This window comes from Cavia porcellus, unplaced genomic scaffold (genome assembly GCF_034190915.1).
Source record: "Cavia porcellus strain 051 isolate PalLab524CR breed Dunkin Hartley unplaced genomic scaffold, mCavPor4.1 scaffold_9, whole genome shotgun sequence".
Lineage (NCBI taxonomy): Eukaryota > Metazoa > Chordata > Mammalia > Rodentia > Caviidae > Cavia > Cavia porcellus.
In genome coordinates this window covers 65834218-65896732 of record NW_026947492.1, presented here as the reverse complement: position 1 = coordinate 65896732, position 62515 = coordinate 65834218, and the positions used below count along the sequence as shown (strand labels likewise).

The window sequence follows — 62515 nt, the reverse complement described above, 5'->3', positions numbered from 1 at the left end:
AAGCACAGGTAGGAAAAGAAATATGGCTCTGAAATGTTTCAGAAACAGAGACTGACACAAGGAACAGAAAGTCTGCAGGTGAAGGCAAAAATTCATCCCTCCACTGATAGTGTAGCTGTCACATAAAACTTCTGAAAGACCACATTAATTTTATTCAGAACAGCACAGAAGATTCACAAAACTCACCAGAAGAATAGGGTAGGGAGATACACAGTAGAGTAAATGTGGGTCGTGGAGGAGTCCTTGAGATTTCCTCGGTTACACATTCCGATGTCTTCAGGAAAACTCTCCTTTGCTTAAGGCAAGGTGACTTCATATCTATACATATTAATATCTTAATAAAAATAATTGACAACTAAAATACAATTTGTTAATAAGTAAATGCTTGTGTCACAAAATAATTAATTTTTCTCTTAAATGATTTTCTTGGTTAGAAATTGTTTCCAACTTTAGGTGTTTTGCTTTGCTTGTGGTACCAGTTCTCTACTGGTTTCTTGAAATTTTGATTCCTCCAAAAGCTGAAATAGTTATGGAACATCACGGATCGACTAAAAAAGGTCCCAATTACCTTTTCTATTAAACATAAAAGCTTTGCATAGTTTAAGTTATCCATACTGTTAGTTAATTCTCCCTAGATTTGATTTCCCTAGATTTTTGATACAAATCTGGATTTAAAAAATTCACTTCTGATATGGGAGTCTGTATAGCACTTTTTATTAATTAAAATTATTGACCCATTTTGATATACATAATGATCACATTCATCACCAGGAATTTGTACTTGTACATGTTATACCTTGATTCTTTTTTCACCCATTCCCATACAGTCCCTTCAACCATTATTGTCCTCCTTAAATACAGAAGTCTTATTTCCATTTTTCTTCTTTTCTTTTTTCTTTTTCCATCCTTCTTTTCTCCATCCTACCCTCTTTAGTTCCTGTTCCCATTTGAATATTTTATTCCTATTTCACTGGATTTTATATTCTAGACAATACCCTTTGGACTTCTAACTCCTCTAAAATATTTTCAGTAACTAACTCAAATTCTAATTTTTTCTTCCTCACACAGAAGCATACATAGTAGTGTGCACATATAATGGGAGAATACAAGTGTCATAATAAAATAGTCACATCCTATTCTACACACACAGATATTTCTGAGAAATACAGATCAAAATGTGTTATCAATTATAATATTCATTAGTGTTCATTTAACTTCCCTATGTGAGAAATTCAAGGCCAAAGAATTTAGATATTGGGAGAATAAAAGATTGTTAGGAACATAAGTGTGTACATTTAAGAACTGTGATCAGAGGACTCCCTAGGAAATCTCTTAGAGAGAAGGTTAGTGAGCAACTTTCTAAACCAAAGCACAAATTTCAAACAAAGGACACAAGAAGATTGGAGAACTGGAGGTATAGTTTGATTGATTTTTTCTTCACTGCCATGTGATGGGGTAAAAAATGAATACCAAATCCTGTAGATGGGGTGTAGGTCAAGGGCAGAACACAGAACAGGTTCAATAATCTTACTGCAACTAAGCTTATTTATGTCTAAATTTTAATATCAGAAACAGTGAAAATATTCGTAGTTATTATGTAAATTAAATAAGTTATTGTTGCATTTTATTTTAAAATATATAATGAAAAATTACTGTGCATGGGAACAATTTATGTGTGGTACCTTTTTATGTTAAATGAATAAAGTTAAATTTTCTTCAATTGTTCTGAAAAAAACACTTTTTACTTATTGTGTAAAATATATGATCAATAATATATGATAATTAATAAGGTCACATAAGTTCCTGCTTTTAATTGCATATAAAGGCCAAGTCAAAGAGAACAAACAATTCTAAAAGGAATAAAGCAAGGAAGAGTCAGTGGAAGGGAGAGTGTGTAGGAAGAAAGGAACAAAAGGAAATGTACTCACCAACAATTTTAATGACAAACTCCGCAATCTATTTTTAATGTGCTGAGTACTACAATCAGTGGATATTCCTTTCCTACATGGAAAGCTTCTAATATTTCGTCAAAATTGCAAATGTGCAAGATCTATTCTAAAATAAATAATACAGAGAAGATAGAGTTTAGTAGAGTTTTGTAATTTATAGCATTCTAAAGGACACTGGTTTTATCTAGATGCTTGAATTTCTTATTTTTTACTCTTAATTATTTTTATTAAGCTTTCAGTGGACTAATATACTGATAATACAATTACCTTTTGTACAACAACTGGACATCCGAGCATACGTACAATACTATGTGCAATTTCACAGTTGACTGAAAATCTCTGAGAGATGCTACCTCCGTTTTTCTTAAGACTTTATCACATAATCCACAGAAACCAGAAAAAATAATGGAAGCATTTTGTAACTGGTGATCTGTTTATTTTATTGCTAATAAAATGCAAAGTGAGGAATAAAATGATTCACAAGAAATTAAAGAATAAAAAGTTAATTTCCATTTTGTATATACAGATGAAGACATTGGGCATCAAGATGGTGAAGTGATTGACTTAAAGGCTAATGGAAGTGTGGAGAAGAGGCAGCTCCCCAGAGAGGCTAAAGGAGTGTTTTTGGAATCTCTATGTACAAGAAGGATCCTAGGTCACCCTCATTTCATCACATCAGGCTTTGCACATACATTTTGTATATGAACATGCAAAATTTATTTTTACCATGACAGACAATGCTACACATTATCAGTTTTCATCTTTTTTTCTGGTTGGTATTCCTGGGTTGCAAGAGTTTCACTGCTGGATTGGCATTCCTGTCTGCCTCCTGTTTGTCCTGACCCTCCTGGGGAACAGCATAATCATTGTTACCATCAAGTTAGAACCAAGCCTTCATCAGCCTATGTATTTCTTCCTTTCCATGCTGGCAATTAATGACATGGCTCTTGCCACTTCCACGGCTCCAAAGATGCTTGACATCTTGTGGCTTGATGCCCACTGGGTTGACTTTGATGTATGCCTCACCCAAATGTATTTCATCCACACACTGTGCATTATAGAGTCAGCCTTCCTAGTAGCCATGGCCTTTGATCGCTATGTAGCTATCTGCATTCCACTGCATTATACAACTATCCTGACAACATCAATGGTCATTAAAATGGGCTTAGCTGGTATCAGCCGAGCTATGCTTATGGTTTTGCCCTGTCCACTTCTCATTAAGAGGTTGCCATACTATACAAAATACATCATCAGTCATGCTTATTGTGAGCACATGGCTGTGGTGAAGTTGGCCAGAGCAAATACTGCTATTAACAGAGCATATGGAATTTCTGTAGCCCTTTCAGTTATGATATTGGACCTGGGTCTCATAGCCACATCTTATATCAAAATCCTCCAGGCAGTCTTCCGGCTTTCTTCCCAGAATGCCCGCTCTAAAGCCCTGGGCACCTGTGCTGCCCATGTCTGCACTATACTTGTTTCCTACACGCCGGCACTGTTTAGCTTCCTAACTCACCGCATTGGCAAGAAAGTGCCTCCAAGCGTGCATATAATCTTCGCAAGTCTGTATCTCCTGGTGCCCCCAGCGGTCAATCCCCTGGTATATGGTGTCAAGACCAAGCAGATTCGTGACCGGGTGGTTGGTCTTTTCTTTCCAAACAAGATTTCTGAGAAATAAAATTTCAGTACAAACTATGTTAGCAGCATTTGGCTTATGAAGCCATAGTGCATGAACCTTTACCTTTTGCTCAAATTTCCCAATTAACCTATTATTTTTATCAGGTACATCTGATCTTGTAAAATTTTTTTGTACTTTAATTTTTTTATGTAAATTGGTAATACAAATAATTTTGTAATTTTATTTCATGCTTTCACACACTTTAAAATTTTTATTTTAAGATAAAAATTCAATAATTATCTATTGATTACAGAAAAGAGGAAAGAAAAAAGTTTTGAAATGTAATGAACAGTCAACAGCCACAAACAGGGTAAATCTTAATTAACTCACCTGTATCAATAACCATGTAAATATAATTTGTCTAAATATACCTACTAAATGTAAACATTTTCTCAGTGGCTGAAAAATCATTATATACATAACTGTGTATTGTACATAAGAAATCCACTTTAAATATACAAATACATATTGATTAAAGTAGTGTTTAAAAGTATGTATGCAACCTAATTAAACAAAGTTCAAGCAACTATATTCATTTTATCCAAAGCACTTTATGCTATAGAAAATTATAAAAATAATGTGATCTTATGTAACGATGAAGGCTTAGTCATCTGTAAATGCATTATCAACCTTTAGTGTGCATGGATCTAACAACTGAGCTTCACGATGTGTGGGCAACCTGATAGAACTACAAGAGGATGTAAACAATTCCAATTGAAATTTGACTTCCTAGCTTGCAGAGATTGGCCCATAAGGCAGAATAATATGTGTAAAGAAAGAATTAACACATCATCATTCTATCAGATCTGATTGTCATGTATATTTTGCTCCAATGAACATCAAAACCAACATTTTCCTCAAGCTTACAGTCAAGATTCTAAAAATAAATCATATTCTGGGTCATAAAATACACATTAACAGATATGGAAAAACTTAAATGGTACAAAATATGTTCTCAGGCCAAAGTGGAATTAAATAAAAATTATCAACTGAAATATATCTGGAAAACCCCAAATGAAAAAAGATTAAATAACACCTTCCTAAACAACACACAAGTCATGGAAGTTATTTCCAGGAAAAAATTGAAGTCCATGTTTTGAACTACTGATCATGCAACTTAATAATATACGTGGGATATAATAAAGTTCTTTTTAATCAGGAAATCTATGTAACATTAAATGTATGCATTACAAGAGAAGTAAATTATACAAGCTTCTAACTTCAAGAACTAGGGAAGAAAATGAAATTTAAGCCAAGCCAAAAGATAGAGAGCAAGGAAGGAAAGGTGGGGGAAGAAAATGAATTAAGAAGTGTCATGTACATGTACACCCTCCTCACAGTGAATGTAAGCATTATGTATGGCAAATAGGCGGATGAAAATAAAATTTTTAAAATGTGAAACAAAATAAGTAATAAAATCTCAAACATTTAGCAATGAAATTGAATATAGGGAAGAAATATAAGTATCTTTGCTTTCTTGAAACATCTATCTAAAATATTGATAAACCTTTGGACAGGCAAATAGGTAAATGAAAATAGAACAAATTAGTAATAAAACTAACAAAGGGGTTCTTAGGACTCATCAACATGGATATTGAAGAGATAACAAGTGAGTACTCTGAAAAACTCTAGACTACACATTTGGCAAGAGTGTAAGGGTCAGTTTCTTGAAAGATATGGTTCATAAAAACATAAACCAAAGCAAAAGAAATATAAATATAAGTATCTATTAGGAAATAAATCAATAATAATCTTCCAAAATATGAATCCATATGCCAAGATGGCTTATTGGTAAATTCTAGACAACATTTAAAGAAATAGTATCAATTTCTTGAAAAAAAAAAAATGGAATCAAGCCTGGCATGGAGGTGCACTCCTGTAGTCCTAGCACTTGGGAGATCAAGGAAGGAGGAGCTCCATGAGCTAGAGGTTGACATACTGAGTTCAAAGTTAGCGTGGACTACATGATGAGGCCCTGTTTCACAACAGACAAACGAACAACAAGATACGAGTAGAGGGAGCACTAATATCAAGCCATAAAAACTGTTAACAAAAGGGAAAATTAGACCACTCTCTCTTATTAACAAACGTATAAATCGACAAGATATTAAAAATTCAAATAAAGCCATTTATAAAAGTAATGTTACATTAAAAAGTATCATTTATCCCAAATACACACACCTGTTTAAATATTTGAAAATTCGCTAAAGTTATTCATTGCATTAGCAAACTCTAGTGGGCAGACGGGCCACTCGTGTATGAGACAAACATCAACATATATTCTAATCAGATTAACCCCAAACATCCCTAGCATTTTGGTTAGGATGAATGTTCTGAAAGCAAAGTTTGTTGCTTTAAGAAGTGTATGGGACCATGGAGGACGTCCTGGCTTTCAAAATGACCAGGAGAAGATAATTTCCAAACATAGCGACTCTGTAAATGTACAGAAAGAAATCCCAGATGCAGAACTGCTCAGACTGAAAACCAGAGATCTCAACCAAAACCCACGCATGAACCTGAAGACTGCACCCCTGAGCCTGAGCAGGCTGGCAGAGCTCCCAGACTGGGCTTCTGACTGAGGCTGATAGTGTGTGCTGAGCACATTTCTCTTGCTTTCTGTTCCCCTAGATTTAGAAAGAGATTGAATGTGGTTTTGCGTGTAACATTTTTCAGGCATTCTTTTACCTGTGAGACATTTAAGGAGGTCTGGTAATGCATATGCGTATAAGGACTTTTATAATTGTTTATCTTACGTTTCAGATCTCTTTTCTCTGACCCTCTCCCTCTTCCTCTCCAAAACTCCTTCCCTCTACTCTGAGTGAGTCTAGATCTTTATGTCTTCATCACACATATATACTTACTTACTGCAAGCTTATATATCATTCTGGAGAAAAGATGTACGTCTAGTAACATGAGTGAAAAACCTCACAATCTCTATTATCAGCTAAAGATTGGTGCACTGAACATTAACTTTTTTGTGATAATTAATAGATATGTTGACTATACCTTTCTTCAGGTCCTTATCCAGAAGTATTAGTTCATCCGGTCAAGACATCAAGTAGAAACCAGTGGAAGAAGCACTGTATTCATTTTTTGAGAAGCTGTTTTAAGTGGTGAGTAAGTAATCTTCTTGAAATTATCTTTTTAATGAAACTTTGTAGATGTCACATGCATGTGCATTGTATGTGTGTTGGTGTATTCATGGTTCAAATATATCTCTTTCCTAGTCTATGTTTTCTTTAATTACCTTTTCCTATACAGTACAACCTTGGAGGTTGTATCTCAGTTTTCTTTCCCTCAATTTCCTTTATTCTCTCAAGTTAGTTCTTGTATGCATTCCAATTTTTATAAGAACTTATGATTCCCACAATTTTAATAATATTACAATCTTTATACGATATTACATTCTTTAGAAGTCACTTTTTCTGTGACATATTAAAAGTGGAACACCAATATACATAATTGAAAATCGAGATCTATTTGTTGGGTGCTTTTTGTAGAAGAGGGACACAACTTCTAAACTTAATTGCAGCCCAAAATAAGGTTTCTCTCACCTTACTCCATCATTTTACATTTCTAATTTCACAGAAGAATATTTACCCTTGTGATTAGACTGTATCACACATTGATATCTCTGAATTAATGATTCAGTTGTTCCATAATACTCATAAAATATCAGTTTAACTTTGTGAGCATTCATAGAATTCAGTCTTGGTCATCTCTCTATGTCAGTCAAATTGTATTCTTATTGATGCTGAGATAGAGTTAAATATAAAAGGCTTTAAACCCAAATTGGCTGTTCATTTGTTGAATTTTAACACAGACACAATGTATACCCATTAACACACTGCGGATTGTTTATAATTAATATACAAAAACTAGCTGCCTCCAATATTACACATTCTGTTAATTTAAGGATTGAATGATGAAAATCGCTGACTCACTGTAATCTTTTCCTCTTTATGTCACACACATTACATACGATCTATAACACTGCAAACACTTTCCTCCCTCAACATAAACTAAATGCACTTATAAAGATGTTAAAAAGGAAAAAAAGAGGAGGAATGAAAAATGCTTAAGGCTAGATTTTTCACTAAATATTAAAATTAATTTTAAAATACAGAAGCTTTCATGTAGGTATATACAGAGGCTTTACGATGGTTATTCATATGACAATTTCTTAAGTTTACGTCTTAATCAGAAACAGTATATACCTACTTCTTATCTGTCACCTGAATGTCCACACTGAGAAGTCTTTAAGTAGCAAATAACTATGAAGAATCATGCCCTGTACCTCAATTTCAATGTTAAAACTTAAACCACTGGTAACAGAAAGAGAGGTAATCAATATGTAAATGAAACAAATGAACAAGTGATATTGACAAAATTTGTTTTTTTTTTTTTTAATTTTATTTAAGGAGAAAAAAAAGCAGAGAAAGGGTACAAGTTATACAGATTTACAGAAAAAAATAAACAGTAGGAAATCACTAGTTAATGGATACATATTGTCATCTTAGAAATAATTGTTCAAGTCACAAAATTAAAGCTTGTAAAGTGGACATTCCAACAATGATACTGCAAACAGTTCTGTTCAATGATCCAATAAAATTCAGTGATATCATTTTCTATCTTATACACTTAAATATGCATGCAGTTATATCATTTAGAGCACTTTCTTTTCCTCTCTTTTGTACAATGGCTATTACACATTTTGGGTTTTATTGCTCCCACAGTTCTTATTACTTTTTTGGAAGAGAGTAAAACCAAATGTGACATAACAGAGCAGAGTCAGTCAAATCAAAAGGGTGGACATAATAGATAATGTAAAAACATAATACAAGGTGATCAACAATGGTTACCATAATGCCTCCCGCTATATCTAATAGAATTGCCTATATCATCAGTTATAATAAAATTGAACAAAACAGTAAAGAACAAAACCAACAAAACCAAAACATTGGAGACATTGTAGGTCTTCAAAAGTAGATAAAAGTCATCGAGAATGGGTGTCATAATTAATCTCACTATCTTCACAGCTGTTGCCTAACCTTTCGAATCTGGTACTATCAAGCAAAACAGAATAAGGGGACATCAGTCAAAAACAAGATGGTGAGAGTAATACAGGGCTTTAAATCAAGATAATGGAAAGTCAAAGTGGGTTACTATAATATATCCTGCTATTTTTATTTATTTTTCCCTTAATTAAAAGGATAAAAATAAAAAAGTAAATAATGGAGTAGAGATTGAGATAAAAGAGGGCATAACAGCAAAACAGCGCAGATCAAAACATAACCAGTTAAGCAGAATAGTGTTTCACCACAAGATAATCCTGACATAAAAGTAGTTACCATATTGTCTCTTTCCTTAAAATCTTTGAGTATAACTTTGTATACTGTAGCATCAAGTATATCAAAACAATGTAAACCCATTTAAGAGAATGACAGCATTACAGGGTATTTAGAATCAACTAACAGAAAATGAACAATGGTTTCCATATAATCTCCTTGTCTTTAAAAGTTTTTGCTTATACCATCATGCATAATAAAATCCAATAAGATACAACCTGTTTAGACCAATGGAGACAGAAGAACAAAAGCTTGATGAGAATTCAAAACAAGATGATACTAAATCAGTATTACCTATTAAGACATCATTTTCTCCAAAATAGCTGTTCCTATCATCCAATCTTCTCTGCCTCATTTCTGTTGAGCTCTTTTTCTGTCATTAGTTGTCAGTTTGTCTTCTTCATTTTGTTCTCTGCTCCATTCATTGTGGCCTCCCGCCACTATTTCTGGATTCTTTGTATTTTTCTTTTTTTTAGAATATCCTGCAATACTCTCTGTAGAGTTGAATTGGTGGTTGCAAATTCCCCCAGTTCCTCTTTATCCTGGAAGCACCTTGTTTTTCCGTCAATTTCCAGGGACAGTTGTGCAGGATATCTCAATCTTGGCTGGAGATTATTATCTTTCAAAGCTTGAATTATTTCCCCCCACACTCTTCGGGTTATTTGATGGTTTGTGCAGAGAAATCTGCTGTAATTCTGATGGGTATTCCCTTGTAAGTGGTGTTTCTTGTCTCTGACAGCTTTTAATATTCTGTTCTTGTATTGAATTTCTGGAATTTTTATTATTATATGCCTGGGTGTTGCTCTGTTTGGGTTGTAGGTGGCTGGGGTCCTGTATGCCTCATACATCTGACAAAATTTGTTGAGACATTCCTGACTTATAGAATTAAGGAAGCTACAAGGCCACAAGATAAGCAAAGGCAACCAAAAAGGGGCATGATAGACTCCTAAAATGACCCAAAGCATCTGAGTGTTGGGGAGAGAAAGTATTTATATTTTGAAGGAAAAAAAAAACACTAAATAGGGGAAGCTGAGCAGCCAGAGAAAGTTGAAGACTGACAGAGCCCTCCAGCATGCAGTATGGTACTGATGGCTATGTCCATGTGATGATACTACTGGAGACTCAGGAAATGTCACTCAAAGTTTTTTTTATGTAGTAACTACAAATAGAAAACAGTGGGAAAGAGTTTTACTAGTACATGTCAGGATAGAAAAATCTTAAGATTCCACAGCATTTGGTGGAGTCTACACATTGACTGAGAGGTCAGAACTGATCAGTCTGATACCATGTTCATATCCTTCCTCCAGAACAGCTTCAAGAATGTATATAGGAACACAAAATCATTCAGCAACTGCCTGAGTTAATTTACCAATAGGTGGCATTCAATCCAAAGATTATCAGGCATATATAGAAGCAACAGGATTAAAAATTAATGAGAAAACAAATTAATTCAAAGATTTTAGTATAGAAACGATGCTAATATAATAGTGGAAAAAATCCTGCAAATGGTAATTATGCTGAAATTTAATATCAAAGTAAAAACCAAGAAGATACCAAAGCAATTATTTTAATTTTTAGAAATGAACACTAAAATATTTTAGATGAAATATACCATGAGAACAATAAGAGTTTAGACACTGAAGATTAGAAATTTGAAGACAATAGAAATGAATCAAGTTAAAATTGAGAAAAATTGTAAAAGAACCCATTAAACATGTAATCAACAGAAAAACAAAAATAAAAAATCAGATGAGATATAAATTCATTGGAACATAAAATAATAGGGAAGATCCAAAGAAATACTTATTATTTTGAAAATATCAAATATAATCTTCCTAGACTGATAAAAATAATTAAACATCCAAGTTTATTGTGAATAAAACATAACTTCACATCAGATTGTTCTGGTGTGAAAGGATAGAGAGTTAACATTGAGGCAATTTTCTAAGAAATGTAAAAGCCTACGAAAAGTAGACCGATTTCAAGAATTCAACAAGCCACTTTTGCATTCGAGCAGAATGTATAACCTGAGTATAGCTAAATATATTAACCCCATTTTATTTTCAGACAGAAACATTGATGAAGAGAAAATGCCAGGTCTAAGTTGCCTCACTTGTTATTTAAAAAAGAGAGTTATACCATTTTTACACAAATTCTTCCAGCAAACTATGTGGATGAAGTATTTTTCAACTCATTCTTCATGGGTAGTTTCAAAGGTGAAGAAATATAAGAAGATAAAATGTATGTCAAATGCATTGTCTTTTACATGAAACTTGTCTGAAGTAGCAATATTGCAAGATTCAGAATTGATATAAAATATGGGATAGAAAGATACATAAAAGCAAAGAAGAAATTTGTAGTAACGGGGTAAATGCCTTACATGGGCCAAATATGGAAAGTGGGGAAAAGGTCAAATTTCACTTAACTGTTAACTTTCTTTTGCCTAATTTTCATGTCCTGCAAGGTATAGTACTTTACAGTCCATTTCCTTTGGGATTATGGGTAATGCTGCAAAAACTGAGAAGCACAGTTGTGATACAGAAGATAAAATCGACTTAAGTATTTCTCAGTCCCCTGGGAGGGGTGCCACACAGCAGAACTGCACACCTGTGAGCCTGCGTTGTCTTAAGACTGAACAGAGACTCCCAGATGCCTAGCCTGAAGGTTAAATCGGAATGTCCACTAGCATTAGAATTTCTGCATCGAATTCTCTGCTTTTCTTGTATCCCTATCACTAGCACAGCAAGCTTCGTATCAATAGCAAAAGATATTTTTTAAATTTTATTTAAGGAGAAAAAGAAAAAAAAACAGAAAAAGGGTACAAGTTATACAGAATTTCAGAAAAAATAAACAGTAGGAAATCACTGTTAATAGATTACATATTGTTAATAGAACAGTTAATAGATTACATATTGTCATCTAGTTAATAGATTACATATTGTAATCATATTAGTTAATAGATTACATATTGTCATCTTCAAAATAGTTGTTCAAGTTATAAAATTAAAGCATATAAAGTGGACATTCAAACAGTGAGACTGCAAACAGTTCTGTTCAATGATCCAACAAAACTCAGTAATATGGTTATCTATCTTATACACTTAAATATACATGCAGTTATATCCTTTAGAGCATTTTCTTTTCCTCTCTTTTGTATAATGACAATTACACATTTTGGGTTTTATTACTCCCACAGTTCTTATTACTTTTTTTTGAAGAGAGTAAAACCAAATGTGACATAACAGAACAGAGTCAGTTAAATCAAAATGGTGGACATAATAGATAATGTAAAAACATAATACAAGGTGATCAACAATGGTTACCATAATGCCTCTTGCTATCTTAAAAAGAATTGCCTATATCATCAGTTACAATAAAATTGAACAAAAAAGTAAAGAACAAAACCAAATAACTGGAGACATTACAGGTCTTCAAAAGAAGATAGTAGTCAACCAGAATGGGCGTCATAATGAATTTTATTGTCTTCACAGTTGTTGCCTATACTTTCGAATTTGGTACTATCAAGCAAAACAGAATAGAGAAAGATCAGTCAAAACAAGATGGTGAGAGCAATACAGGGTTTCAAATCAAGTTAATAGGAAATCAAAATGGGTTACTATAATATATCTTGCTATTTTTTATTTATTTTTCCCTTAATTAAAAGGATAAAAATGTAAAAGCAAATAATAAAAAAAGGAGATTGAGATAAAAGAGGGCATAACAACAAAACAGCACAGGTCAAAACATAACCATTTAAGCAAAATAGTATTTCACCACAAGATAATCCTGACATAAAAGTACTTACCATAGTGTCTCTTTCCTTAACATTTTTGAGTATAACTTCATATACTGTAGCATCAAACATATCAAGACAATGTAAACCCGTTCAAGGGAATGACAGTATTACAAGGTATTTAGAATCAACTAACAGAAGATGAACAATTGTTTCAGTATAATATCCTTGTATATAAAAGCAAAAAAATTTTATCCTAAATAACAAAGTATAGTATTACATTTCATTTCATCCCACAGCTGGCAAACATTACTTAAACATAGGATATATAAAACCTGTGTAACTTCCAATAACTTTGTACATATTTTCAGGGTTTATTAATGTTTACCCTGTACATATACAATCTCAGTAATTATTGATTTGTTTCTACTGGTTTTATAGGCCTAGAATTTGACTATCTCTGGGTCACCACCCCTTCTCCCTCATCTATGCCATGGTGCTCCTGGGAAACTGCATGGTGTTCCATGTCATTCGAACTGAGCCGATCCTCCACAAACCCATGTTCTATTTCCTGGCTATGCTGGCCCTCACTGATTTGTCCATGGGGCTGTCCACCGTCCATACAGTGCTGGGCATCCTGTGGAGGTTCACTCAAGAGGTCAGACTGGATTCCTGCATTGCTCAGTCCTACTTCATCCATGCTCTGTCCTTGATGGAGTCCTCAGTCCTCCTAGCTATGTGCTTTGACCGCTACATTGCCATTTGCAACCACCTGAGGTACTCCTCCATCCTAACTGGTGATAAAAGCATGAGGATTAGCATAGCAGCCTTAGGTAGGAGTTCTTTACTCATCCCTCCAGCCATTATCCGCCTGAAGTTTTTAAACTACTGCTGTCCTCATATCCTGTCGCACTCCTTCTGCCTGCACCAAGACTTACTCCGAATGGCCTGCTCAGACATCCACTTCAGTAGCATCTACGCTTTGGCTCTGGTGATCGGCACTCTGCTGTTGGATGCAGTGCTCATCCTCATCTCCTATGGGATGATCTTGTACACAGTTTTAGGCGTTGCATTCTGGGAGGAGAGAGTCAAATCCTTGAAGACTTCTGTGTCTCACATCTGTGCTGTCTTGGTTTTTTACGTCCCCATCATTGGTCTGACCATGGTGCATTGCTTTGGAAAACACCTCTCCCCACTCGTTCACATCTTCATGGGCAATATCTGTATCCTTCCCGCTCCCTTGATGAACCCCATCAATTACAGTATCAAGACTAAGCAGATACAAAAGAGAATATAGAGATTGTTCTACTCCAAAGGAACTTAAGTGTTGAAATCCAATGGGAAAATATTTAAAAGTGAGCAGCAGAGTTGCAAGTAACTAAATATGAATTTACTCAGTTCTATTTTAGTGTCATTTTATGTCACTTTTGTGTCCCTTTTGGCAACCATTGTATAGCTATGAATTTATCTTTATACTTGGTAATCAATTTTGTGTATAGCAGTCTATCTAGACAAAGTGGTGAGTCATATTAATACATGATATAATTTCTCTAATAATCATTTCACCTTTGGTTTACAATTATTAAAAGTATTTTGTACCACTCAATGAAAAAAGTAGATTTTACTGGCTGAATTCCTTCACATAATTTCTAAAAGTTTAAAAAATATTTTGGTTGAAGACTGTAGCTATGTATCTTGTGCATGAATCTATACACACATTTAGTTCAACTATTTAAGCACATAATGGAATGAACATCTTAAAAAGTTCTGGTTCTTTAAGTAGAAAAACAACTCTCAGCAGTGTATTATTGACAGCAGTTGGAGAGTTCAACAATGTCTCCAAGCCAGTGCTATGAATAGTGATGGAGATTTTGATTAAGTACCAAATACCACAGTGAAATAAATTGACTTTTGTAATTTGTTTCTAAAATCAAATGTTCAAACAACAAGTACTACTAGAAGGTTATTGGCATTGTTTTCTTCTGATCTGCTTTGCTCTGTTTTGTTTTATTCTCTTTATAATAAAACAACATAAAAAGAAGATTATTTGGATCATTTGAAAGTATTTTCTTTCAATCCATGTGTATGTCAAATTTCATTCAACTTCCAGGTCACAGATAAAAGAATATAAAATAAATGCCTCGTTCATATGACTCAGTCTTTTAAGTCTCTGAAATAGATTTTATTTTATATTGTACAAATGGATTTTTTTCTTTTTTATTTAAAAGGAAAAAGAGGGAAAAAAAGCAGAACAAATCAAAACAGTGTAAGGGTACAAGTAATTCAGAACTACCAAAAAAAAAAAAAAAAAAAAACCAGTAAGCTATCACCAGTTAATAGATTGCTTGCTATCATCTTAGAAATGGTGTTTCAGGTCACAGGATCAAAGCACACAAAGCGAACATTCAAACAGTGAGACTGCAAACAGTTGTGTTCAGTAATCCAATCAAAAATATTAATATGGTCTTCTATTTAACACACCTAAACACCTTTGCTGTTGTATCCTTTAGGGCACATTTCTTTCCCTCTCTTTACTACAACAAAATTTACACATTTTGGGTTTTGTGGCTCCTTTAGAACGTATTACTTTTTTTTGTAAGAGAATAAAATCAAGCATGATACAACAAAGCTGTCAGTCAAAACCAAGGAAAGACATAGCACATGATGTAAAAACAGAGTACAAGGTTATCAACAAATGGATTTTTTTCTATGTAGGTTAAATTATATGCAAAACTTTAGAAGGTAATACATAATGGATTTGAATATATTACATGGTTCAACTTTTGAATTGCATGACGGCTCTTTCCTGTCAACTTTTCCTATGGATTTCTTTATTAATAAATTAAATAATTAATTAAGATTTTCAGACAGGGAATCTTGCTACAGTTCAGCCTACACTCAAACTCATTATGTAGGGCAGTCTTGCTTTGAACTCCAGGCAGTCTTCCTGGCTCAGCCTCTCCAGAGCTGGAGTTACACATGTGTGCCATCACAAACAGCTGTAGTTTTTTTGTCATACAAATTTTTTAAAGGATTGTGTGACCACCATAAAACATTTGTATGATAAAGGCATAGCACTCTACAATGATGTCTTGCATGTTAAAGTATACACATTTAGATTCTGCTTATATTGTTACATTAAAACATTATTATTCTGATAATTTATCTAATACTTAATATTTTAGGCTGGTTTGTCAAAGTATAATTATCAACAGTATTTCACTCATGTTAGATCTATATACACAGTGCAGCAACTTTGCAAATACTGACAGTCATAAAACAAGCATCAAAATCAACATACAGGATACATCCATCACTTGTCAAGCGTACCCTCTTGTGTATTTTGGGCCACCTGCATCCACTGCCTGAAGCTTTTGGAAGCCACTGTACTCTAATCTGCCACACAAGTTTGCCAATAAGAGAAAGTGAGAACAAGATGATAAGTAATGTAATCCTTTATGTGTTATTCAGCTATAATAGTGCTTTGGACTTTTATTGCATTTGTTGCTTGAATCCGTAGATAACTGTTCTGTTCCAATTGTTTTTCTGATTCCCTTGTGGCATACACAGGATTGCTTAATCATTATCCAATTAACCTTCAATTTACAGCTTCGTTTTATTTATTATTTACTATGAATAAATATATTACTAACATAGATGCACAATACTATCATGAAATTTTTCCAAAATGAAAGAATTTGTTTCTGTTTTAAAATTTTATATAAAAAGTAATGTACAATAATTGTAGTTTAATGTATTTTCTTTGACAGTTCCATACATCAACATACTGTCTTTAATTCTGTCTGTACTCCCTTCTACATTGTCTGGCTTATTATTTTATATTATAAATAAAAACGTATTAAATATTAAGTCTTACAATGATCAAAGTTATAGTCTATATTAATCCATTGTTTATTATATATCTTGAGCCTTGAAAGCACCAGGAATAATTTTATTGAATTTCTTGATAAGTTTGGTAAAGTTTTCCAATTACACTGGTCTTTTCCAAGAACTATATCTTACTCAAATTTCTGTAAATTTTATGATAGTATGCTTAACTAGAACAAGTCTCAAAGCCATATTTAGAGCAAACCTACTCAGTGCCAATTAAAAATTTAAAAAGAATGCTAGGCAGAATTTATCTACCTCGCTTCCAGCTTTTTAACTTAAATAAAATATTTTACCAAACATTTTTGTTCCATCAATTTTTCTATGATCAACATATAGTAATGGGTAACATATGTCTTTATGTCTTGGACTATATATTAGAACTACAACTCCCAAGAAACTTATTTAAAAAAAATACAAGAGTCTCATGTTAATATGTCTTCCTTGCAGATCAATATTGCTTAATTTTTTAAAATTAATTTTTTACACCATAAAATTGAGTGTAAAAGCTAAACCATTTAGTATTGTACAATATATTTTCAGTGAGGTTAAATATGAAGCAAGAATATATTCATTTATCAAATATTTATTACACAGCTTCAATGACTTTGTGAAGGTAACATCTATCAATATGTGATGCTATGCTAATCAACTTAAGTGTTGTTCTGATGTAGAGTTTATATTTTTTTGCATGATGGAGTAGGGAAGAAAGACAGTCAAATATATGAAATAACTGAATATTGTGACCAAATGTGTGAAAGAGACAAACAGTAAGAAAAAGTAAGAGGTATACAGGTGGTTAGAGAAATTCTCCTTCCGAAGTGTATTATTTTTAAGGAATTCACAAGTGGATATGAGCTTCATCTGTAGCTCATGATAGTGTACTTTAATGAGTCCTTTAATTGAGATACTTAGATATGTTGAAGAACACAGAGGTATAGAGAGGAAAATACATTGGAGACTAAAAATTTTAGAGTCACAAATATATGTTTTCATTGCTCACCCATGATTGTGAGCTGATAATAAATACTTCTAAATAGTTACAATAACATTCTCTGGTAACACTGTATTTAATAAAATGTCACAAAGTATCTTGTTTATGAGAGGAATGAAACTAAAATAGTTCAAATATATTTAGATAAGTGAAGAAAGGGATAAGATATGAGATGTATGTATCCCTAATGAAAATATATGCAATAATCTAAAACAAAATAACTTTAAATCAGACATCATCACATTAACCAAACAGCATAGACAGGTAGCAAGTGGTTTTTGGTCCAGAAATGCAATGCATCTCAACATGTGCTAATCATTATAGACACCACAGAAAATCAGGGGGAAAAATGGCATGATCACTTTTTAACACATGGAGATAAAGCCTTCAATAAAATTAAATGTTACTGTATGATTAAAAACCCTCCATAGCCTAGACATTGAAAGATATTACCCTACATAATAAATGTTGTTCTTGACAAATTCAAAGCTCGTACAATACTGAGTGAAGAAAACATGAAAGTATATTTCTAAAATCAAAAAAGAGTCATCACTCAATGTTTCTAGAAAACTTGGAGAAAAGATATCAAAGATATAAAAGATATACAAATAGAAAAAGATGAAGTAAAATACTTAACTGTCTTGCAGGAAAAAATGACTGTATATTAAGAAAACAGTGACAATCTTTTAAAAACTTTCTTAAATTAATAAATTCGATCCAGTAGCAGGTTTCAACATGAATAGTATTAAAAGAAGCGTACCTGTTCACAAATAAGGTACTAAGTAAGAATTCATGAAAACATGCTATTCACAATAGCTTAAAAAACAGAAACAAAAACAACATAACCTACCAAAGCAGGTAAAAGTTCCATACAAAAAATGAAACACATAATAAAGAGAAAGTGACAATAAAATATGATAAAAATCATCCATGTTCATTGACTGGGAAAATAATGATTAAAATGCATAACCAAAAGGATCTAAATATTCTACATAATTCTCATCAACATACCAATGACATTCATCATAGTACAAGAAAAAATCCTAAAACCTATATGGAAGCACAAAAGATGCCGAATTTGCAAAGCAATACCAAGTAAAAAGATCAATACAGGAAACACTGCATTACCTGATAATTAAAATGCACTACCAGTCTCTTCAGCACAAACATTTTGTTGACATCAAGCGAAGACATGTAGACCAAAGAAAAAAGCAAAGAAGATCCAAGGATAAACCTGAACTTCTACAACCATCTGATTCTTAACAAAGGAGCCAAAACATGTTGGGTAAAAGAGTCTCTTTCACACAGAGTGCTGGCAAAACTGGACATCCATATGCGAGAGATAAAAGCTAAATCTCCATCTTACACACTGTGTATATGCAGATTTAAAATACAACACGGCCTTAAATACACATATATTCTCAAATACTGGGATCATTAGAAAAAAAGATACAGGAAATACTCAAAATACTGCTGTAGGCTATGATTTTCTGGATAGGACTCTAATGTACAGAAAATAATAAACAAGAATGAGAAATGCCCTAGATAAAAATAAAAAGTTTCACAACAAAGGAAAGAATCAACAAGTGAATAGGCAGTCTGCAGAGTGGGGGGAAATCTTAATTAGCTGTTCTGAAACAAAACCACTATCCAGACTATGCAAAGATCTCAAAAAGTTTCACAACAGAATAAATATTCCATTGGATACTTCATCATGAAAGCTGAATGTATCTTTGTATATCGGAAAAATATTTTTTTTTGTCATTGTGCTTCTTGTTACTGGAGATCAAACTGAGGACCTTGCACTCTCCAGGCAGGTGTTTACACTGCTGAGCTAAACCCCAGGCCCACATAAAATATGTTTTACAGTGCTTGATATAATTATCATTAGGGAAAGACAAACCAAAACTACACTGAAATTCATCCTACCCTACTCAGAATGGTGAGTCAAGAAAACAAACCACAGAAATGTTTGTGAGGGTGTACAACAAAGCAACTCTTATACATTTTTGGCAGAACAAATTAGCACAACCATATTAATTAATGCGAATGTTCCTCATAGTCTCAAAATAGAACCACTACAGTGTTTAGTTGTGTCAGTCCTGAGTATGTGTGTGGCATAATCAATGTCTGTATAAAATGAAGACAACTGCTTACCCAGGCTTAATATGACACTACTCACAATAAGCAAGGTACGGATGATCAATTTCATGTCAACTTTTAAAGTTCTTTCTACATTGCTCATATGAGAGAAATTATGTGCTTCATATCTTTCAGAGGCTGGTTTATCTCACTTCATGTAGTTCTACCCATTATCTTCAAATGATAAGTTTTGGTCTTACTTGTAGGTGTATAATAGTTTGTTGTGCATTTACTACATTTCATTATCAAGCATTTATGGACATTTAAGGTGATCATGTAATCACTGCTATAATGTTTTCAGACCTCAGAGACATAAGCAGTGTGACATTGTGCATGGCCTTGATGACAGAGCCTCAAAATCAATGAAGCGAGATGCAAATGAGATTTTAAAATCTCCAAATTTAACTTAAAATTCAAACTATTCTCTTATAAGTAGATGAAAAGACAAGAAAGGGATAAAGACATAGATGAAATGAACAAACAAGAGAGGCCTCTGAGCTGTAGGTAGTGATAAACTGAAATTTTCTTGGTTTACTAATGTGAATGTTACAAGGCCATGAAAACAATTAACAAGGAACTGAAAAGGAGCATGTTGGACTGTCTGAATGATGAAAATAAGCTGAATATAAGGGAAAAAACAAAAGAGCAAAAGATAGAGAATGTGGGTAGCTTGGCAATAGATAATAACATGCAATAAAAGTGCACGATCATGGAGAAATGTCTCAGCAGCTTCTTACGTGTAACCCTGATTAATGCACTAGAGTGTCGATTCAACTTAGTATCATGTCTGATGGGAAATCTTTTGACTCAAAGTACATTTTCAACTATTCACATAAGTACTCCTTGACCAAATCAGCAATCTAGTTTTTTAGGAACAGATCTTTTGACTGTATGTATGAATACAAAGCTAGCCAGCAGGTAATAAAGATATTTATCATCTAGAACTCACGGAAAATATTACCAGGCATTAGAAGCAAACAGTAATATGGTCATTAATGAAGGAATAAAAAACAATACATTATGAACAGTTCAGAATGTACACTAATGTTAGACACTGCTGAGTAGACTAAATCAACTAGATATAATTAAAATATTAAGATATCTACACTATTAAATCAATCTAAAAATACATACACAAATCATCATCAAGATTGAGAAGTGATCTCAGTAGTGACTGGGCTGACAAAATAGGATAATAATAGAATAATACAGGGAGTCATTTGTTAATTAATTAAAGAATTTTGAAGAAACCTAAAAAACTTCTTTTGCATTGATAAAGAAGTAGATAATTTAAGAACCATGGAATTTATTACAGTTATTAAATATTAAGTTCAAACATTCCAACAATGAAAACCATTCGACACTGCATCATATCATCCTGATAAAAATTACATTAAAATAGTTAAAATTCTAGGTAAGTTCTTTCAGTGAATTAATGAAGATAGAATAATTTTCATCTGATTATCTAAGGGCAATAGCAAAGTGGAGAAAGTTCAGTAGCATACAGTTAAATGATTGAACGTTACTAATTTAGAATATATATGGTAGATGTACAAAATATAAATATCACCATATCTAGTATAAACAATATAACATACAAACGAGCTAATGTAGCAAATACCATCAAAAGATTCAAAATGAAGTATACTACAAGTGTAATGTAGGGTTTCTTAATTTTTTATTAGATTTAGTAATTCCCTCCACTAAGGCTTTTCTATTATTGAAATGTGTTCTGAGGATAATGTCTAAGTTTTCTTATAATGTAAATATTATCTTTATGTTTATAGCTATGATATTCTTCCAAAAATACAAATTATTCCTTGTTAAAAAGACCACAATTGTTCAGTTGTCTAAATTATTTAGGGTGCATGTGAGACTCATTTATATTCTGAAATCCTACAAATGTTTTTTACAAACACTATTTACAAACTTTTAATCAAATTTTAAAAAACCACATCTTGTTGCACCACCTATTTATTGTGGTAGAGTTTCTGAAATAATTCTGTGGTAGCTACAACAAGTGAGGATGTATGAGGCTGCCTTTATGACTCAGTTTATTGTAAGGTGGAGCTAAAATTAAGTAAGCAAGTTTATTCCTTCTGGAAGTAGTTATGCCAATGGTAACACCGACATTGCAACAGAAAACTGTTTAGGTGTCCTTAGTTCAACATTAACATCAGTCATATTTTCTCTTAATGGAAGATATGACAAATCTCTTAGATTCAGAAAAGATACAAAGTTCATGTGTGATGAAAATTAGTGAAGAAAAAAGAAGCACAAACTAGATAAAGAATTTAGAGGAACAAGCAGATGTAGAATGTAGTTAAAAAAAACATATTCCAATATGCACATTTTGTTTTGGAAAAAAAAATATTTCCTGCAAATTTCAGCCCTTTAATGCCATTCGCTTGAGATTTGATACTATGTTGAAAGAAGTGAAAGTGTAGCCGTGGTACTGAAGACAAAGCCACCTATGTATTTAAAAGTCTCCTGAGGCTTACACCAAACATTGCCGGTCTCCATATGCTTGATCTTGCATTATCTTGCTGAATGATTGGGCAGAGACTCCCAGAAGTCTCACTCTCAGTGTAAACCTCATGTCCTAATAAGCACTAAGCCTTCTGCATAAAATTTCACATTCTTGAGCATCCTCATCACTAGCTCTGCAAGAGTGGTGTTTAGACAGCAGGCAGATGCCATAATGAGCCAAGAATATTTTGCTTTCTTTTGCTTTATTTCGTACATTTCTTTTTGCTTTATTTAACTTTATTTTCTGGAAGTTGTATTGCATTTTCTTCTCCAATGCAGATAAGTAATGAAAAATAGGAAACTGAAAACTTGTGTAGTAAGCAACATCTCTGAATAAAATTCCAGTTGTTTATTAAGCTCTGCTATGTCTATATCAAATTCAAATAATTCTGGATTTATCCTAACTGGTTTTGTGGTCCTAGAAGGTTCCTATCAGTGGGTCTCCATCCCATTCTCCCTCATCTATGCCATGGTGCTCCTGGGAAACTGCATGGTGCTCCATATTATTCGAACTGAGCCGAGCCTCCACTAACCCATGTTCTATTTCCTGGCGATGCTGGCCCTCACTGATTTGTCCATGGGGCTGTCCACCGTCCACACATTGCTGGGCATCCTGTGGAGGTTCACTCAAGAGGTCAGTCTGGATTCCTCCATTGCTCAGTCCTACTTCATCCACACTCTGTCCGTGATGGAGTCCCCAGTCCTCCTAGCTATGTCCTTTGATGGCTACATTGCCATTTGCAACCACCTGAGGTACTCCTCCATCCTAACTGATGACAAAAGCTTGAGCACTGGCATAGCAGCCTTAGGTAGGAGTTCTTTACTTATCCCTGCAGCCACTCACTATCTGCCTGAAGTTTTTAAACTACTGCTGTCCTCATGTCCTGTCGCACTCCTTCTGCCTGTACCAAGACTTACTCCGAATGGCCTGTTGGATGCAGTGCTCATCCTCATCTCCCATGTCATGATCTTGCACACAGTTTTAGGCATTGCATCCGGGAGGAGAGAGTCAAATCCTTGCAGACTTGTGTGTCTCACATCTGTGCTGCCTTGGTTTTCTACATTCCCATTATCAGTTTGATCATGGTGCATCGCTTTGGAAAACACCTCTCCCCACTCGTTCATGTCCTCATGGCAACATCTACATCCATTTCTCAGCCTTTATGAACGCCATCATTTACAGCATCAAGACCCAACAGATACAAAGGAGAATCCAGAGCTGCTTGTATCTGAAAGGAACTTAGGTTTTGCAATTTAATGTGAATGTATTTAGAAGGTACCAAGTGAAGTCACTATGGTGAGAGTAGCAAGTAAATAACAATGTGTTTATTCAGTAGTGATTTTGTGTATTTTTTATGTTACATGTACTTTCCTGTCATGTTTCCAAACACCGTGTCAGTGAAATTTTTTTATACTGTTAAAATCAATTTTATGCACTAGAAGACCTACAGAGACATGCTGTGATTTAAATTAACACATGATGCTGTTTCTTTAGTAATATTCACATCTTGCTTAGAGGGTATTTTTGTATCTACCTATTGCACATTCAATTGTGGTGACAAAGCCCTTTCAAATATTACCTAAATGATCCTCAGTTGTTAGTCTTTTTTCAACTTTTATAGCATAATCCTGTGTTTTATATATGATCCTAATTATGCTGTTATTTCCGCAAGGTGAATATATAGTGGATAAGTAGTGTAAAAACATTGGACTCTTTAAATCACAAGTAGTTAAACAACTGTCCAAAATGAAATCCTGCATACAGGTATTATACCAAAGCAGGAGTTTCCCCAGAACTACCCTGTGAATGGTGGATCAGATTTTCATCGTTTGCTTGTAAGTACAAGTGTTGGAATGAGTAACCTTTTGTCATTTGTGTCTGTATTTAAGAAATGCCTGTAGCAAGGGCCATCGGAAGATAATCTGAGTCATTAAAAGTAGTGACTTGAGCCCAGGTAATTGGCTAAGCTCATTCAAACCTCAGGTTACAGTGAAAAGTACCTAAATTTATGCATCTTTACTGTGACTAAGCTTCGTAAATGTTTCTAATTTAACCTCCCAATTCTTTCTAATATATTTTTTATATTATATCATTACGGATTTTGATACACATTGGTTAAGTGGTATGAAAAACTATATTAGGTAATACATTGTGGTTTTGGAACTATTTTTGGCTGTTTCACTTGTTTTAAATCCCATGATAGCTCTTTCTTTCCTACTTCTTATATACTTTTTTTATAGAAAGTGTTTAAGTGATACTGTGACCATTGCAATATTTACATTATAACTTAAATTTCACCAAAGTAAATCATGAATAATAATAAAATTTACACGTTTAAGTTCTGCTTGTATATTTATTATCCTATAATATTATTTTTTATATATGACTAATTCACTATTTTAGAGTGGCTTATCAAAATATATCTGTAAACAGTAATTTATCTTTGTACACATTTTGAAAGTTTTGGAATAGTTTATAATCACATAAACACCAAAGTCAAGGTATAACAGGTTTCTGTTACCCTTCAAAGGGCCTTACATCTGTTTTATGGTCTTTCCTCTTAGGCTGCCTCAAGTGTTTGTCAGCCAATAATCTAATTTGTGTTGTAGAGGTTTGCCTTTGAAAAGGCTAACTTAAGTGATATAATAGCTAATGTAATGTTTTCTACTTGGATCTTTCTCTTCCATTTCATTTTGGACATTTGTTCTTGTTGCTGCTTACATGCATAAGTCATCTCTTCTCTGCTTATGGTTCCATTGTGTCATATACAGAATGTATTTAGTCATTCATTAATCCACATCTTAGATTTGTTTTGATGATTCTGAATAAATGTACCAGTAACATAGATATCACATGATTATAACACTTTTTCCTAATGAAGGAATTCATATTTAAAAGCTTTACATAATTATTAAATCCCATTAATTGTCAGGTTAATAGGTTTTCCCTGTGATATCTCTGTGCTTGTACATATAGAACTTTTCTGATTGTATCCAACCTCACTTCTACACTGCCTGTCTTACACCTTTATTATTATAAAGACAAAGACCACCAGACAATAATGGTCACCATAATTTTTAAAAATAATCCATTTAAACTAATCATGTATCTATTGTATGGCATGAATCTTGGAAGCAAAGAGTATAGCTTTACATTTACACTTCAGGGCAAATTTGTGGATAAATCATACTCATTCAGTTTTGTCACTAATCATATTGAAAAGGCTATAAAGTCACTAGAAAAATGTTGGGTAAAAGTATACTTATATATTTATAAGTGTACTCTTAAATGAGTTGTCAATTGAAAATATCCTGTAATAGATCTTTTTTTTTCAACCTGTATTATGATACACTAAAATGCTTGCCTCAGGTTTTGCAACTTTCATGTAGGGAGGTTTTTACCTTTTTGTTTCCACAATGATCCTACTTATGAAATGGTATACTGAACTGACAGCTATTCCCTTAAGGTCAATCACTAGTTTTGAATGTTTTGAATAATTATATCTTTGCTGTGCTGTGACAGTACGTGCTTCATTGTCTCCTGTACAGTTCTCTGCTCACTCATTCCCACATTGGGTATTACTTATGTTAAAGGGGAAGCCACATGTCTTTGAGGACTCGCTGAGTGAACTGTCTGGACCTACAGTCTCATAGTTAAATACATGGCTATTGCATCTTGGATGAATTGCGTTATGCCTTCTTACTTTGCATGGAACCTAGGCAGTTCTGTACCCTGTGTGGAATTCTGACTGACAATTTTCCTTAGATGCATTCAGTGAGCCATTCATATCTTTGACTTTTACTAAACAAGTCCAGAAACAAGACCGACACTGTCCTACTTTTCAGATTGAAATGTATTTTCATGGCCCAATCGCCACATGGTCTATGTTACCCTCCTGACACCATCATAAGTTTACCGGACTTACAAGTTCCATACCAGGACAGAAAAAGCTCCTAGGTCACTTTGTGCCAACTGGAAGAGAAGAGAATTAAAGGAGATCTATTCCTCCCTCTGACTGACTATGTGACATATTCATTTTTACCCCATTATTCTCCCACATTCTGAGAAGAATCTCAGAATTTCAGTGAGATAAGAGAAAACAGAGAATTACTGACTCTTCTATTTAGCGTTTCAAGCACATTGGATTTCTATCCTTTCTCAGCATGATGTTTTCAGAGGGACCAGAGAACGTGTATCTGTAACCTTTTTAAAATTCCTATCTTCCCTACTCCCCTTCTTTATGTCCTTCCACCATCTCAAACTAGAATGGTTTGCCTATTTTTGTTTTGTTGTCCCCCCCGCTTTGGTTTGTAAAACGGATTTTCTCTGGATCTAACTTTCTCCCCTCCATTATAATTCTCTTTGTTGTTCTGTAGCAGAGATTTTTAATAATAACAGAACTGTTGTAAAAAGACTAAAACAGAGAGTCATTTGTCAAATGTACTTGCGTTTTACAATTTCATATATATATATATATATATATATATATATACATATATATATAAATTTATATGCGCTATATGTTTGTAAAGGCCTTTAAACTCTATTTTCAATTAAGTGATTCCTCATTGTAGTAAATGCTACACTTTCAACATCCACTTGTAAGATAATATAACTTTGTTTTAGCATATTTCATTTGCCATTGTACTATATTTAAAGAATTTGTCAACCCACATAATTCTACAACTTTGAAAATAACAGTTATTGTTGTATTTATAAATTATTATTCAATTTCTTGTAACATTTATTATGTTGCAAACAGTACTGAAAGAGCATTACCTATATTTTCTGCATTGAAAAGTTTAGCACATAGGAACATAGGAAAAATACTTTCTCAAGTAGAATGATTATTAATAGTGGCATGGAAATTTTATTAGTGACAATCTGTCTTTGGAGATTGGCTTCTTTATAATAAGTCTACATTTTGTCCTAGTGCAAAAACATTTACTCTCTTAATATTTATTTTGATAATTATCATTGCACTGAATTAAGAGCTAGGAGTCTCCATTAGCAATTTCTGTTTTGATCCTACACATCCTCTGCACTATTTTATCTTATAATCTCTGGCATATTCTTTACTTTCACACCCTTCTAATAATACTTTATTTTCTATATTAAGTTTCCTAATGTCCTTCTCATGGACAAGCCGAAGTTCATTTTAAGTAGCAGAACATTTGGACGTCTAGAACGTGTTAATGTAGTATTAAACATTACTACTACATACTTCTTTCTTTTGGGAGGTATGTACTAGGAATTGAACTCACGACTTCGTGCTTGCCAGCTGGGTGCTAATGCCACTGAGATAAATTTGCTGTCATAAACAAAAACTTCTAAGTAAGGAAAGGAGATATTTTTGTCATAGTTTTAAAGCAACCCTTACATAATTCTGGAATGCATTAACTGGTCTTGCTTCTGTGAGAAATTACATTTGTAGTCATATTGTTGACTAAATATGATTAAATCTTCAAATTTCAATTAATTTCATATAAAAATAAAATGAAATTGGTTAAGACAAAGTCTTATACAAGATCTGACAAAAGTTACCCAAGGAATATAAAAAAAAACTTTAGTAGATCAATAGGTGTTACATTGTGGCAGTAGTACAAGGTTTTCACAACAAAAAAATCAGCCCATGACTATGTGGGTGGGTTCACTGCTCAACAGATTTTTGAAAAGCTAGAACCCTTTTTTCAGAAAAAAATATTAAAACTATCACTAAAACAGAATTTCAAGAAAAGCCAGTAGGACAAATAATACATTACATATTGTTGTCTACATACTAGTTCTATTCAAATCCATCCATAAAATACAAAAAAGAAATAACTTCCAAACTCATTGTGTAAACTTTTGTCAGTAAACTGATACCACAAAAGGAAAAATGCAGACAAATATTCCCAATGAAAATAAATGCAAAATTCCACAATAAAATAAATGCAAATCAAGTTTATCATCTCATTAAAAATATCACATTTTGAAGTACTTTTTATACTAGAGACTCAAGTGTTTCAACATGTGCTAATAAATAAATTCAAAATATCCCATAAAAATCAAAATTGCATGATCTTCTCAACACCTGCAGATAAACTTTCAATAAAACTAAATATCCTGCCGGGGGGTTTAGCTCAATGGCAATAAAGTGTCTGCCTGGGGAGCATAAGGTCGTGAGTTCAATCCATGGTACCAGAAAATAAAATTAAATGTTCCTTCTTACATATTTTTTTTTCTTTTTACTTTCCCTTCTGCATCCTATTCTTACATTTGTTTTTTTTTTAAATGAATAGTAAAAATGTGTCCATACATGTTCCTATTTCTTAAGATAGATATAAATCGCATGTGCTGAAAATATATACTAATAAAATGAAACAAAGAAAAACAGAAAATAAAGATGTGAAATTAAGAGAACTGTCTGTCTGTTAAAATCACCCAACTTTCATTAATCTTCCCTTTACCAGGTTAGAGTTTTTTATGACTCTCATAAGTTTTGTTTGATTTTTCTTCAGAGCCTACAACACTGTTACTTGCTCACACATATGTTTTAGGATAAATTCACGGAAGTATACAAGAATTAAATAACCCCTCATGATAAAAACTGTAAATAAAGTAGGCAGTGAAGGAGCATACCTCAACATAATAAGCAATATATGTAGTAAAGTCAGAGCCTATTTCATTGTTCAAAAGCAAAAGTTGAAAACATATCCTCTAAAATGAAGAGGACACAGGTTCAACTCTAACATACTTGTTCAAATTTTAGTGACAACTGTTAGGTAAGAAAAAGAAGTAAAAGGGACACAAATATGCAAGGCTAGCTCAGATTATCTCTAAATGCTGACAAAATGCGTATCTAGAAAACACTAACTATCCTTTGAATTTCCTCAAGATGCGTAATTTCATTAAAGTAAGAGAAGGTAAAATCAGTAATAAAATATTTTCCTATGCACAAATAAGGAAATAAGATATAATTCAAGAAAACAAGACTCATCACAAAGCCTTTGAAAGGGCAAAAAAATCTACTGAAGAAATTGAAAGATTTTTACAATATAAAAATGTAAAATACTGAACAAAGGAAGGAAATAACACAGCATGAAAATAGTAGTGCAAACTACATTTGTGCCCAAGAAAAAATAGGCAACCTGAGCCTAAGCACATCTGGTTAAGTCATTAAATGATGAGTTACAAATATTCGAATAAGGAAAACTTCAGGTGTAAAGGGTTCAACTGCCACTCTGATTAAAAAAAAAAAAATTACGAGAAGAGAGTGATACCAGCTCTGCATATGGACTTTCAGGAAATTAATGTGGATGGAAGATTATCCAATTTCTACCCCAAGGGTAGCATTAAAGCCACAGTCATGAAACAAGAAAAACTGAAAATTACTCCTCCAGAATATAAAAACCTAAAATAAAACTCTTGGAAAATATAGTACAGCTAATTTAATAGTCAAATATGAGCCATTGTACTAAAGGAGAAAAATATTATAGTTTCACATAGGTCATTTTCATCTTTATTTTATTTATTGATTCTTTGTTTCCAAGACTTCTACTCAGGTATTCAGTTGCATTCTGAGAATATTGCCTAAGTGTTCATATTATCTAAATATTTTCTTTACATTTGTAACTTTTGCATTATCTCTAAAAGTTCCATTAACTCCTAGTCAGAAAGAATTATTAGTTATCCAACCATACAAACCATTGATTCTTCTCAAGAAACACTTGAATTCTGAAATCTTAGACTTATTCTGAGTAAGCTCTAGTTATCCACAGACTCTTTAATCAAAGAAATTCATAGCACGGTACTTTATCTACTCGATATGGGAGAATTTCTGAAATTGTTCTTTACTAGATGTAGAGCTACAATAACCAAAGGGCTGAGAAGTATCTATAATAATATCTACTGGCTTATTTTAAGACAGTGTTATGTTTGAATAATCAATATTATTCCATCTGGAAATAGTTATCACATATGTGGACAACAGATAGTGTTACTTAATTATATTAATTGCTCCTGGTTCAAAAGTAACTCATTATGTTATGCTGTATGTGAGCAATATGAAGTAACAATGCTGTGGCACTCAGAAAAGTTAAAATTCTCATATATAATGAAGAGGTACCAAAAATAGTGAAGAAATATAAAGTACAAATGAAATTTTAATGGTTTACGAAGGGACTAGCCAATGTAATATGTGGTAGAAATCTACATTCCACTGTTTGTTCAGTTTCTTATGGGAATTTTTTGTTTTCTAAAAATGGGAACATTTTAAGCCATCCATTTCTTTGACATGGGACTTTGGAAAGAAGTAACAATTACAGCTATAGTACTAAAGAAAAAAGATGGCCATGTACTTCACAATCCCTTGAGAGCCAAGTTAGACACAAAACCCTGGCTCATGCATTGTGTCCCTTAAGAATTTAGCAGGAGCTCCCACAGGTCCAGCCTATGATGTAAATCCAATGTATCCACTGACACTATAGTTTCTGCATAAAAATCACTAAGTTTCTGGCAACACTTAACACTAGCACTGCAAATTTCTGTTGTCTAAGACAACAGATATTTGCCTTAAAGCATAAGGTTTCAAACGTTCTTCTGGTGCTAGTGGAAATTGGATTTGATTGCATTTTTTTCCTACAAAGCAGAGTAACATAATTAGAAATTGGAGTAATCCCAAACCTTGTGAGATTCGCTAATGCCAAACCTTACGAAATGTGCTTTAACTTTGTAACAAATTTCTATCGGTTATTAATATCTCCCATGTTTATCTCAAATACAAATTCTTCCAGGTTTGTTCTCACTGGTTTTCTTGGCCTAGAAGCTTACTATCTCTGGTTCTCCATGCCTTTCTCCCTCATCTATGCCATGGTGTTCCTGGGAAACTGCCTGATGCTCCACGTGACCTGGATGGAGCTGAGCCTCTACAAGGCCATATTCTACTTCCTGGCTACGCTGGCTCTTACCAATTTGTCCATGGGGCTGTCCACTGTGCACATGGTCCTAGGGGTACTCTTGGGATTTATTCAAGACATCAACCTGAATTGGCATTGCTCAGTGCTATTTCATCCATGGTCTGTTCTTCATGGAGTCCTCAGTCCTCCTGTCTATGTCTTTTGGGCTCTACATTGCTATTGGCTACCCTCTATGCTATTCCTCCATCCTAACAAATGACAGTCATGAAGATTGGCATGATAATCTTAGGTAGGAGTTTCTTACTCTGTCCTCCTGTAACCATCAGCCTAAAGTTCTTAAATTATTGTCATCCTCATATTCTTTCCCACTCTTTATGTTTGCACCAGATTTAATTTGAACAACCTGTTCAGACATTCGGTTCAACTAATGTTTATGGTCTGGCTCTGGTGATTGACACTCTGCTGCTGGATGCAGTGCTCATCCTCATCTCTTATGTCATGATCTTGCACACAGTTTTAGGCATTGCATCCCGGGAGGAGAGAGTCAAATCCTTGCAAACATTTATGTCTCACGTCTGTGCGGCCTTGGTTTTCTACATTCCCATTATCGGTCTGACCATGGTGCATCGCTTTGGAAAACACCTCTCCCCACTCGTTCATGTCCTCATGGCAACATCTACATCCTTTTCCCACCCTTGAACCTCATCATTTACAGTATCAAGACTAAGTAGATATGAAGGAGAGCGCAGAGATTGTTCTTCTTGAAATGAGCCAATGTGGTGAGATGAAATGTGAATGCATTTTAAAGTCACAGAGTGGAATTAGAAGGGTGAGGGTAAGTAATTTATATGCAATTATAAATTTCTATTACTTTGGTGTTTAAACATTATAAATAATTTCCTTTTTTAATGGCCATAATAAGTCTATGTGCTTGTCACACTTAACATATAATGAATTTTATAAATTGAAATAGTCATGTACAATAGGTGGAAAGTCAAACAATGTAATAAGTGCATTTGTTATAACATCCACAACTTACCTCTGACCCTTGGGGGCATTTTTGTATCTTTCCATTATGTTAGGCACAGTTTGGTGATTAAATTCATTCAAGTAATTACTGAAAGATTAATCTCTTAATTCATTTTTTTAATTCTCAGCAATGTATTTACAGTGGTGCTTTGTCCTTGATACTCATTTCAAACATATTGTGTTATGATGAATTACTATAATATCATATAGACTGTGGAATGTTTAAATCATTTAAAAATTAGTTAAATGATGATAAAAATCACACTCTTGATGTCAGTTTGTCGAACAACCCAAAAATCTTCAGGCCCTATCTGGAAATAGTAAGATGTAAATGACCAGTTAACTTCCAAGTACAAAAAATAGACTGTTTATATTGCTTTATTTATCCAAGCAATAAGAATAATTAAAACTCTCACTAGAAAATCATTTGAGCCATTTAAAAATATTTGAGTCCATACTTTTTGTTTTTTCTAACTTAAATATCTGACCACAATGTTTAGATATCAAAAAGCCTTAATTATTGTTATGAGTAAATAGTGTAAAGTATTTCCAATTTAATCTTTCCATCAAGAATGTCAAAGAGGTATACTTTTAAATTATGAGTAGATTGTTTGAAAGTATATAGGCTAGACAATATACCAAATTACCAAAGGTAATGTGTGATGTGCATTAGATATATTGTTTGTTTTAATTTGCTTCAAATCTCATGATATCGCCTTCTTCTTCTCCTTTTTTTTTTTTTTTCAATTCACTCAATTCAATTTGTTAAAGTTTAGGTAACCATTATAAAACTTTTACATTGGAAATAAAAGAACAAAAAGTTACTGCAGTGAATCATGGATGATACGTTATACTTATAGATATAAATTTCTTTAACGTATTTCTGCAAATATTTGGACAAAATTTACCTAGTATTTGAAAGGCTGATATATTGTTGTATAATTGCAAGTAGTAATATGCCCTTTTACATAGAGATGCATCACTTGATGAGCTCTGAGTGACATTATACTCATTCAATGACCACACACTGAAGATGTAGATTATTTCCATGACCCACACAAGTATGTTCAAAACTGTTTTTCATCTATTTACTCCAAGAACCTCAAATTACCAGGTATCACTAGTACAGTAACTAGTATAATTTTGTTATTAGGAGAAGGTCCTGTAAACTAACTTATATAAAACATAATCCTATTTGTTTGGATTACTACACTTTCAATAATTGTTTCAGTTTTATTCCTGTTACTGCTTGTATCCATAATTGAATTTTATATCCATTTGTGTTACATTGCATCATACATGGCAAGTTTATAGATGAAACAAATATTCTGTATTTTACTGCTTTGTTGTTTAAATTCTGAACAGTGCAGCTTTAAATATATGTATCACATGTAATTATGAAACATTTTCCTCAAATTGGTTGTTATTTTTAACATTAATACTTTTACTATTAAAGATGGATTGACTAGTATTCTAAAAATTATTATAATCTTGAAGACAATGAGAAATAGTTTATATTTTTGGGTGTCTGTCATTTGCTATGCAAATTGAATCTATGGACATGTAATTCCTGCTGTTAATTCTTAGATCGTATCTACAGGATAAGTCAGAACCATTCAGTTTGGTAAATGAGAACACTGAGACAAAAGTGTTTTCAATTACTAGAAAATAACTGGGAGACAGAAAGGAACTGTGTAAGATTATGTTGGAACTATTTCCATTTTTTTTTCTTTTACCATCTTGGTGATGGTTATATGGTTAAAATTATGTTTATGTACACGAGATTGGAAACTGATATCAAGATCAATGAAGCATATAGAACTCCAAATAGCCATAGCCAAAATAAATCTACACCAAGACATATAATAATGACCATCCCAGAAATCGAACAAAAGAATAGAATATTAAAAGCTGTCAGAGAGAAAAGACAGATCACCTATAAAGGAAAATGTATCAGAATCACAGCACACTTCTCAGCACAAACAACACAGTCAAGAAGAACATGGAATTAAGTATTTCAGATCCTAAAGGAAAATGATTTCCAACCTAGGCTGATGTGCCCTGCAAAACTGTCCTTCAAAATCGATGGAGAACTAAGATACTTCCATGACAAACAACACCTGAAAAACTTCATAATCACCAAGCCAACCCTGCAAAGAATACTGCAAGACAGCCTACATACATTTATGAAAAAACCACTAAATAAAGCAGACAGTTAAACAGGGCAGAAAGATAAAGATGCAACAGCAGAAAGATAACATGTCAACAGTAAACCAATATATAACAGTTCTAACCATTAATGTAAATGTCTCAATACAAAAATTTAAAAAAACAGACTGGCAGAATGGATCAAGAAACAAAATCCATCCATATGCTGTCTACAAGAAACCCATCTAACCAAAACGATAGTCACATACTGAAAGCCAAAGGATGGAAAACAATACTTCATGAAACAGGAACCCCAAAAAAGTAGGGGTAGCTATTCTGTTTGCATACAAAGTAAACTTCAAGCCAATAATGATCAGAAGGGATAAAGAAGGTCACTACATACTTGTTAGGGGGAAACTCCAAGAGTAACAGCTAACTGTCTTAAATATATGTGCACCAAACTCCAGAGAACCCAGTTAAATAAAACAAGTACTAACCAAAATGAAAAAACAAATTAGCAGTAACACAATTCTAACAGGAGATCTTAACACACCATTGACACCAATGGAAACAGATCAACCAGACAGAAAATCAGCAAAGAAATAAAATAACTGAACCGCAGCTGTGAAAAAAAAGGACTTAATAGACATGTACAGAGTATTCCACCCAACAATAACAGAATACATATTCTTCTCAGCAGTACATGAGACATTCTGTAAAATAGACCATATATTAACTCACAGAACATATTTAAATAAATGCAAAAGAGTTGAAATTAACCCTTGCGTGCTATCAGACCATAGCGCTATGAAATTACAATTTAATGGTAAAAGATACTGCAAAATTCCCACAAACACATGGAAACTGAAAAACACACTCTTGTGTAATCAGTGGGTCATGGAGGAAACTAAAGAAGAAATTAAGCAATACCTACAAGAAAATGAAAACAAATATACAACTTACCGGAATCTGTGGGATGCAATGAAAGCTGTCCTCAGAGGAAAATATATTTGCACTAATTTCCCACATCAGGAAAACAGAATGAATACAAATAAATAACCTGATGCTACATCTCAATCAGCTAGAAAAAGAAGAGCAATTCAAGTGCAAAGCCAAAAGAAGAGAGGGAATTATAAAAATCAGAGGAGAAATCAACGCAATAGAGACTAAGAAAACAATCTAAAGAATCAATGAATCAAAAATTTGGTTCTTTGAAAAAAAATAAATAAAATCGATAAGCCCCTAGCCATCCTTTTTTAAAAAGTGAAGAAAAAGTTCAAATTCACGCAATAAGAAATGAAAAAGGTAAAATCACTACAGACTCTATAGAAATATAGAAGAAGATCATCAACACCTATTTCGAAAACCTCTACTCTCAAAGATTGGATAACACAGAAGAAATAGACAGATTCTTAGAAACATATGAAGTAACAAAGCTAGATCAAGAAGATATAAAACTGCTGAATAACCCAATCTCTATCGATGAAATTGAACATGTAATTAAGTCCTTACCTACAAAGAAGAGTGCAGGCCCAGACAGATTCACTACAGAATTCTACAAGAAATACAAAGAAGACCTAATGCTGACACTCCTCAAACTCTTCAATGAATTTGAATGGGAAGCAATCCTTCCTAAATCATTCCTGGAAACAAATATTACTCTAGTACCAAAACCTGAGAAAGACCAAAACTGAGAAAGAGAACTACAGACCAATCTCCCTAATGAACACAGAGGCAAAAATCCTCAATAAAATATTGGCAAATAGGATGCAGCAAATCATCAAGAATATTATCCACCATGACCAAGTGGGATTCATCTCAGGCATGCAGGGATGTTTCAACATACATAAATCAATAAATGCAATCCACCATATCAATAAAGCCAAAAGTAAGAATCACATGATCATTTCTACAGATGCAGAAAAGCCTTCAATAAGGTCCAGCATTCATTCATGATAAGAACTTTACAGAAAATTGGAATAGATGGTCTTTGCCTCAATATAATGAAGGCCATCTATGACAATCCAACAGCCACTATCATACTAAATGGCCAAAAATTGAAAGCCTTTACTTCAAAATCAGGCGGCATATTTATAATATTCAAAGTGACACAAAGTACTAGCTCCTAGGTTCCTCTTTCAAGACACTATGTTTGAATTTTCATTACAGAACAGTCCTTCTGCACTTCACAGCCCAAGGATAAGGCTTGAGAGACAAGAGGTCAGTTTTACTTATGGAAGAGGAAGTGCCTATTGCCCATTGGATTAAGGCAGATTCCTCAATACGATTCAGAGGACACACAACAGCACCTGCTATCATACTGAAGGAGAGAAAACAATGACCATGCACATAGGGAAACATCAGGGATCTTTACTGAGCCAGGGGCCTCAAAAAGGATAGGGCCTTGAGCTTCCCTGCTTTTTCATTTTCTAAGATGTACATTCACAATGCTGAATAATTTTACCTCGTTCCTAATATACGACTAATGTCTTGGTAAGGGCCTGGAGCAGAGTTGGTATAAAATAAATACATATTTTGTGAATGTAAAAATATCCTTTGTGTTCATTAAAATACTAGGCTTTCTGTCTTCTTGTTTTCATGCCCTCATCTTATTTCTTTAACTCCTTTAGAAATTAATTGGTGCCTCCCTGTGCCTGGGGCTTAGGAATGTAAACACAATTCAGCAAATTACTTTATATGGGAAGTGACCTAGAGGGAAAAGGAGAGTAGTAAGTGACTGATATGCAGTGTACACCAAGTCAAAGATAAAGTCAGAGCTACACAGTAAGTATGACCCAGGTTTTAAGAGTCAGGAAAATTTAAGTGGAAGGACTGAGACAAGGAAATGAATAAATATCACACACAACACCAATTCAAGGAAAAAGGAGTTGAGAATGTTAGACAAAAGTAATAGCACGTATTAAGGAATGTAATTAGGACAGAATATTCTGCTTGTGGGAACCACAAGAAAAAACGCACTGATAGATGATATCCTGGAAAATGTTGACCAAGAAAAAGAAAAAGAAATAGCTTATCAAAGAGTTAATCAGGATTTCCTGTTTAATTAGTTATCAAAATTAAATTATGTAATTATTCTATTCAATTGGTATTCTATTAGCCTAATTCATATTTTCCCAGGAAACTGAAATGTTGTTGGGATGGCTTGATGCCTACCGCGTTGATACTACCTCTCACAATAGTCAGACTCACAGTCACTCATATAAAGGACAGAATTCTTCAGATCCCAGCTACATGAGATTTCCCCATACACCAAGCAAACAATTTCCCAGTAGACAACGATGGGTACCTTGTAACTGAATTCGGTTCTGACACAGTGAACCTGGACATAGTATCAGACACACAACTGAAGTCTCACTTCCACTGCTCCTACATAGTGATCATTGGGCCAACTTTGAAATTACATTCATTAAAATATTGATTGAAATTTTGAATGTTAAAGAAAGTTGAATATCTTTATCTAATCTAGAAAATGAGCAAGAGTCATCTCAATGAACAATGAATGAAGAGTGTGTATCAGTAAAAATATAAAGAATCACAAATTTTTTAATCAGCATTCCCTTTTTAGGAAAACGAAAAAGCTGCAGTGAGTGGAGTAAGGAAGGAAGGAGACAGCTCAGATCATAGAAAGCTTTGTTTATCATGCACTGGGTTTTACCATTTATCATGCAAAATGTGTATTTAATTGCAAAAATTCAAAATAAAAATTCAGTGTGATCATATTTGTTTTACAAGGGTTATGCTGCTTTATAAAAAACATTTGAGAATAAGGAGTTATAACATGGTGAAACTGTGGCTATTACAATAGATAAAAATGATAAAACTTAAAATGTTGAAGATAAATACAGATGTAGATAAGTGGAAATATTAAGGATATTGTAGTAGATGTAACTAAATGGAAATTAATGATTAAATGTGAAAAATGTAAGAACTACATAAAGATAATAAGAATATTTTCACTGTAACAATATTAAAAATCCAACCAACAATCATATACATAGGGGATTTAGAAAAAAGAAACTTTTCAAGGAGAATTTCATGAGTTTAGTTTTGGTTTATACTGAATTAAAGGACTCTTTTCCAGTGGAAAATGACTATGTGCCCCCATTTGTATAAAGATAAAAATAAATAAATGTGTGGGAGGCCAGGTAGGAAGAAAAGAGGCTTAGTTGGTCTCTCTAAGCACTAAGGAGGAAGCTGTTATACCAAGGCTGGCAAAGTCAGTTTTAGGAAAGTCAACATAGCAGAGAGTCAGTTGTTTCCCTGGACATGCACTACAGTGGGAGGCAGCTGAACCGTGTTTTACTCTGATTGCTTGTTCCCATGTCTGAGTGAATAGAAGCAGGATAAGCCAGATGTTTCGGGTGATTCTGTGTATCTTGATTTTTCATCATCATACAACCGCTGGCCAAACACAAAGAAAGTCTCTCTCCTACAAGTGGCCCTGAACAGGGAAATGGAAGCGGAAAGTATGTCCTGGGGAAAGCCGTGGTTAGTCTGCAATGAGGAGTTCCACAGAGGAGAAGAGCCAGGCAGCAAATGAAGAAAGAAAAAGGAATGCTAGTGCAGGGGAAAAACTTTTTCTAGCCAGGAAACAGGGCAGAGCTCATTAAAGAACAACATTATATCCCTTTGCTGGACATCCTTTCACACCTTCTCTTGGCTCCAGGCCCAGTTCTTAGCCAGACTGCAGGAAGCTGTTCAATGGCAGATACCATGTCAGCAGATACCACCTGTCCCAGCACCAGAGATTATTATGTTGTAGCTAATAAGGGCTGTGAACAAGCACTAGGGGCCATCTGATAAGTTAAAATCTTGAAAACTATTTGAAAATATGCTAAAATGTGGATACCAAAGGTTATAAGTCCTATATGTTTGCCCAAACCAATGAAGGTTTTATCAGGTTTCTTCAAAAATACAGTTTTACTTATGGCCAAACAGAGTATATCTACAAATAGAGCACTTGATCTCAGGCAAGAAATGAAGTAATTACCTATCTGCTAGAGAGTGAACTGCTGTCCTTTCTTCTCAGATGTCAAGGAGGAAATCACATTAGGTTAATTGATATCATTCTAAATACTATCAAGATGGCACCCAAAGGCAGGAAGTAGAATGCAGATTTGGCCCCAAGCCCAAACATATATTGAGGACATTTCCAGTACAAGCTAACCCTAACCTTGTCATCAGAACCCCAGGAAACACAGGATTAAACTTTGTTGATGCTGATTGAGAGACTTTGATTGGTGGAGATTAACTTGTTGAAAATCCCTACACGAATCTGTGGACCTCTTCCCTTAGGTACTGAGTCTGGTCCTATGAAAAAATAGTTTAAATTTACAAAGTGTTAAATTCTTTGCTGAGATTATGGACTCAGATAATTTGAGGGAAATTCAGATTATGGTTCAGTAACATGATGTTTGGGTCTTTGAACCTGGTGATTACACAGTCCAACTAATGCTTTCACAAACTGTCTCAATCACAGCTCTTAGATGAGAAGATAAAGGATTTAGTTGCATCCTCCACATAAAGAAATGTTCATAATTCAAACTGTTGTAGACTACTGATACATGTATTATGCTCATAAGATTAGAGGAAAATGTTTTTGAGGCCTGTTGGACACAAGGGGTGAGATGTTTCAGTGATAGCTTTGTTCCAATGGCTGCCTGCCTGGACTAATCAAGCAGCAGTCATCTCGTTGGCTCAGGTAACCTAAACTGGTCCAGAATGGTGTTTCTTTGCCTTATCTAGGCTTACGTAGCTTTAGAGGAGTCTTTCAGCCATTTATTACAAGGATCCCAGGCCATGTGAAAGGTAAGGATCAGCTGAAACAGTGGGAAATTCAAATTGAAAATCAGGTAATCCCACTTGTGGATAAAAAGATTCCCAAACCATTTTTAAAATTCGCTTTAATCTTATAACATTTACACTTAACATTTTTTTATTTAAAGAGAAAAAAGAAAGGAAATAAAAAACAAATCAGTAAAAGGGTACAATTAATACAGAATTTCAAGAAAAAATATACAGTAAGAAATCACTAGTTAATAGGTTACATATTGTCATCTTAGAAACAGTTGTAAAATTATAAAATTACTGTATATGAAGTGGACATTCATACAGTGAGATTACAGACAGTTCCATTCAATGATCCAACAAAAGCTCAGTAATATGGTTTTCCATCCTACACACTCAAACACACATGCAGTTATATCCCTTAGACCACCTTCCTTTCCTCTTGTTTTTACAGTAACAATTACATTTTTTGGGTTTCATTACTCCCACAGTTCTTATTACTTTTTTTTTGAATGCAATAAAACCAAACGTGACTAAACAAAACAGAGTCAGTTAGAACAGAAGGATGGGCAAAGTACATGATGCAAAAATAGAATACCAGGTGATCAAAAATGGTAACCACTGTACCCTATTTTTAAGAAGAGTTGCCTATATCATCAGGTATAATGGAATTGATCAAAACAGTACAGAACAAGAACAATAAAACCTACACTGGAGACCTTACAGGACTTCAAAAGAAGATAATAGTCAAACAATAATGGGCATCATAGTAAATTTTATTGCCTTTAAAGTGGTTCCCTATACCCTCAAACTGGATACTATTAAACAAAACAGAATATAGTGAAATCAGACGAACAAGATGAGGAGAGCAATACTGGGGTTCAAATCAGGTTAATAGGAAAGCAAAAAAAGTTACTATAATATATCCCGTTATTTTTTAATTTAGTTTTCCCTTAATTGAAAAAAATAAGAAAAATAGATTAATTTTAAAAGGGGGGGATTGAGATAAAAGAGGACATTGTAACAGAACAACACAGGTCAGAACCGAACAATTTAAGGAACATTGTGTTTCACCACCAGATAATCTAACATAATAGTAGTCACCATAGTGTCTCTTTCCTTGAATTATATGAGTATAACTTTGTATACTATAGCATCAAGCATATCAAGACAGTGCGAAGCCATTCAAGAGAATGAAAGAATTATAGGATATTTAGAACCAGCTAACAGAAAATCAACAACGGTTTCTATATTATCTCTTTGCCTATAAATTTTTTGTTTATACTATCACATATAGTAAAATATAGTAAGATACACCATGTTAAAGCCAGTGGAAACAGATGTACAACAGCTTGATGGGACTTCAAAATAAGTTGATGTTACACTTATCATTTTTAATACTGTTGATGATATAAATAGTGTCCCAGTGGAAATGCACTGGTCATAAGTACAAAAGCATGGGTAAAAGGAGGAGACACAAGTGTTGTGGTAGTCCCTGGAGATGGGAAAAGGAGAGGAATCAGTTACCCTATTTTCATGGGGTTCATTATTTGCTTGTGTCATTGCATGAAATGCAGACAGTGTGAGTACCCTTTAGAACCGTATGACTATGGAAAAGTCCTGTCTGTGATGGACCCATGGAGGAACTTAAATAGGCTTTCTCAGCAATGAGAGTCTCTTCCCAAATAACAGCTGAATAAAACTATCCAGGAGGTAGAAAGACTGATCTATCATCAGTATCTACCCAAGAGGAAAGCATCTGATGTCTATCAAGGGACTCTAAATAGACTACCCCTGTATTCTCTGACTGCTAATCGCAACTGCACCCCTCTTCAACCAGAATTAGCCAGAATGGTCTCTGCCTATTTCCCTTTCATTGCAGTTAGGTGTGCTTCTCCAGAGGAAGGAAAGTTAAGTTAGTCACAGTACAGACAATTAGATAGTACCAGGCCCTTGAAAAGAACAAGTACAGATCCATTACAACTGTGGGTGGAGGCATTTTCATTAAAGACTAGGACTCAGGAAAAGGGTAGAATAACTACACTTATGTACTTTCCCTAGGGATCAACAGCAGAGATTGATATCCAACTTCGGATATTACAAAAAACAAAAAGGAAGAAACCTAGGAGAATAGATAGGAAGAGCTGAGAGCTAACTGGATTCATCTATGAGCATTAAAGTGAAAGGTGGTGTGCAAGCTTGCTGACACTTTGCTGGGTCCAGGAAAAGTCAAGACAGCTGAGACTCAGTTGTTTACCCAGATATGCACTATGGGTGATGGGAGACAGACAAACCTTGTGTTATTCCAAATGTTCCCATGTCTTAGTGAATAAAAGCAGAAAAATCCAGAGGCCTGGGGGTCTTTATGGAAGGGACAAGAGGTCCTGGGGCCCCCACATTTAAACCTAATTCTGTGTCTCTTCATTTTTAATCCTTGATCAACTTCCTGTCAGGTTCAAAACTTGTAGACTGGTTAAAAGTGCTTCTCCAAATGATTATATATAATGTATTTCAACATTGTAGGTCAAATATGAGACAGTAATAAAAACACTAGCACACTCTATAAATGTATTTAGGATAAGCATATTCCACAAATTATGAACTTTCATATGTTAGAGGGGAAAATGGAAAGTGTTTTCTTGAATGTGAGTCAACCCTTGAATAAATAAAGCAGCACATTGGAAAGTTTCTGAATTTTTCTTAAGATCCAGACACAATCTTCTTGGTGGAAGATACAAGTGAACTTTGTTGTACTAGAAACACTACAAAAGAAGAGAGAGAATTTTTAGAATATCTAATAAACTATAGAAAAAAGAGACAAAGCAGAAAGTTGGAAAATAGAGAAAGTATTTGTTGGCTTCTTTAAAATACTATAAAATTAAACTTTCACTTCGAAGTAAGATCAATGATAGACCTGCTTGTGACAGGGAATAACATGAATACTGGAATCAAGTCTTTCTGATTTGTTTCCGCTCTGTTTGTAAAACATCTCAAGCTGCATTTCAAGATATGTAGGAGCACAGAAAATACTATGAGTATATATCGGTTTAAGCCATAAAAGAGTGACATGTTATATTTTATATCATATTTATATCTATTTCTACAGATTAAATGCCAACAAGGATTTACTAAATAATTATAAAACTGAAAGTTTCCCCCTCACCTAAACCATCATTAACTTCTCTAATTCTTCAGCTTCTCTGCATCTTGCACAACTTTCTCATAGCAGCACAGGTCTGCTTGGTGTTTCAGGCTGTACAGGATGGGTTCAACATTGGGGTCATAAATAGGTAGCTAATGCTGAGGACAGCATGTGCTACTGGAGAAATTCTCATGCTGATTTCATTCATGATGGTTATTGCCAGTAGACACCCTTAGTAAATAAACACCATACAGATGTGTGACAAACAGGTGTTGAGCGCCTTCATTTGGCCTTCTCTGGAAACAAACCCAGCACTGCTTGAAATATGAGGACATAAGAAATTGCTATAAATGGAAAATCAACCCCAAAGGAAAGATAACCAAAACAAAGCCATATAAAATATTAATCCTTACTTGTCCACAAGCTACCTTCATGACATTTGGGTGGAAACAGTAGGAATAGGAGAGTGTCTGGCCTTGCAGAAAAGCAGCTGCTTTAGCAGGATGGGCAACAGAGCCATAGGCACTATGCCTCCCGTCAAGGCTGCCAGTCCCATTTTTGTGACACGTGAACTGGTTAGAATGGTGGTATATTGCAGGGATTCACTGATGGCCATGAAGCAGTCAAATTCCATGGCCAGCAAGATTTCTGAGCTCTTGCAAGAGCATGTATGGATGAACAAGAGTTGAGTGAGGCAATTATCAAATGCAATTTCATAGAGGCCAAGGATAAAGACCTTTAACACAGAGAGAAGTGTGGAGACAGACAGAAAGATATCAGCCCCAGCCAACATGGACAAAAATGGTACTGGGGTTCCTGAAAACTTTGTTCCTTTCTCACCAAGTGTATCACTGTGCAGCTTCCCACTGTTGTACATTAGTACATCAGACTCAGGAGTGGTCCCAGCCACAAGCAGAAGCCTACTAGCCCACGCAAGCGTGTGAGGATGGAGAGAAAAGGCTGAAACATGGTGGTGTTGAACTCACACATGTAAAACTTCTGAGGAGCTCTGCTCAAAAAGGCTTCTCAGACATCCAGCCTAAGGAGGAAGAAAATAAAACATCGTATTCAACAGGCCACTAATTGGTTAAACGGCCCTGATAAATGCTGTAGATGAGGAACAAAAGACTTATGGGAATAAAATGGCAATAATTCTTATGTCAGGGAATGAGAGTACTCGTCTTCTGAGGCTGCTGTAAGAGACTGCATTACTTTTATTAGGAATCACCACTGGGGCAGATGTGCATTAAGATTTGGGTTAAAGTGTATGCTGTGTTCTGTTCACTCTAAATAAGTCACATCGGGAAGCCAGGCTGAGGTCACGTGAAAATGAAAGCAAAGAGTTCTGACCTCTGTGCCTCTCACCCATGGTGGCTTCTCCTTTCCACTGTGGGTGGACTTATTTTTCCTACTTTTAGTTGGACCAGATTCTCTATGAAGAGCCTGTTTTCCTATCTTCTTCCCTACCTTTGCTACCTTAAAAAATAAATAAAAGCAAAGAATTATGCCTTAAAATATGGGCTACCAGTTTTTTAAAGAGGGGAAATTAAGGCATAAATGCTTTTAGGCAACAAAGTAATCAGTATTTCTGAGCTCTGGATCAGGGTAAGATTCCACATGAACTAGAAAGAAATATGCTATGTGTTCCCCTCTCACTCTCTCTCCCTCCCTCCCTGCATCGCTTCTTTTCTCCTGCCCCCCCCACCCCATTTCATGTGTTTTTAAGTTTTCATCAGGAACTCTTTCAACTTCTAAACCACTATATGTAACTTCCACTGGGCCTTGTCGTTCTTTTTAATTTAAGGAGGTGTCTTTTCTGTGCTTAAAAGTAAGATTTTTCTTCACTTAGTATGCTTAGCATATTATTCTTATCATTTCATCTTTCATTACAGGCAAACTTTTTTGCTTGATTCTTCACATCTGTAATATAAGACGCTGAAATTATTTAGATTAAAAAATAGAAAAAACTAATTTTAGCCTGAATTCCCAATCAAAATCTATTCCTATTTTCTGTTTCGTATTTAATATACCTAAATTGCATTTTATACATATATTTTTGTAAATATGTGTATACACTATAAAATATAGCATGCCATTTATATATTAATATTAAACTATATATCAAGTGAGTGAATGTACACTTGTATAATCATTTCACATGCCCTGCTTTATTCCCCATAGTCAGTGCTTCATCCCTGTGGTGACAATAGTATTTTCAAATTTGCTCATATTATTGACTAAAAGGGAGACTTGGTAACTATCATCACAGAATGAGATAAAATTCTGATCCAAGCTATTTTTAGGTAAATTACTTTGTGTGATTGTCTAACTAAAACATTCATGTCACTAATATGTTCACCTTGTTTGACCTTTTGAAAGCATTTACTATCTGAAGTATTTAATCCATGAAAAGTATCTTTATTGGCCTCCGTAAACTGATTTCATCCTAATACTCATCTTACTTCCATGGATACAGCTTAAATTTCTTACAGTTCTCTCATTATCTGGGCATTATAAATAGTATCTCTCTTTCAACTCTGTGTTTCTCATAGGTGATTGAATCTGTTCTTTTTGCTTTAGTTGCCTTTGACTGTGTAGCTTATTAATTCTTCTCTTCTATTACCTTCGTGTACTTTGAGTTTACCGTTTCTAAAACTAAAGTCACGTTCTCCATGCACAGTTTGATGTCACACTATGTGATATATCATCTGATAATTGCATAATACCCTAGCTGAAGAAATTATACTTATCCTATATTAACTCAATGTATCACTGCAAACCCTCATCCCAGTAGTTTGATGAGATTTGACCTGAACATCTTGAACTTACAATTTTGCTTTTATCAAATGATAAAGAATTTCACAAATTTCCAAAAACAGTACTCTAACAAAGTACCAGTTCAAGTTCGCCAGAACTATCTGTTCAGATAAATAAAATTTTAAAATGCCACATAGTAGAAACCTGATGCACATTTTAAAATGACATAGTAAAGGATCTTGGACAAAGGAAACTTCTAGACCACACACAGCATCTATTTCTCTTTCTTCTTCCTCAACTGCAGATAAAATAAAAGTCAAACAAATAAAATGAGAATCTGTTATGGAGATATGAGATGTGACATTGAGATATTAAAAAAGACAAACAGATATTGAGGGTACAACTATATAAAATATATCAATATAGATGATATATGATGCATAATCGGTATGCACATGCTTGTTATCAGCTTGATAGGTTGCATCAGGCTAACAAAATGTCTATGAGAATAAATCCAGACCCTTCTACATTACATCTGAGACTTGGTGGAAAATTACAATATCTTGAATGTTTATTGATAAAAATACAATAAAAAGTAATGAAAAGGGAAATGAAAAAAATCCATGAAACACAGATAACCAAAGAGACATTATTCTTGTCATTATTAAATCACCAATGTCTAAATAGTTATTTTTCTTTGTTTCAATCTATAGTACCCTGGACACACAGCTACTAATGAAGTATGAGAGCAAAATGAAGACATTTTCAGACACATAAAACTTTTGAACTAAATGCACTGAGAAATTTATTAAAGAACGTTTTTCATAATAAAATGTGATAAATCAAGGAAAATGAAATAAAAGCTGCATAAACTCTCACTGCAGGATTCTCAAAAGCAGTAATGTGAAGTGATGAATGGGATAACAATTTTGAGAACAACCACAACAAACTGATCATATTTTTTCTAATTATTTCCTAAAAGAAATTTTAAAACAGAGAAATTTAAACATCATATTAAAAACCAAATGTGTCATACAACATTGAAAACATTATCAAGGATGTTTGTTTCTTCTTCATGCCTATATCTTGTAATCTGCACAACTACTTTGAAGATAACAACACTCAAAATATTGTTAATTGCCTATTATTTTGTTTTGAAACTTTGTGTCATTATTTTTATACTTTTTTCTGTCTTAAAATGAAAACTAAAAATCTATGACCAGTAAAAACTTAAAAATTATTACCATCATTTCTTTTATTTATTTATTGATACCAGGAATTGAACTTATGACTTCGTGCTTGACAGGTAGGCATTTATGCTGCTGAACTAAATTTCTGGCCCCATTTATAAGTTACTGATAAAAACATGCAAACACCAAAATAGATAATGAAAATTTTAAAATAATTAAATGTGAGAGAAAAAGAAGATAAGGACAAGAGAAATTGTGGACAATTTAGAAGTGTGAATCTCAATTTTAGATACAAGATTTACATTGACGGGAATAAAAATGTACTATTATGTAAGTAGAATAGTAGGTAAATATTATGTATAATATTTAAATAAATGAACAAATCAGTAAAGAAAATAACAGCATGAAAAACACAGACATTTTTATAAGGAAAGAGTTAAGTAGGCCTGTAATTCACAGTTGATGAAGGTCATAAAATCAGATTCACTTTCATGCGTTATCCAAAAAAGAAAATCTTAACTTTTGGTCATTTCATGATATCTACCATTTGTAGATTATCATATGGCAAGAATACTACATTCTGATCTATGAAGAAAAAATTTTTCTTAAGCTAGAAACTTGTATTTCTTTAAATCTTGTCCCTGTTATCACAAATTTCACTTTTTAGAAAATAAAATCTGCATCCCCAAATCCCCTTAAGAGTACATTTTCCAATATTTCTCATACATCTCAGTGTCCTTTGAAAACTCTTAGTATAAGTTGTATGTATCTTTGCTTTGGAATCCATTTTCACACCATTTCAGTCATTATATATTTGTGAACACACGCGATAGCCAAAAGATTGCTTTATGCTCTGAGAATACTTTGAAAGAGTATTTCTTGCTTCTAACAGAATGTAAATAGTAGTGAGGGAATTTAGCCTTCAGACATCATTCCACCAAGATATCAGTACTGAAACTAACTTCTATAAAATCTAGAAGTATGATCATATAAATATTTCTAAAATGTGAGCCAAATGACCCTCACTCAATTGCATTTTTAAACGTTTCAAAATCTCCAAAGAGAAAACTAAGTTGAATAGTTTTCATTTACTGTAAAGTCATTCTCATATGGGAGAGAACACTTTTACTAGACATACACAGTTATTTGCCTAAAAATTAAAAGTTAAAAAAAAGAAACCATGCAGGTACTGTTTGGATTATTGTCACAATTTATAGGGGAGATTTTCACTTCTCTCTTTAAGAATTACTGATATTCAACGTTCTGCTAAACATACATTGTAGTGCTGAAATTCTATTTTTGATTCCTTGAACGGTGTATAGAACTGGATTACAGAAACAAATACTCAAATTCATTTCCAGACTTGTACTATTGTATTCCCTCTGGCAGGGCCGAGGAATTACGTTAACACAAAGATGTTTCTAAAGGTGTAGAATGAAATGGACACCTGTATGATATTAGGCGAAGACGTTGGGAAGGAAGTGCTGTACCTGTCAAGAGACACTGTGGGACTGTCCTCTGCCTATGTTTGAGAGAATCACTGAAAGGGTAACCTGGCTTGGGGAAACAGAGGACCTGACTGAAATAGTAATGAGGTGATACTTTGCAAGGATGTTCCATGTTGCAATAAGCCTTAAGAAATCAACAAAAGCTTTTAAATACAAGATTGACATAAACACATTTTTGTTTAAGAAAATTCACTTTGGTTGCTGTCTGGAGAATGACTTTAAAAAGGAGAACTGGATGAAAACAAATACATTTTGAGACTATTACCGGGGAAGAACTGAAGTTAGGGAGTGTTTGGCTCTATAAATGAAAGCAAGCTGCTTCAGCCATCATTTTGGAAGAGTGTGGACATGGTTCTTCACTCACTGGTACATAACTAAAGGCTCCTGATTTTACTTAAGTCTATATTGTACTAATATACAATTCATATATTGACCCCCTCAAAGTAGATATTGTGAGTAGATGAAGGTTACTCAAAAATAGACTAAGTAAGGTAACATCAATAACACAAACTTTTTACCTTCATTTCAAAGGATATTTAGAGACCAGGACAAATAATTCTAACCATTATGTTGTGTTTCTCACTTTTTGTTCTCCTTCTGTACCCTAGTAGATTCCATATCACTCCAGTGTTTAAGTTTACCTTGATGACTATGGCTGGAGAACGTCACTGGGCTGTCACTACAGCTCTACCGACTGAATTTTTTAGGGTGAGTATTTATTACTTTGGCTAATGGTTCCAATGGTATTGTAAGCAAAACTTCAATCTCTCTCCCTCTCCCTTTCCCTCTCCTTCCATTCTCTCTCTCTCTCTCTCTCTCTCTCTCTCTCTCTCTCTCTCTCTCTCTCTCTGTCTCTCTCTCTCTCTCTCTCTCTGACACACACACACACACACATTTTTACTTTTTCAATAAAATACAAACACATAAAACATATATTAGAAGTACAAAATTCGGCCAATCATTTCCCACATTTTTCAGATTCTGTGAACTTATTGGAGTAAAAAGTCTTAAGGAATCTTCAACCACAGGATCATCTGATATAAAGCTCACTGACGATTCTGAAATTACTGCCCACAGACAAATCTAGTTACCATTAATGCTCAGACACAAATGAATTTTAATTAACATTTTAATGAGATGTTTGTGGTAACTACTTTTCTTTGGTTGTGATAATCTGAGAGAGAAAGAAGAAAGTCCATTAAGATAAATTGTATTTTCTGAGATGTCATGTGAAACAGTAGCAAATGGACAGTCAAATAATACATTTTATAATGAATCTAAAATTCACTACAATAACAAAGGAACTAGAGAGTCAAAAGTTTTTGATATCAAAGTTGAAAAACCTATAGTATGTGATTTTAATTCTCATCATAATGCCATCATAATAAAGACAGAAATGTATGAACATAACGATTTTCACACAGTTTATTGGAACACATTAGATTGTTGAATATAGACTAAAACATGAGATATAAGGATAGCTAATGGGTAAAATCTAATATTTTCTAGAAATATTGCTGGTAGAACAATATACTCATATGCAAAAATAGTTATATATATATATATATATATATATATATATATATATATGGCTAATAGTAATTACAATTAGACTTAGGTGTGAAATTGTCGATGTCGCTCCCGGCCGGCAGGAAGGACACACGACAAAGTCTGGCAGTGGACAACCTTTTCTTTTATTTTCCTTCTCCGTACAGCCTGCCCTGGGATCGCTCCCAGCCGAAGCCTCCTTTGGTCCGCTCCCCGCGGCTCCTTCTGGGCTTCTACTTCCGGGCTTCTTCTTCCCCCCCAGGGGTGGCACCAGTATATATACGGATACAGTGTCCAATCATGTTAAAGTAAGCAAGGCAAGCTGATTGGCTAACATCATCAGTTGCCAGGCAGACTATATTGTTGAGCGGGTTGTTTACGCGGTAAGCAGGAAACTAACGTGCTCGATGGGAGGGGTAATCTACCTCAGGCTTTACTCTTTACTACAGGCCTCACGTCCGCCAAGTAAGGCGACCGGGCTCGGGGCTGCGGCTCCCAACATCTCCCCCTTTTTTATTTTTTATGAATGTGCGCATCGTAGCCCTTCCTGGACTGGGTGCAGAGGCTTATGCCCTATGTGTAGGCCCACCGTAGGTCCTTGGCTTAGACCCTGGTCGGCCGTCCCATGGTCCGCCAAGGCCCTGAGGCCCTCGTCCTTTTTCTAGGGCCAGGCACAAACTGGACGGAACCTGGATGCACACAAGCTTGCACTCATTTCCTCTCCGTAAAGAAATCCCCTCGGAGAGAAATTTAGACCTGGGCAGCGTCTAACAGTCCAGCGGCTTACGTGCAGGATGGGGTAGGGCCTGGCTTAGGTTGAGGCGCACCGGGGGAGTACGCTCTTACCCGTCATTGACTCTCCTACCCAGCTATGTCATAATTTTTTAGAGGAGGAGTGTGGGAAGCTCACCGTCCCTAGACTGGGTCGTAGGCTAGGCGAGCGAGCCATGCATATGCCTGAGGATCTTCTTGTCCATTTCGGGCTACTGCTATTTCTATTCATCTTGTTGGTTGGTCTGTGATGGATCTCCGGTAGGGCAGGTCTGATCTTCAGTCGAGGGCTTTGTCGCCCGTGTCAGTCTCTCCGGTACCCACAGTGGTTCTCGTCCCGATTCCTGTGGGAAAACACAAACCGCGCCTCGGTTCCAGCTGACCACTGGATTCGGGCCCATCCATTGTCCTGTCAGGACATCTTTCCACTTCACCCACCCTTTATGGTTGGGGGAAGGGTTGCAGTGCTCCACGGCTGGGGAGCAATTATCATTATTTAAATTTAAAAAATTGTGTGTGAATAGTGCCATGGATAATCGTGCCTTTGGGGCCAGGCCTTGGCCTACTCCCCCTTTTTGTTTTTGTAAAATTTCTTTGAGGCTTCTATGAGCCCTTTCAATGATTCCTTGACTTTGGGGATTGTATGGGATACCATGTTTTAATTGAACCTCCATCATTTTGCAGAACTCATTGAAGGCTTTGCCTATATAGGCTGGTCCATTATCAGTTTTTAATATTTTTGGTTTGCTCCATGCGGCCCAAGCCGCCAGGCAATGATTGATCACATTAGACACTTTTTTACCTGTTTCTGTTGTTGCGAATATGACGTGAGAACAGGTGTCTGTGGAAACATGAACATATTTAAGAGTCCCAAACTCCTGTATATGTGTGATGTCCATCTGCCAAACATCACCAGGGATCAAACCTCGAGGGTTTACTCCCATCGGTATGGCAGGTTTGTATGTGGCACAGGAGTCACATAGTCGCACGATATCTCGTGCATCTGCTCTGGAAACATGGAAATGGTTTGCTAGTGTCCTGGCATTGACATGAAACTTATCATGGAAGGCACGGGCTCGCTTGATTGGTGTTAGTAAGGTAAAAATCCATAACGGGCGAGTGGCAGTATCAGCAGCCGCATTCCCCTGTGCCATGGGCCCCGGCAGGGATGTATGTGCTCTTATGTGGGTGGTGAAGACCTTATGGTGTCTGTTCTGAAGCAATGTCTGGATAGACAGGAACAGCCCAGCCACTGTGGAAGTGGATCTAATTAAACCGGCAGTCTCAAGCACTTGCATAGCATTGACCACATATCTAGAATCGGAGACAATATTAATGGCTTCTGAGAACCGTTCAAGAATCATTTTAACGATCTGCAGTTCCACCACCTGAGGCTGATCAGGTTCAAATTGTATGGTAACCGGGGGCTTGCCTAGGATCACATAGGCGCCTATCCCCGTCTTGGAGCCATCTGTGTATATTGTAGTTGCTGGGACTAATGGCTCAGAGGCAGTAACCTTTGGAAAAATTATAGGGTGCTGAGTGACAAATGACAAGATAGGGTCTTTAGGGTATTGATTGTTTATATCCCCATGGAAAACACATCTCAGAATGGCCCATGTATCTATGCAGGCAGCCAGGGTCTTGATCTGGCTGGCGGTATAGGGTACTCGGATGGCTTGTGGTCCTGAGCCAAAATGTTGGACAGCCCTATCATGCGCTTCAAGGGCCAATGAAGCGACTGCCTCCGGGTAATGCTCTATGACTTTTGCAGGTGAGACCTTAGGGTGTATCCACAGTAATGGTCCTTTCTGCCAAATCACCGCTGTGGGCTGTAGACTAGTCTGTAGCAAACAGACATCAAAGGGTCGCCCTGGTTCAATTCTGTGTAAGGTAGCCCCACCTAAGGCTTTTTCCACTCTCTGTAAGGCAGCTCTTGCCTCAGGAGTGAGCCTCCTGTGGGAGGCTATATCTGGGTCTCCCTTCAGAAGGTCGAACAGGGGTTTGAGATCTGAATTTGGTATATGTAAATATGGCCTAATCCAATTAATGTCTCCCAATAGCTTTTGCATGTCATTTAGGGTCCTAACGCCATCCGTCCTAATGGTGACCTTCTGTGGAGAGACTAGCATAGGGGAGATTTTCGCGCCTAAGTAGGTCACCATTTCTCCTCCCTGAATCTTGTCGGGGGCAACATGCAGATTAGCTTGTCTCAGGGCCTCGACCAACTGGCCGAGCATATTATTTAGCATGTCTGGGTCCCTGCCGCTGAGCAAAAGGTCGTCCATGTAATGCACACATCTTATCTTGGGAAAGGATTTCCGTAGGGGGGCCAGTAGGGAATCAAGGTAAATCTGACACATAGTGGGACTGTTGGCCATACCTTGGGGCAGCGTTATCCACTCGTATCTGAGATCAGGGCTTTCTTGGTTAATGGTGGGTAAAGTAAAGGCGAACCTATGAGTGTCCTCTGGATGCAGGGGGATTGAGAAGAAACAGTCTCTAAGATCTATAACATAAACTGGCCAGGACTGAGGGATGGCTGAGAGAGCTGGCAGCCCCCTCTGGACCGCCCCCAGGGACTGCATCTGCGCGTTGACCGCCCTTAGATCATGGAGCAGCCTCCACTTGCCAGACTTTTTCTTAATTATAAAAATGGGGGTGTTCCATGGGGAGGTTGACGGCTTAATGTGTCCTAATCTAAGTTGTGTACTGACTATTTCTGACAAGGCTAATAGCTTCTCCTTAGGCAGGGGCCACTGAGGTACCCAAACCGGATCATTTGACCTCCAGGTGATTTTGATCGAAGTGGGTAGGAGAGCTTCTTCAGTGGCCCCTAAGAAAAACCCAGCCCTTGCCTACCTTTTTTGTTCTCTACTGGTATTGGGGATGTCCGACCCTGTAGGGCATTGCCCAAGCCTTTGCCAGGGGTATATCCCTGGTTCCTGAGTATATCCTTAGCCTGGGGGGAGCAGTTTGACGTAAGCGTGACATCCATCTGAGTGAGGATGTCCCTTCCCCATAGAGACACTGGCAACTGCAACACAAATGGTTGGAAATGGCCCTGATGACCCTCCTCATCACACCAGAGCAGGGTTGAAGCACTAACCTGAGGAGCTGACACCATCCCCAGGCCCTGCAGCGTGTTATCTGCAGTGTTGGTGGGCCAGTTGGAGGGCCAATCCTTTCTAGAGATAATGGAACGGTCAGCTCCTGTGTCTAGGAGCCCTGTTATATTCTTGCCATTGACCTTAAGTGAGAGCATGGGCCTTTTATCAAGTATTATATGGAGTCCCTCGAAGACTTCCCCTGAGGAACCGAAACCTTGACTTTCTCTAATTTTCTGCTTTGAGGGAAATCTCTTGTGGAGACTGGGGAGCAGCAAGAGCTGCGCTATCTTGTCTCCTTTATTGATTACCATAGTACCCACAAGAGATTGAACCATAATTTTAATGTGTCCTGTGTAGTCTGAGTCTATGACCCCCGGGACTACTATGAGACCCGAAGGGCCGTGGAGGATCTCCCGATCACCAGACCCACGGAATTTTCGGGTAACGGTCCCTTAAAGGTGGTTTCAACCACTTGAACACCCATATCAGGCACTAATATAAGTCTGGAGGCGACACTGAGGTCCACACCTGCCGACCCAGAGGTGGCCCTTGTTGAAGGCTGCCATCCTGAGCTGTCCTGTCTCTGGGGCGGGGGCCCGCCTGTGAAGGGGGCCCCCTCTGGCCGTTTTTTGGCCCTCTAGCATCTCGTCCACAAATACGGTTGCCCTGAGCATCAAAGACCGACCTACACTCCTCAGCTTTGTGTGATCCCCTCTTGCATCGCCCACAAACATATGGTTCTTCATTCCTAGGGCGAGGCCTAGCATCTGCATTGTTTGGGCAATGACGTTTAATGTGTCCTGGCTCCCCGCAGGCAAAACACCCTTTAGCCTTACATTCCCCTTCTAACCCGCGAGGTCCCCTCTGCTGTACAGCCGCGGCCAGGAGAGCAGCCACTCCCGAGTTGGAGAGCGGCCCCCCTATCTCTCTGCATATCCTAATCCAGGCGTTGAGGTCCTTGTTCTTATGAGGAGCTATCGCTGCCTTGCACTCCTTTGTACATTGCTCAAAAATCAGCTGCCTTACCAGCGGTCGAGCCACTCCCGGATCAGAAAATATCTTATCGGCAGCATCTTGCATTCGGGCCACAAAGTCAACAAATGGCTCTGTGGTACCCTGAATTATTTTTGAAAGACACAAGGAGGCTGTTCCGGCACCACTTACCTGCTTCCAGGCGCGGAGCCCTATGGCGTTGATTTGTTCATAGACAGCGCCGGGGAACTGAGTCTGATCATCAGCGTGCCGACCTTCTCCCATAAGCATTTCCTTGTTCCACCCCCGGTTTCCCCGACTGGCGTTTCTCTCAGCCTGCTCTGCAGAGAACTCTGCGTACCAGGCTCGCCAATCCAGGTAACTACCCGAGGGCAGACACGCCTTTGCCAGCTGAATCCAGTCCGCGGGGGTGAGGGGCCCAGAAGACAGGTTCTCCAGCATGGCAATGGTGTAAGGCGCAGTCGGCCCAAAGGTTGTAACTGCATTTTTAAGTTCTCTAATCTGCTTTATCTCAAAAGGCTCCCATGCATTACGTCCCTGGCCCATAGCTACTTGTACAGGAAATATCCCGTAGAGGCCACTATCTATCCCAGGTGGTGGATGTACCTCATGAGACAAACGTCCCCCCTGCCAAAGCCGCCTGTAAAAATACCGACCCGCCGGCGGCGGAGCATAAGACGGCGGCCATGATTGGGCGGAAAATGGGGGCCCGTGCATCACTTCCTGTTCTGGCAAAGGGGAAGGGAGCTCCCGGGCGGCCGCCTCGCGGCGAGGGATCGCCTCCGGGAACAGCCCCCAAGGTGGGGCGGAAGGCTTCGCCTCCCTCTCGCGCCGGGGAGCGCTCAGGAGCTCTCTACTCCTCCGCAGACCAAGTTGAGCGGAGCGCAATTCGCGGCGCAACGCTGGGAAAGAACCCTGCGACTCCTTATCGAGCGGCCTATCCTCTTGGCATCTAGGCTCCTTGGTCTCATCGTTGTCTAAGCGTTCCTCGTTCTCGGAGTCAGACGACTCCGAGGCCTGAGCCCCGTCTTCCTCCTTTATATCTTTGTCTCCTTTGACGGACCCCTCTCGGGAGCTCCCTGACTGGGCCTGCTCAAATACCCTGCGTACTTTTGTAAGCTCTTGAGAGCTTTCTCCACAACCACCCTCGCTCTTAGTGTTGCTACCTAGCATGTTTCCCATCTTTTAATATGTTACTCACCGCGTGAGGCCCAAGGAATCCGCCACTTACACGTGAGCCTGAGGGGAGTCTAAAAGCCCTGTAGGTGCGCGCCACCCAGAGCCCAGGCTTATCCCCAACTCACCTGTCTCGCAGCTCTGTACTGGAGCGTTGTCCGCTGTCACGTCTCGGGGGTGATCAGTCCCCGTGCGGGCCTCCAAATGTCGATGTCGCTCCCGGCCGGCAGGAAGGACACACGACAAAGTCTGGCAGTGGACAACCTTTTCTTTTATTTTCCTTCTCCGTACAGCCTGCCCTGGGATCGCTCCCAGCCGAAGCCTCCTTTGGTCCGCTCCCCGCGGCTCCTTCTGGGCTTCTACTTCCGGGCTTCTTCTTCCCCCCCAGGGGTGGCACCAGTATATATACGGATACAGTGTCCAATCATGTTAAAGTAAGCAAGGCAAGCTGATTGGCTAACATCATCAGTTGCCAGGCAGACTATATTGTTGAGCGGGTTGTTTATGCGGTAAGCAGGAAACTAACGTGCTCGATGGGAGGGGTAATCTACCTCAGGCTTTACTCTTTACTACAGGCCTCACGTCCGCCAAGTAAGGCGACCGGGCTCGGGGCTGCGGCTCCCAACATGAAATCTTAAAAAAAAAGCTCTGGGAGATATGCCCAGAGAAAATATTTTAATTCTTAGAAAATGAATTATGATTTCAAAGATGTGAACATTAAAAAGAAGTAGAGCTTTAGGTTTCATAAAATATTTAAAAGTGTAATATTCTTTGAAAATCATAAGTAACCAAAGATAATTAGCAAAAGAATTTCTTGAAATTATGCAAAGTGAGTTTAATACTACAAATACTTTTAAAATGCAGTCATATTTCAATGGCTAAAAAATAAATTACAACATTACTGTAGTTATTACATTCATGAATTTAATTTTTTATTATAAAATTTTATTAGTTATATATATATATATATATATATATATATATATATATGATTTGAAACTCTAATGATGTCTTAGTTCCTCTTCCTTTTCCCATTCTCATCTTCTTCATCCACTTCTCCTTCTTATTTACAGAATCTGGTTCCTATTTTATCCTTTTTTTTTCAGTTTTTCCTTCCTCTCCACTCCCAAATCCCATTTCCTTTTGAAGAATTTCTTCCTATTTCACAAAATCTATTATATGCTTTTATTCTTATACACATTTCCATTTCTCACAACAGAGAGACAATGAGATATTTACAATCCTGTGTTCAATTTGTTTCACTTAAGAATATGATCTTAGTGTCCCTCAATTTAATAATAATAAATTCAATTTCTAAATCAATTGCAATACTAAAACGAAGACCTGAATTGATTGTTTATTTTCCTGTTCTGCTGCTGATTTCTAAAATATAAAATGTAATTTGTAAGAAAAACACTCAATGCTTTCCTTCTACCACACTGATCTGTATTAGTTAAATAGTAGTGCCCCACCGTGTTATTTATTAAGCAGGTGAGTTGTTAAAAATCTGATCCTAGGAAAACTATTACTGTTACATATTTTTAAAATTGCTATCTTTCATTATGCACTATAAAACAATATCAAATGTAATAAATAAAAAGCAACCAAAATATCTAGTCCACAAACCAATGAAATCATCTGTTAGATAGACAAAATGTAGCTTTACATTGCTAGGAGAACCAATGTTTTTATTTTCCAATTTCTGTGTTTATAATATATCTTCAGAAACGGATGAGAAACTAGAATATACCTCTACAAAAGGCACAGGATTCTTGAATTGAACAAAGTTGAGAAGCAGATGAAGGGATGCTTTCATCCCTCTCCTTGTGTACCTATATTCACACATTAGTTCATGAAGACAAAGAAACAGTCAGCACCCTGCTCCAGCAGATACAGTAAAGGTTCACTGCTGGAGACAGTATTAGGCCCTCAGTAGTCTCGCGCTACCTGAGGAATTTATCTTAATAAATTTTACTAATTTTATTAGCCAATTCTTTGGTTTCCTCTCAATTTGCTCTCCATAGGAGACTCAACGTCCAACATCAATCCTTTTCTGATGTCCGTTCTTAGGAGATCAGGAGAGTCCTGTGTAGATTGCTTGCATTAAACAGAAATCAAAAGAATCAGTGACAAACAAAGAAGAAATAGTTTTGTTTTGTTTTGTTTTGTTTTGTTTTCATTGGTGCCACATTTTCATTGGTGTATCTCAGCATGGTATTACTATAACCTTTTAAAAAATTGAAAGTTCTTTTACAGTGCAAAAGACCAGGAAAGATATTTCTAAAAACTTGGTTGTTTCTCATTTTTAAAGCTGCTATTATTTAACTATGGGGCTCATTTCAGAACAAATAATTCTATAAAATTTGCTTTATGACAATGCCTCACATGTAACTACATGACTCTAATTCTGATTAAAATAAATTATTTATACTGATATATGAATATGTATTTTATTTGAAGGAGAGGTTGTAAAGGAAAATACCTCAAATAAGAGAAATGAGAATTTGCTTTGAATAATTTTTTGAATCTGTTTACATTTTACAGCTCTTGTTCCAAAATCATCATGATCTGACTTGCATTTAATACAAAAATTTAATGGGAGATTAAATAAAAACAGAGCAAATTAGTATAAAAGGTTTTGTCATCTAAATAATGTACGTTTGATTTTCTCTGGTTGTGTTAATTTCAATTTCATACTTAGTTAAGGATAAGCATATATTTGTTACATTGGAAAACAAGTCTCTGAAATTTAGCTGCTTTGTCCTCAGAAAATAATGAAACTGCTTCAGAGTCACTTAAGTGCAAAGGGGTTAATAACAATATCCAGTTTCTCAGGATGCTGATAGAAGAAACATAGTGTACATAGTATACTTATAACCATCCATCACATAGTGGACATTGAGTGTTAACATTGGGTTATGAGACAAAATACGATGTAATGCCGTGTCTTACAGAGAACAATAGTCAAGTCAGAGTTTAATGATAAATCCAAAGGAATAAAGCATTTCTGCCAGGGGCATAGCTCAGTGGCATCTCACATGCCTGCAAGCGTGAGGTCATGAGTTTGTTTGACTCCTGGTACAAAAAAGAAAAATATTTTACGGCTTAAATGGTTTATCTAACATAACCAGAAAACAATAGAAGTGTTCTCTAGTTTGAAAACATAAGTTGAGTTCTATCATTACAATTTTCTTAAAATATGTTTATTTAAAGTGTGTTAAAGTGTTAGGATACTTATAACTGTAATATATATATATATATATATATATATATATATATATATCTTATCCATCTATCTTATCCATCTGTTTACTATTGCATTTGCACATGAGGGACAGGCCTTGCATTCTTCATATACATGGAGGTGTCCTCTAAATGATCTGCCACAGGGAAGAGCCAGACATCATTACAGACATCATCATTATGTCATTATGAGTTCATTCTTAATCAAACTCTGTAGACATCAATTAATGAACCATTAGTTGTGATTTGTTGGTCATTCCAGACCCTTCTATTATTTTTCCTCCTGCTTTGCCCCATACATTTTTTCTGTTCTTTCTTTTATATCTTTGCACATCTACATGATTCTTTTCAAGGGACAGATGGATCTTGGCAGTCACTGCCTAATGAGGTAAAACATGGAACACATTTTCTGTACTGTAGGATAAATAAGTGACCCAATGCATCCAAACATTGCTGTCCTTAAGTTGCTTCAGTTTTTCCCCTTTAGATTTAAAAATTCCAAACTGATGTAACAAAATAGTTTACAGACTCAAAGAAAGGGCTTCGTGGACCCAAAGGTAATGGTAAGGACTCAGTGTTGCTGATTCTCTTCTCTTCTTTTTTTTTTTTTAATTTTATTTAAGGAGGAAAAAAAACAGAGAAATGGTACAAGTTATACAGATTTACAGAAAAAACTAAACAGTAGGAAATCACTAGTTAGTGGATTACATATTGTCATCTTAGAAATAATTGTTCAAGTCACAAAATTAAAGCTTGTAAAATGGACATTCCAACAATGAGACTGCAAACAGTTCTGTTCAATGATCCAATAAAACTCAGTGATATCATTTTCTATCTTATACACTTAAATATACATTCAGTTATATCGTTTAGAGCACTTTCTTTTCCTCTCTTTTGTACAATGACAATTACACATTTTGGGTTTTGTTGCTCCTACAGTTCGTATTACTTTTTTGGAAGGGAGTAGAACCAAATGTGACCTAACAGAACAGAGTCAATCAAATCAAAAGGGTTGACATAATAGATAATGTAAAAGCATAATGCAAGGTGATCAATAATGGTTACCATAATGCCTCCCCCTATCTTTAATAGAATTGCCTATATCATCAGTTATAATAAAATTGAACAAAACAGTAAAGTACAAAACTGACAAAACCAAAACATTGGAGACATTATAGGTCTTCAAAAGTAGATAAAAGTCAATGAGAATGGGCATCATAATGAATCTCACTATCTTCACAGCTGTTGCCTAAACTTTCAAACCTGGTACTATCAAGCAAAACAGAATAGGGGGACATCAGTCAAAAACAAGATGGTGAGAGTAATACAGGGCTTTAAATCAAGATAATGGAAAGTCAAAGTGGGTTAATATAACATATCCTGCTATTTTTTATTTATTTTTCCCTTAATTAAAAGGATAAAAATAAAAAAGTAAATAATAAAGTGGAGATTGAGATACAAGAGGGCATAACAGCAGAACAGCGCAGATCAAAACATAACCACTTAAGCAGAATAGTGTCTCACCACAAGATAATCCTGACATAAAAGTAGTTACCATATTGTCTCTTTCCTTAAAATCTTTGAGTATAACTTCGTATACTGTAACATCAAGTATATCAAAACAATGTAAACCCATTTAAGAGAATGACAGCATTACAGGGTATTTAGAATCAACTAACAGAAAATGAACAATGGTTTCTGTATAATCTCCTTGTCTTTAAAATGTTTTTGCTTATACTATCGTACATAATAAAATCCAATAAGATACAACCTGTTTAGACCAATGGAGACAGAAGAACAAAAGCTTGATGAGACTTCAAAACATCATGATACTAAATCAGTATTACCTATTAAGACGTCATTTTCTCCACAATAGCTGTTCCTGTCATCCAATCTTCTCTGCCTCATTTCTGTTGAGCTCTTTTTCTGTCATTAGCTGTCAGTTTGTCTTCTTCATTTTGTTTTCTGCTCCATTCATTGTGGCCTCTCTGCCACTATTTCTGGATTCTTTGTATTTTTCTTTTTTAGAATATCCTTCAGTATTCTCTTTAGAGTTGAATTGGTGGTTCAACCCCCTAGTTCCTCTTTATCCTGGAAGCACCTTGTTTTTCCATCAATTTCCAGGGATAGTTGTACAGGATATATCAATCTTGGCTGGAAATTATTATCTTTCAAAGCTTGAATTATTTCCCCCCACACTCTTCATGATTTGATGGTTTGTGCAAAGAAATCTGCTGTAATTCTGATGGGTGTTCCCTGTAAATGGTCTTTCTGAAGGGATCTCCCACACATGCTTCTGTTCTGGTTTGTGCTCATTTGCTCATAATTTAGACAGGACTTTGCTTCCATGTAACTGGCAAACACAACCATGAGTCATCACCAGGAGTAGACACTGCAAGTTATTTTGTATATTTTAAGCATTGTAGTCCAAATGGAAAAGGACTACATAATCGTAGCTCAAAATATGAAGAAAATTGTACTCAGGTCTTAATCTCTGAGACTAAATGTCTGAGAAAGTACACATAGGATTATGGATAGTATGGGTTTTATACTTTCCAGAAAATTGAGATGTTCCTCAGAGGAAAACTGCCTCCTATCCTTTCTGTTTGCTCAAGGTTAGGAAATCATCCATTAGCCTTCTGAATAAAATGATTCATAAAGAAAATAATCACATTTGAATTATTTTCCCTGCAGGAATGTATTCTATATGCCATGAAAGCAAATACTAATAAAAAAGGAAAAAAAAAAAAAAAGGAAGGCATGTTGCTCAATAGAGAGTGGTTTCCTAGCACATTAAAGGCCCTAGTTCTCACCGGTACTGCAAAATAACAATGCAATAAACAGATACGTTTGAGAAAATGAGATGTGAAAGGATATTCAGAAGCACTGTGTAGTAGCAATATTCTGGTTTTTTTGGTGGTAGTATGTATATG

The 62515-nt window shown here is 35.6% G+C and overlaps 2 protein-coding genes and 3 pseudogenes across 2 annotated transcripts; 4 read left to right on the top strand and 1 right to left on the bottom strand.

Moving 5' to 3' along the window:
• The first annotated feature begins 2676 nt into the window (after positions 1–2676).
• On the top strand, positions 2677–3627 carry LOC100729710 (olfactory receptor 52P1-like). The gene has a single exon (XM_003465292.1). It carries the CDS (start codon positions 2677–2679, stop codon positions 3625–3627), a length of 951 nt encoding a protein of 316 aa, XP_003465340.1.
• A 9574-nt stretch (positions 3628–13201) lies between these two features.
• LOC100727835 (olfactory receptor 51V1-like) lies at positions 13202–14005 on the top strand. Its single transcript, XM_023563119.1, has one exon. The coding sequence runs from the start codon at positions 13202–13204 to the stop codon at positions 14003–14005; it is 804 nt and encodes a 267-aa protein (XP_023418887.1).
• A 7753-nt stretch (positions 14006–21758) lies between these two features.
• Positions 21759–23505, top strand: LOC101789338 (olfactory receptor 51V1-like; annotated as a pseudogene).
• A 7454-nt stretch (positions 23506–30959) lies between these two features.
• Positions 30960–31890, top strand: LOC106026597 (olfactory receptor 51V1-like; annotated as a pseudogene).
• An 11445-nt stretch (positions 31891–43335) lies between these two features.
• On the bottom strand, positions 43336–44276 carry LOC100728114 (olfactory receptor 51I1-like; annotated as a pseudogene).
• Between the last annotated feature and the right edge of the window lie 18239 nt (positions 44277–62515).

What these genes read in the sequence shown, in the direction of transcription:
- LOC100727835 (XM_023563119.1), top strand. Translation starts at nt 13,202, where the DNA reads ATGGTGCTCCTGGGAAACTGCATGGTGTTCCATGTCATTCGAACTGAG.
- LOC100729710 (XM_003465292.1), top strand. Translation starts at nt 2,677, where the DNA reads ATGACAGACAATGCTACACATTATCAGTTTTCATCTTTTTTTCTGGTT.